Source organism: Pollachius pollachius (genome assembly GCF_949987615.1).
Source record: "Pollachius pollachius genome assembly, chromosome: 17".
In the NCBI taxonomy this organism is placed as follows: domain Eukaryota; kingdom Metazoa; phylum Chordata; class Actinopteri; order Gadiformes; family Gadidae; genus Pollachius; species Pollachius pollachius.
In genome coordinates, this window is record NC_136950.1 from 10,452,186 (window position 1) to 10,524,274 (window position 72,089).

The 72,089-nt window shown below is 44.6% G+C and overlaps 4 protein-coding genes across 8 annotated transcripts in view; 1 reads left to right on the top strand and 3 right to left on the bottom strand.

The window, feature by feature from the left end:
* slc12a7b (solute carrier family 12 member 7b) overlaps positions 1-12,414 on the bottom strand; it is a 40,637-nt gene extending 28,223 nt beyond the window's left edge. For all 3 annotated transcript variants that reach the window (XM_079754397.1, XM_079754396.1, XM_079754395.1), the window contains exon 1: positions 12,065-12,414. In XM_079754397.1, coding sequence (XP_079610523.1) covers positions 12,065-12,200 — 136 coding nt within the window. In that variant the 5' untranslated portion in view covers positions 12,201-12,414. The remainder of the gene's footprint in view (positions 1-12,064) is intronic.
* An 18,393-nt stretch (positions 12,415-30,807) lies between these two features.
* Positions 30,808-35,597, bottom strand: idi1 (isopentenyl-diphosphate delta isomerase 1). 2 transcript variants are annotated; one of them, XM_079754709.1, is made up of 7 exons: positions 35,537-35,597; positions 34,793-34,956; positions 34,306-34,484; positions 33,953-34,045; positions 33,545-33,675; positions 32,709-32,813; positions 30,808-31,447 (listed from the first exon to the last, which is right to left on the bottom strand). In XM_079754709.1, exons 2-7 carry the CDS (start codon positions 34,951-34,953, stop codon positions 31,235-31,237), a joined length of 882 nt encoding a protein of 293 aa, XP_079610835.1. In that variant the 5' UTR covers positions 34,954-34,956; positions 35,537-35,597; the 3' UTR covers positions 30,808-31,234. The 2 variants fall into 2 exon arrangements, with proteins under 2 accessions (XP_079610835.1, XP_079610834.1); XM_079754708.1 differs by lacking the exon at positions 35,537-35,597 and having other exon boundaries at positions 34,793-35,174.
* A 181-nt stretch (positions 35,598-35,778) lies between these two features.
* wdr37 (WD repeat domain 37) lies at positions 35,779-53,499 on the top strand. 2 transcript variants are annotated; one of them, XM_079754706.1, is made up of 14 exons: positions 35,779-35,955; positions 36,455-36,654; positions 38,842-38,938; positions 39,083-39,178; positions 39,730-39,794; positions 41,672-41,810; positions 41,970-42,041; positions 42,348-42,392; positions 42,801-42,877; positions 44,940-45,174; positions 45,561-45,702; positions 49,679-49,813; positions 51,421-51,535; positions 51,806-53,499. In XM_079754706.1, the coding sequence occupies exons 2-14, from the start codon at positions 36,508-36,510 to the stop codon at positions 51,935-51,937; spliced, it is 1,497 nt and encodes a 498-aa protein (XP_079610832.1). In that variant the 5' UTR covers positions 35,779-35,955; positions 36,455-36,507; the 3' UTR covers positions 51,938-53,499. The 2 variants fall into 2 exon arrangements, with proteins under 2 accessions (XP_079610832.1, XP_079610833.1); XM_079754707.1 differs by having other exon boundaries at positions 35,939-36,042.
* A 6,054-nt stretch (positions 53,500-59,553) lies between these two features.
* adarb2 (adenosine deaminase RNA specific B2 (inactive)) overlaps positions 59,554-72,089 on the bottom strand; it is a gene marked incomplete at both ends in the record, with an annotated part of 151,929 nt that continues 139,393 nt past the window's right edge. The window contains 3 exons of the mRNA XM_079754616.1: positions 59,554-59,724; positions 61,482-61,663; positions 67,707-67,888. Coding sequence (XP_079610742.1) covers positions 59,554-59,724; positions 61,482-61,663; positions 67,707-67,888 — 535 coding nt within the window. The remainder of the gene's footprint in view (positions 59,725-61,481; positions 61,664-67,706; positions 67,889-72,089) is intronic.

Genomic DNA, 72,089 nt, shown 5'->3' on the forward strand with positions numbered 1-72,089 from the left:
TTTTACATTAAATGAAGACATACTTCATATTATCGTTTAAGAAGTAGGCTAGCCCTCGACTGTTTGACCAGATGTCTTGTTCGGACTGGCAGACGTGACAGGAAGTAACGGCCATATAACCAAAGTGGAAACAAGTACAGACCCACTGATAATCAACCCCCAACACCGTCTGCTTTGGCGGACCCAGAAGACTAAGCACCACTGGCTCCATCCAGCAGCGATCTGTACATATTAACACGCAGCCCAGGGCCGTGCAGCATCAAGTACCACATGAGAGGCTGGTACATGAGTGACCCTGGGGCCCGAACACTGAGTCGCAGCTCTTCTGTTGATGCTGCGTACTCGATGAATAAATCTGCCAGGTACTCAACATGAATGCTGTGTGTCTGGCACTGACATCATCCAGTGTTACAATGTAAACCACAATGTTGCCTGTATTAGGTTATTAGGCAGAAGTGGTCATCAAGACACCGTGAAACTAAAACGGAACTTTACCCTTTACCAGACACTTTATTAACCTTGTCAACAAAGCCCACCAAACATTTTGGCAGACCGATGACACGACTATACACAGAGACAGAGAGAGAGAGTGTGAGAGTGTGTTTTGTGCGTATCGTGCAGTTGGAGGATCAGATTCTCCCTTGAGCTAGAGCACATCCGATGACCCCTGAAAGTGACATTGCTGGAGTACATAAGGTAAAGGTGTAAACCCCTGCACTGAAACACGAGCGCTTCCCCTGAATCATCACTCACCTACCCAGGAAGTACAGACGGTAGAACCCTTTTTTATCTAACGTTTTACTGAAAATAAACTGACTAGGTTTGCTATGCGTTGGATCTTTACCCTCCTTACTTTCTCCTCATTTTTTATTTTTACTGAAATGGCTTCACTTTACTGGCCACAACATCAGCAATTTTAATCATGGTAGTTCATCATTCAGACAGAGACACAGAGACTCACAGGCACACGCCAATGAAAGCCACACCTGGACCATCCTGCTTATTGGCAGCGATTCCTATATCAAATGACAAACATGCAGGCTTTAAAAAGCACATTGACTTGGTTATGTGCGTTCTTATTGGTGAATGGAAGCCCTTTGGACTTCTTTAAAGATTTGACAGCAATTGTGCACAAATGGCACAAAACTTGCATAAACCTTACATTAACTGTTTACTCTATACTTTATCAATGCTTAGAAGATAAGGAGGAAGAATCGACAAAAGTTGGTAAAATAAACAGCGATGACACACACACACACACACACACACACACACACACACACACACACACACACACACACACACACACACACACACACACACACACACACACACACACACACACACACACACACACACACACAGATGTCAGGCCGAGCGATGAGCAAATGAGGTGGGGGTAACACGTTGAGAGCAAGGGAGGCGGGCAGGGCGGGGGAGGAGGGGGAGGGCATCTGGCTCCCAGGACCTCCCCCACCGACTCCCCCCCTGCACAGGGGCTACAGTGTGGGGGGGGGGGGGGTGTATACACAGTAGTGCTTCACCACCTCATTAACAGCAGCCTTGTTTTGGTTCTTCTCAACAAATGACTCCCATTACTGGGAGCTGACAGAAGTTCACTGGTCCCCAGCCACAGGTGCTCTTATGCAAGCATTTCACACACACACCACCACCGTTTTCTCTTCTTATTCTGACGCCACCTTGACATGCCAATACCTCAGGACTTGAGCCTTTTCCTAACAGCGACAGTAACAACACCACTCAACAACACTCTTTGTGTTCCATGCGTTCGCAATTTCAGTTCATCATATCCCGTACTAATTCACCCCGTAGTGCCGCGTGTCATTAGTAACTTGTGTGTGTGTTTGTGCATGTGCATGCATGCTTGTGCATGTGTGTGTGTGTGTGTGTGTGTGTGTGTGTGTGTGTGTGTGTGTGTGTGTGTGTATGTGCGTTTGTGACCCTGCGCCTCTGTGGTAATAAATGGCCACGCGTCCTATTTATAAAGTCCAAAGCTCCGGGCCGTGACATCACGGCTAAGCTGACTTAGACGCCCACGCTCCGTCCTACCAGAGAGGATGTGCCTGCCGACGTCAGCCAAAAGTCAGACCCAGCGATCCTATGCATTTTCCCCCCCAATATCCTCTGCACTAAGTCATGTAAACAACAACTAATAGGACAATAAAAACATGCACAAAAGCCATTAAGAGAAATACAAAAAAATACATAGAATATGAGAGAGGGGAGTGTCCTGCAAGTGCAGCATGGCAGAAGAAGCAGAGTTCAGGAGCCATGGTCATAGGCCATTCATCATGTTGCTCCAGCAAACACATTTATTTAACTCACATAACAGCCAAAACCAACAGTCCCTTGTAAATGCACAATAAATGGGCACAGTAGATTTGTCTCGTCTTTGGAAGAGCATGCGGATGCATACGCCGTGAGCTTTAATCCCGGTGAGCCGTACAGTGGGTCAGCACAAAACACCACAACGGTACAGAACAGTAAAGTAAAAGATAAACTGGGAAAAGGGAGAGCCTAGAACCGCAGTAAATTTAAAGTACACCTCAATCCAAGAGCGTTATATTTAGCAAGTGAGGAGTAGTTGGCTAAAAGTGAACTTACCCCTCAGTCGAGAGCTCTCCCCCTGCTCCATGCTGTGGAGCGGGGTGAGGGGGGGCGTAGCAGAGAGCAGGTGGCGGGGGGGGGAGGAGGGGGGGTCCCAGTAGTAGTTCCCAACAAGCCCAGGTAGCCCAGCGTGGAATGGGTTGGCTGAGTGAGTGAGAGGGCAGAGGTATGGCTAGCTAGGTGCGGAGAGCAGGGACACAGCGAGGGATCTGGGTGGATGTGATGGATCAGCTACAGCTCTGCTGGCTTATGCGTGTGTGTGTGCGAGAGTGCATGTGTGCGTGCATGTGTTCGACAGTGGCCAGTGAGGGACAGTGTCATCAGCCACGCATCACATCTTCACACACCCCTCCCTTCTCAGCTTCTGATCCTTGATGAGCACGCGGTGTGTGAGCTAACACGCGCGCGCGCGCACACACACACACACACACACACACACACACACACACACACGCACACACACACACAAAAGGGGAGGAGTAAAGAATGAGAGGGAAGCAGAGAGCTAACCAAAGGGCAGTTGTAGACAGAGAGAGAGCGAGGGAGAGAGAGAGAGGGAGAGATAAATGTGATGCACGGGATGCACAGCCAACTGGACTGAATGAGAGGGATCAGAAAGTTGGAAAAACAAGAAGGAGATTATACCAGAATATTCTTTGTTATGCAATCGACAATCTTGTCCCGGCGGGAGCTCTGCACGCCTACACGGGATGCGTTAGGGTCCGTCCCATTGGGTCCGTTGGGTTGGCAAGCAATCGATAATAACGTATGATGTTCAGGAGACCCCGCGAGCTGCTGCCGCATGAGCGGTCCAGCCAGCCGTCCCCTGGTGACAGCGCCCCACTGTCTCCGTGCAGTCCAATGACAGAGAGGCCATAGCTGGGCGGCAGGTCCTTATAGGAACCGCACTGAGCGGTGACACCAAAGTACTGATATTTCTGCCCAAAGTCAAGCAGTCTATTATCAGAGGCCAGGGTAAAAGTAGCTTGTGGTTTCAAGGCTGGGCCAAGGCTAAATATCCCACATAAGCAGACTTGGGACAGAAATACAGTGACACCTCGACCACAGCCTCGACTTCCTAGTAGATAGCCCGTTGCCCTATCCTTTGGCCCTGCTTGCCGTTCTCTTAATGAACCGACAGCTTCCGGTGACCCGCCCCAATGGCGGCTGCCTATTATAATCTAGCTGGCCGAGAGCTTGGGAAGTGGGCGGTAATCAGGTAAGCAGATAAGGCTAATCCAGACCTTTTTATAAAGCGGGGAAGCAGCGTCTCTGCAGCACCACCCAGCAGCAGTGGATGGCGCAGTGGATCTCTGCACACACCGGCCCTGGCCTGGTCCCAGGGCTCCACCGGGCCCCAGAATGAAGAGACACAAGTACCCCTTGACCGGGGCCAGAGTGGTTCTTTACCATCTGAATTGGAGGAAACGTCTCTGTGTATGCCAAGAGTAGAAAAACATCCCTAATGAACACAACACGTGCCGAGTCGAGAATACGGGAAACGACAAAGAGACGTAGCGTGGAACAGCCTCTGCACTCCGCTGCGCAGAGTGCAGAGGCTGGCCTAAGATGAACCGCGGGGCCAACAGGGTCATGCTTAACGTGGCAGATGTGTCAAAGCGGGTCTTAAAGAGGGGGGGGGGGGGGGTGTATCACATCACTCAGTATGAAGGATTTAGTGGTTATCAAGCTTCACTTGGTTTGATGTCAGATGGCTGCTGCTGGAGTGGCGCCGCTGTGTGTGCTGGCTGTACTTAGCGCGGCTCTAAGCTGTAAGCCCCTCAGGTATACATCACTACCTGTTACGTAACCCAGCGCCCAGACTGAGTGGCGGTAGGCAGGGGCGGGGGGGAGGTGAGCTCAATGCAAATGAGCACTGTGGGTTTTCATCCTAATCTGTCATTTTTATTTGTGGTTGAAAAAACAACCACTTCTATCAACTACTACTACTATGTTAAATTTGATTTCCTGCCGTGTGTCCACAACTTGAAACAAGAAACATCATCTCTCTATCGTGTTCCTTATTTGGCATTTAATTGCCATCTGAATGTGAGACGGTAAAGGTATATATACGGTCAGGTCCATAAATATTGGGACATGGACACAATTCTAATCTTTTTGGCTCTATACACCAACACAATGGATTTGAAATGAAACAAACAAGATGTGCTTTAACTGCAGAACTTCAGCTTTAATTTGAGGGTATTTACATCCAAATCAGGTGAACGGTGTAGTAATTAGAACAGTTTGTATATGTGCCTTCGTTTCATTTCAAATCCATTGTGGTGGTGTATAGAGCCCAAAACATTAGAATTGTGTCGATGTCCCAATACTTATTGACCTGACTGTATATAAAAAAAAGACAATCAGTCATCTTACAAAACAAGATAAACAAAAGGTGTAACACACACACACACACACACACACACACACACACACACACACACACACACACACACACACACACGTTGGCAGATCACTTTTGTGGTTCAGTTACTAATGCGGACTTACAGTTAAGTCTGCACAGCTGTATACAAACAAACTCAGCGCCACTCCCTGGAGAGAAAACCGGCTTGCGGTCTCATGTGGGGGGGCGGGGGGGGGGGGGGGGGGTACTGGGGCCATTACATCAATCCTACTGCCCAACTATCAAGTCCTTCTCTGCTTCAAGGGGATGTGCATCACCTCTCCAGGCCATCCTCTTAAGGACGGATGGATTAGAAAACCACAACAGTGGGCACTCTGGCTTTTAGTCTTGTTTCGTCCATGTGGTTGTCTAGCCCCCATAATTTAAACCAATATTGTCATTTTCCATTGTAAAGTCATTCCGTAAAATCTGTTTAAACTATGAATTCGGAGGGGTCAATAGAAAAATGACCCAACAGCTTAAACTGTTGATTGGTATACTGTTGCCTTCCTCAACAATGTACTCTTCCTCCACAGCCAAACATAAGGACATGGGCGCAATACCACCCTTCACCAGGTAGTGTCACCGTTTCTGCATGTTCAAACACAATATTCAAAGTGAAGCACACATGGACAGATCCACTACAGGTTGGTCTTGCTCAGAAGCAGGTTAGGATCATTGTGGGCATGGGTGAGTTTAACCCTGACTATCTGAAATCAGTAGAACCGGTACCATGTGTAGACAGGATGCAACTATCTGCTGTTGTTATATCCTTGCTACCACAAAGATATTTCAAATTGATTTTCATATTTTGTGTGCTATGAGTTAAGTGCACTTTAATAGTCAAATTAAACAGCGTATGATAGCCCACAGTTAGTAATGATAGCCCACACGCTGTGTGTGTGAGGATATTTTGGAACACAAATATGTGTCGATCCTTCATCATTAGCAGGAGGAGAACACGCAGTAATGGAGAACAGCGGTCACTGCCTACTTAAGCTAACTAAAAAGCTATAAAAGCTTTGTTTTAGTGCTGCATTAGCCATTAGTTGTGATCGCAGTTCCATCATCATCAGTTGGAAAACATAGCGAAAGTTGCATTTCTATTAGTCACATTTTAAATAATTGATACCACAATGTCTAAATTCATACCAGGAGGAAAGAGTCGGGGGGGGGGGGGGGGTGGGTTGGTGTGGGGAGAGCGTGGCAACAGCCTTATCAGAAGCCCCATATTGACGTATGGCAAACAGGGACGTGAGGGGCACATAACAGGAAACAGGAACTTCTCAAAAAAGAGGAGGCCACTACTCAAAGGGATCGGTTCCCTGACTCGATCAACCTGTTCAGCCTCGTCAGAATAAATGTATGCAAGGTCACATGAAGAGGAATAGACGCTTATGCCCTGTGGATAAAGAACTGGTTTTGTTGTACAGATTGAGAATGAGGATGGAAGGTTCTGTGATCAATGTAGAAGTATTACATTTGCGTACTTTCCATCACATCGTTACTCCGCGTATGATTCTACTACATTTCAGAGGCAAACATAAATACAAGACTTGCAGAACTGCATCATCTATTGCATCACCATGATAACGTCTTTCCCGGATTCAAGGAAATAGTTGTACAAGCCCCCTCTGTCGCATTCGTCGTTAAAATCCATACTCAACGTTACTATTGGCCTGTTGGTGATCATGATGGCCGTCCCGCGGGACTTCCCCTTTCTATGGGAGAATGCAGTCAGCAGACGTCTGTTTTCGGGGGATGCCCTATGAGCTACTGCTGCTTAAGAATACACACACGTCGTAAACCAAACAACCACAGCCGGGCCTCCCGACCTCCACTGCGAGAGAGCCCCATGCACCTCACTCAAAAAACCTAACCCCCCACTTCCTGTGTGCACTTCAGAGAGACACGGCGGCGCCAACTACATGCACAACCTCTCCTCATGGAGTTAATCCCATCTAGGAGAATTCACATTGTAGTACATGATCACATGGGGTATTGCAATTTATCGATATGGTATCTTAAACAGTATTAACCTCTTATTGTGAATATTAAAGTAATTTCCTTCTGGGTTTCCATTCCCGGAGCAGCCTAAACTTTTCCGGAAACACGCTTCCATAGAATGAGAGATGGCCTCCTTTCAATTATCACAAAGCTGTGATGAAATTGTAACGGCAGGATTAACGCTATTCATCCAAAGAGAAATCACACAGGCATTAGTGTGGGAGGCACAGCCCTACCTGATCTATTCGTGTTTATAAAGTAACCAACACGTCATTATGAGTAGGTAGGGCTACTTGGTATAATTTAACATAATTGAAAGACTGAAATAGCTGCTAAATACATGAATAATTATAACTCTTCTAAAAACTAACCCATTAACCCCTCCCCCCTGTTTAACCCCTTATTTCTATGGCCGTAACTGTCTAGTGAAGCGTTGATTTGAAGCGTTCTCGGACTGAGGGGTTAACTCGGAGTAACCAGAAGAGATGCTTTCAGGGTGCTGCATCTGGCTCAACTACAATACAGGGTGTGTGAGGTCTCTGTACGTCTTAGACAACACTGTACTACAAAATGACTGGTTGCTCTTTGTGACAGAAGAAAATAAGACTGAAGGAGGGAATGTAGAGGGGATGGACACAGAGCTTTAATTTAACCAGAATCAGACGCACCAAGGTAGAAAACAGGAAACACATGGCACACGCAGAGACAAGATGGACCCACAGGAAGCAAAGTCCACCAGGTTTCAGAGTGGCTAATGCAGCCTTGACAGTTATTAATAAAGGCCTGATCCTTCAACCGCAAGACAATAAGTACCAGAGAACCCCTTCTAAATAAGCGCTGCAAATTCAGGAACACAGGCAAGTAGTTTATAAAACTCCCTCCGTCGAGGGTAAGCTACAGGCAGGGTCTTCATTAGCTCAGGAGAGGGGCACAGGCAGGGAGGGAACACAGTGGGTTAGAGTGAGGGGCAATCACTGCCATGGTCCTCCGGGGCTCCTCTGGGGATAACTACTGACGAAACCGGCTGCGTTATAGTCATCTCCAGAGAATAGCCATGAACGGGGTTAGCTCTCTCGTGTGAAACTAGGTCCTTGCCGTTTACATAGCAAACTGGATAAGAATGAGTTATATTCATAATAAAACACAATGTGGAGCAGCATTCAGATTGGATCTTGGATCCAGCAAGTTTCCAAATGTAAACATGGTGGGACAAAGAAAATATCAAAGCAGCTGTTTGGACCGTTATGCCTTGATGATGCAATCCCAAATGTCTGTTCTGGATGAAGTTGGTAGTTAGATATTGATGCAGTGGAAGAAAAAAAAAAAAAAATGGCGAAGGGAAGCGAATTGAAATCCGATCCATACAGTGCTTCATTTTGCATAGCGTTTTGTGTCCTACCAGTAACTAGCATAGGAGTATGCAGTGGTGAGAAGGAGGGGAGTGGTTGTGTGTTTACTTTGGATTGACACCAAAACGAAAACAAAAAAAAGCACTAACCTGGAACTTCCTTCCTTCATGTTCAACAGCACAGTGAAAGTGTGTATGGCTATTGAAACGCGACAAGGGGTTTGGGAGGGCAAAAAGTCTGAGGAGGGTTGAACAAAGGACCACGTCTCACGAGAGCGTATTGTATAATCTCAACATCTGTTCTGGTCCCGTTCTCAGGGAGCCGTACATAGACAGAGCGCTGTCTGGATCAGGGTCTTTGGACGGGTCTTCCTCCCAATGTGCGCATGGGGGATATTGATATGATGATCTGTGGGTCCATCAGCGGGGATAGTCAGTACTGTGACCCTAATTTGTGAATCTTTTTGGAGGAATAGCATTTTTTTTCATTTTCAATTGAACATGACCACTGTTCCTCATCTGATAATAAAGGGGTTTGGTTTGATTTAGACTGGACAACATAGGTTAAATGCAATATTTCACTTTGCTATTCATTTTTGAAAAAAAATAACACTTTTGCAAATCAAAAGACCTCAATAGCAGGAACTGATACCAAGCAGAGTTCCTTATTTAACAAGAAAACTGGACATCATGTTGTTGCCGACTACAATTGGTTGAGAAAATTCAATCTGAAGACCTTTGGTTTACCAGAGCATTGTCATCACAGCTCAAAGACTGCTCTCTCGTATTCTCTCCCCTTCTGCTTTGTCCCCAAACCTGCAAGATCGCACATTTTCAAATTCCAAGGGAAGAAAAAAACTTAACACAAGAACCAATATATCTAGGACAGTCAATTGTCATTCTTCTTCTTCTTTAAAGAAGATTGAAAGAAAGGAAATCGATCCTGCAGAAGCCAGAGTGCTGTATAGTGCTGTCTGCTGAGGCCCTCATCTTCAGTATTGCCTGGGAATTCCTCAGGCCCCACTGGTGAGAGAGCGACCCGCCAGAGAGAGCCAGAGCATCAAGAGAGGGGGTGGGGTCTCACTCCCCCCACCATACAGCCAACGGGAAGCAAGCCAGCCGGGAAAGATCAATAACACATTGACAGATTGCACGAATAAACAATGCAGTTCCACACGGGAGCCCTTTTGGTCTCTACAGTGCTGTAGGAAGTGGGCCTATGTGTACGCATGCACAATGACATAACACGCGCTGTGACGACAAAAACCCACTGCATTACAAATAAATCCTTGGTACAGCTTTGTGTCCAGCTTTTTTGGCATATGTTGATTGTACTACATTTGTAAAGCGCCATTGGATATTATACTCTTTAATGGGAGATTTATAAAAAAAAAAAAAGGGCAGCATTTAGAAATGCACGGCTAGAGTTAAACCCATACCAAAAATAATTTTGTTTACTTAGCCCTTAATCCCCGTTCCAGCCACAAAAGGGGAAAGTCTACAGCAGATTGCATGACAACAGCCCCTTGCCCCGGGCCACCAGACGAGGAGAAGCCAGCGGTTTTATAACATCCGTCTGCCTTTAATTCCGAGTCAAAAGGGTACCCCATCTTCTGCAACCCCCCTGTAGGCCTCCTGGAACCAACCGCTCTCAGAATTCACTGTATGCCGCTTTGGACAGAACCTTTCTCAAATAACCGAATGGCAAGTGGTTTGATTTAGTTCAAGTAGATGTTAGCACAAAAACTGAAAATATGTATCCTGAAGGGGATCGCCAAGAGGTCAGCGGTATCTCCGTACTTATTTCTGTCCTTTGCGTGGCGTACGTAAAAAGAGGGCAGTTTACGGTTTGACTGTGTATGGAAAAGCTGCTCAGTTGATCCAGCAGTCTGTAAAACCCAGCGTGCGGCCGTAATTGCAGCTTTCCAGTAGAAATTAAATTCTGGGATCCGATTCACTCGCGGGCTTTTGAAGAAACAGAGACTGCTCCAGAGGAGGCTCGCAAAAAAAAAAAAACGAGGATGCAGTGCTGCTCGCTACCCAGGAGTTGGGAGCTAGTAAAGACTGTAATGTGTTGAGGTTTAATGAGAACGGTGTATAACGATGAGTCGTTGTACACCTCGTAACGTGTTATGGGAATAAAGACTCCCTACTGAAGGCAGGAACGCTGAATGCAGAGATTGTCCGCTGTACAACTTTGTAGGAGGACGTATTTATTAAGTTGAACGCAAGATGCAATAAATAGGTGATCATCATTGGTAGTCGGAACTCAGTATTGCTGCAGCAGTATTAAATAGTTCAGAAATATAGACAAATATAATTTAAACAAGGCTAGGTTTAGTTCGTAGTTAGGCTAACCTAATCTCAGATCGAGCTGTCCTATTCTGCTCTGCTTAAACTAAAAGGGGTGGAGTTATGCCTCATTTCCTGTTTTGTTACCAAGATGTCCCAACAACGATGGTGTCCTACTGAAAGGATGTTTAAGCTTGTCAACTTTTCAGTACATGATGTCCCCACAGTTCACTAGTGTAGAAGTGGAGTGGTCCCTTGTAAGTATAATGAAAGGTTTGAATGACATTACAAAACAATCCTTTTCATCTTGCTTTTTACTGTTTCTTTTTCAGATTCCAAAAGGAATCAAGCTGTAACGGCATAAACTGTCAACAGCAGCCCACAGCCTGCTGCCCATGCGAATGCAAGTGGAAAGTGTTTCAGTCAAGCCCAGTTGCCTCATACGCATGACACTATGGCCAATTAATACTTACAGGATGCCCCCACACCCTTGCACTTTCACAACCCCAAAAGGCTGTTCCTTCACACAAAGGCTTGACTTTGCCATTGGCTGTGGCTCAGGAAGAGTTGATTAGCGTTGTGTCATCTGGGTTATCTTAAAAAAGAGCTACGTCTGCCAAGGACTTCCTGAAACAGATCCCTGAAGTGGAGGGAGGGAGGGAGGAGGTGGCATTCTGCTGGGAATCTGACCACTCCTTTGCTAATGGGTAGGAAACAAAGATGCTCTTCTACGTTGGGGCTGGTGATGTTGCTGTATGTTGTGGGACCTTGGACACTCTAGGAAGGTGGTCCTAAAGTGGTGATCATAAATGGAAAGCTATAAGCAGGGAAATAGCATATTGAAAAGGGGTCTGTGTGTGTGAGTGAGTGAGTGAGTGAGTGAGTGAGTGAGTGAGTGAGTGAGTGAGTGAGTGAGTGAGTGAGTGAGTTCAAAGCCCTTCTTTGAAAAACCTGTTATACTTTTATAACCTACTTATCTTCTACTTTATTTCAATATTAGACGGATGATTAGACGGATTAAACAATTTCCGAAACGCCGCAGCCGCACATCCACGATACAAACAGTGCCCTGCTGTCATGAATAAAGATAGCAATTAAATAGGGCCATAAAGCCACAGGCTGACAACAAAATCAGGCTGGACATCTGGAACCTTCTACACCTACTTCCCCATCGCCTCTCTGAGCAGGAAAGTAGTGGGAGGGTTTAAAAAGTTTGACCATTTGACGACAGCAGTGGAAAAGCATAAAATTGTCCAGTGCAATTACCCAGCTCGGAACAATAGCCCTTCTATGAAAAACACAGCTCCCCACTGAGGCAGCCCGGTCAATGCCAGCCCCAGATCAATGCAGAGGGAGCGGGTAACATTCAACAGCTAGCCTACCTGGGGCGTACTCATCAGCCTCCCTCAGTACGTTGTTGTCGTCCACATCCTCCTCTTCCTCCTCCTCCACGCTCCCCACCTTCCTCGTCTTCCTCCTGCCGTCCCGTACGGGCACCACCGTGAAGTTGGTGGGCATTTTGGGTCACACCATGTGCTCCGCTAGCTCAGCTTCTCTCCCTCTCCCTCTTCCCCTGATGGCCCCCTCTCCCTCTCTCTCTCTCACTTTCTCTCTCTCTCCAGAAAGTATCTTTAAGCGGAGCCCTGTGGACACGTCCTCTCCTCCGCCGGTGTCTTCTCCTTCCTCTGCAGCCTGCGGGGGTGAGTCCTTTTGTTCTCTGACCTGCTGCTCAGCCCAAGCGGTGTATGGCGTGCTGCTGCCCTGGCCGAGGTCTCAGCTTTCGCCCCGATCACCGGGATACCGCTGTACACAACATGTGACCCCCACCCTCCCCTCTCCAAATAAGGAAGAGCCAGTCGGCCCCGCCCCAAAAGGGGAAAGAGAGAGAGTACGCCAGGGTAGAGAAAAAAAACAACAACGACTAATGTGTGACTTTATGAGTTCCGCCCTCTCTGCCTGAGGCTAGTTTGTCCGTCTAGGATCGAACTTGCACGGTCCAGCACGCGCAAAGACACACAAGCACATTCCTCTGTGATGAGGCAATCGGGCAGCTGCTTCAAAGGAGAAGGAAAGGAAGACACACACACACACACACACACACACACATTTCCTGCCAGGCGTCATTTGACCCGTGAGCATGCTCGAGCAACAGTGGGCAGGGCCAGACCCTTGGGGTACCCTCCGCCCTCAACCCACAACAACCTCCAGTCTAAACCAAAAACCTACAAGGCAAAAGGAGCATGTGTCTGTAGCAGGTCTGTTGAGCAACTCTGACAGTGTGGTGGCTCAGACCTGTGGTGGGGGGTTCCTTATCTCGTCAAACCAAACAGGGGTTTCGAAAGAGAGACAAGGCTCTGGAGAGCGGAACAGGCCTTCAGGCTACATACATACTGTGTGGCATTGTTTTGCCCTGCTGCCACGACTTTTGCTCCAAATGTGTGCGTGTGTCCTAGCCTAGCAGGGAAAGGTCCCCGACCAGAGATATATTTGCATGTATGATAGGCTAATCCTCAGGAGAGATGTGGCCTGCTGCAACAGACATACGCCCTCTCTTCATGCGTTCAAAAGAGAGGAGCAGCAGCCATCACGGTTCGTGGTCAGTGAACCTCTAACGACAGAGCCCTATGGGACACATGTACCGTACACTCCTATGCCACGTACATTAAACATAGGCATGATAATGATAACCCCTGGGGCCTTGGCAGTGTGAAAATACATCTGCACCATAGAGCTTTCATCATTAAACTGCTCTTTAATTAAACTCGGTGACACGCTTGAACATAAACGGCCACATATCAAGAAGCCTGTGTAGCCTATAGTATGAACAGCATGACAACACATATGTGTTATATATGCACACATTTAAGTACCCTAGCACACATCTGTCCAAATAAGGGATCCAGGTTCCACTGCTTTGCCAAACTAGCAAACTCACATAGCCATTGACACGGCAATGACTTTAAAGAAACGCCCTGCTTAGTAGTTAACAAATAAGTGTTTAAAAATGTCAAGATCTACTATTTCAAAAGATCCAAACTATCAAAAAGAACAGCAATCGTGTCCATGAAGAGAATGCAGAAGTGTCAGTACCCAGGGAGGGGAGAAAGAGATCAGGAGGAAGAGAGTAAATTAGGCAGAGATATTATGAAATAAAAGAGTGAACAACATCAAGCCCAGCCATAAAGACGAGCCCATAGTGGCATTGGAAGAAACTAAAAGTGCACTTCCTTCTGAGAGGTGATATCCGATCTAACTTAGGGGTTTCCCACCCTAGAGCTGATTGTTGTAGAAAAAAGTTACCCAAAGAGTTCCCCATTACATCCACAGAGATGTTCTACAAATTACGAACACCAGACAGGTTTCTCATGAAATAGTATTACCCTGACGTGGATGAAAAGTCAAACCACTTAGAGTTGCAACTGGATCTCAGGTCTTTAGATTCAGAGTCTTGTGTTTTTCAATGAAAGCTATGAGATATTGATGCAATTGAAGTTAGTGCATGCTAGAGCTCACTAATAAATGTCGTCCCATGTGCACTGTTCAGGAAGCACTGGCACACAGCTAGGGTAAACTGATACACTTATTCCCTCTCCAGGTCCGGAAATCACCAAGCAATTGGCAACGGCAAATACATTAGGCAGACAGACAGTCCCAGACAGATACGCAGACAGGCAGTCCCAGACAGATAGGCAGGGAGGCAGACATGGTGCGTCTTCGGTCTGACATAGCTGGATAACGACCTTGTATCGGTTAAGGATTTCACACTAGTGCTGCTATGCAGGGTGATAAACAATCTCATGACACTGGCATGACCCCCTCCCCCAACAGCAGCACTCAGTCCAATTCTTTGTTTCGAAAAGAAACAAAGAATTATTATAATGAGCATTTCTTTGAGCATCAAATCATTAACAAATCAATTCCATTGTAAGTCTTTGGGTAAGCTCTGTATGTTTGCGTGTGGACGAAGCGTCCAGTGTGTAGCCCCCCATTAGACGGACACACACATTTGTGTAAGGATATTGCCACAGGGCCCAGAAAAAGATGCACTTAATTGTGGAATGCTGCCCAATAGGGACCAGGCCAGGCCTCCTGAGTGAAGATTAGAATAAGGAAATGTTTTTGGGGGAATCATATTGTCATTAAGGCAAAGATTACATTTTTTTGGGAGCTGGTCTTAAAGATTCAGTGAACCCAAAACCCCCCCTTTTTTTTTTTTGTATTTGAATTCAATCTGAAGCACTGGGTTAATTGGCACTTTAAGACGAGTAAAACCAAAACACAGTCTCAAATGTGAACAAAGCATTGATGATGATGACGGCGACGATGAGTCAGTGAGTCTACAGTAAAACCTAAGCTGAGGACTAATCCTGTACATACACAAAATTAAGTCATGTGCACTGCTGCATTTAACAAAGTGCAGCACAAATATAAAGTTCACTGGGACCAGAGTAAAGGATAGACGACCAAAAGATGAGAAAACAATCAAATTCCAGATAAAACATTGTGCGTGAAGGCCGCCTCTAAACGATAAGGTCACTCAACCATTGCTTCTCAGAAAAACAGAAGGTTTCTTCTCTGGTGGCAGCATAGTATTGATTGATCGGATATGAAAACACCTGGAACAGAGGCCTTGTTATATTAAGGTTGCGAATGGATGCAAACAGGCTGTGGTGTTTTCTCATCTCACAAATCACATACCTTTTGTTTTTTCACGTTTAACCGGAAATTTCATAGAATAAGGTATTTCTTGATCTGTTGATGCAGAAGAGGACATAGGTTGAAGATGTTTCCATGCAACATGCAAGCATGCATCATAGATCTACAGAACAGTGTTGCGATATTTTACAATAGTATACCAATTACTTTTGGCTTTTGCAATAACTGATTAGCATTTGAATGTTGACAAAAAAATATATATTTGGGTGTATGTCATATTTTTGGCTGTATTAGTAAGACCTAGTCTTGATTCTTACTTAAATGGGAAAAAGAGAATAATGCATTACCAGGTAAAGAAAAACTCTTAAAGAGTATTTGGAGATGCAGGAAATGCTGTTTTTCTGCAGAATATTTAGCGAAAAACAACAACAGCTCTATGCTGCCCCTTATTGGTCATATGCGGGTACACACAAGTCATGCCATGGTAACAGGAGCTGAAAGTGTTAATAAAAAACACTGAATATTGACTTGCATGTGTGAATTTTCTTGAGTAGAATAATAAAGACATTTTTAAAACAGAAAATCATACAAGGAAATAAAAAAATAGGAAAATCAGCGATTAGTGGAGGGAGACCAATTTTTTAATTGGCAAAAAACAAAATAATTCTTTCCCACAACATTGAATCATAGTTCCCAGGCAGTTTTTCCCGGCATCCAATATAAACTGGCAAATTAACATTGTGTTCTCACATTCAAAGCATTTCCATGACTTAATTCCACGATTTGTTTATAGGTCCATAAATGACACTTTTTAAAAGCAGCCAAATGTTACAAATGTATTCTGGGCAGTTCAATTAGTGGGAAGTATTTTCCATTACGCTGCACTTAACCATCCTGCAATTCACACTCTTTGTCGGTTTGTTTAGAAAAACCTCCAACAACCAATAAACCATTAAAAAAGGTACACAAATCTGTCACAAACGCATACCCCAAAGTGAAGGATGACCAAAATGGGTTAAGGCGTCTGGCCAAGTTGAGTTACGGTATGATGTCACTGCTCACAAGGACAGCCGCAAATGTACCTTCTCAAGTGACATGGAGTCTGCACGCCAGGGATCCGCTAAATGCTACACCACACACATCCGGCTCAGATTCAACTTGCTTTTGCTGTGATAATCCTGAAGGGGAGATTTTGGGTGTCACTCTCCAGACTGAGAGATTTCAACCTTGAAACGGCGACAGAAGAACGATAAAAAACTGAAACAAAAGACCTTATGAAAGAAAGCTGTAGTGGTTACTTTCCAACCATAAGGGCAACACCTTATCTTACAAATAGTTTTCTATATTTCCAATTACAACAAAAAAATCATGATTTCTTGAATGGTGCATTAAATACAGAGCATTCCAAGTTTCCATTAACAAGTCCCAAATTCTCCAAAGGAGAAGTGTGGCTTGGTTGCAAAATCATATAGTGGCTGACCAGTAAGATAATGAGAGCAGGGACATTTTCCACGGCCCCATACCGGCCCCCTGAAGAAATCTTCGTGGCCCAGATTCAAACACAACCGTAGAGTCTAGAATGGCTTCATTCATTGCACTGGGCACTGGGTGCCCAACCCAATAAGCGGTCTTGTTGGTTGGACCAGTAACTTGGGATGGACCATCACTGGAGGTGTCAAATATAACTAACAAGGTGAGAATTGCAGTATATTAAATGGAGGCGTCTCTGTTGACAAGGAGTCTGTGAGTCCAGCGCAAAAGTAGGGGTCGTTCCAAAGGGTGAGGTGGGGTTCTCCTCTGGCTCTTCATTCAAACCAACCAGCACAACATGATACTCACACGACACGACTCCATGCACATTTCTTGTCACCCGACACCCAAAGGAACAGCAGGGAAACCATAGGGGCCATGGTGTCCCCTAGGATCCAGAATGGAAGGCTTATGCCACACAGCCAACCAAACAGGTGGAAGACTAGGCTTCGGAAGAGGTGGTAAAGCCAGGTACGTGTTGATGAGCAAACGTCTGTGAGAGTTGAACTGGTTTTGAGGAGAGCACTCAAAAACAACAATGGAAATGTGGCCAAATGAGTCACAGTAAGAAATCTACTTATATCTTTGGACGTTTTGCCGAGCCAGCAATGGAAAATCCCCAAACCTCACACATTTATAGAACCTCTTGTGGGAAAGCAGACATATGACATTTGATAAAAAAAAAATCTTTATAGTCAAAGTCTAGGCTACGCCAGGTAGAAGCTGAACTGGTTAACAGGTTATCCCTCCTTGGTGCATCTGGGATAAAGAGGAGAGGAGCCTGCCTCCAGGACAATGGTGGAAAGAATACTCCCCCCCCACACCCATCTAATCACCCAGTAAATTAACATTAATATTAAATGAAGACACATGATTGTATATCACAAAAAAAAGTCCATGGAAATTTCCATGTGCTGCATCTGTGGAAGGCTCTCCCATCTTGGGAAGCTGCCATCCGCAAGGTGCACTCAGAACCCAACCGCTAGAACGGCTTTGTACTAACACAATTATCATCACCCAAAGGGCAAGCAGTGAAAAATATCAATAGTAGGCCTAATAGGGATGTGTCCCTGTCCTTGACTTTTTTTTCATTGGCTACAAGCAGAGCAGTCGTGCGGTATCACTTTTGAGCTATTCAATTTAAAAAGGTTGGCGTCCAGACCACCATTTTGACTCCTCCTTACTCCTGAAGAGTACAACACTCCTGTCATCCAAAATCCATATGAAAAAGATGTTGCTATTATGCGTTAAGTAAGGTTAGTTAATCATTCGGGATATGGCCCAGCAGGACCGACAGCAAACACAGCCGTGGTGGTTGTGGAGGCCAGGAAACAAAGAACCGGGGAGAAGAGCAGAGGGATGGGAGCTGCCTATCGGGTCATGCATGGTGACCTCGCAGGTCCAAAATAGAGCAGGGTGGACAGAAGGTGAAACCGAAGATGCAGGCCGCGCGGGCCAACCACGCATGCACACAAACCCAGGAATACGTCTGAATCATCACACTGTTCATCATCACACTGGCAGCACAGACCTTATCGTTCAGAGCGGCATGACTCTAGTTGTTATTTGTAGCTATTAAACCAAACTGACCCAGGTGGGTTTTTCCATGAGGAAACATCTGGGGTCCCATCATGGGTCACCGCCACCAAGTGTTTCCACACTGTGCATCGAAGCTTAAGACGGACCTAGGAGCTAGACAAGCCTCTACACTGCCAGATGGGTCAACGCCTATAGAGGCTGAAAGCAGACTTTAACATCTCCTGACTAAAGGATTTGGGTGTCAGAATACAATGGATTAAATTCTAGGTTCTGATGGCAGATGAGGTCAAATCTGGATGACCGGGGCATTTTACTTTGGTTCCACCAATCATGTTGCAGGGAAGGGATCTGTAGACACGCCATACATGGAATGAATCACAAATGGAAAAAAACTTCTGGATCAGAGATTAGAATATAATAGCCATAATCAGCACTCTATAGTCTATAAATCACAGTTATGTACAATTTACTTCATGTATTGTTGGTGAGGCACGCTAGCAACCAACGATGACCCGGTTTAGCCACTTGCCAGGGCAAAAATGACACAATTTAGGCCTACTTAATGTACAATAGCGGTGAGTCACTGACGGATAGACAGACAGGATTTCCAGTGTGTTTCTTAATCAGCCATGACTCAAATGGAGGAAAACTGTCCTTCCACACACACACACACACACACACACACACACACACAGTATAACAGTCTGATCATATTGTGGTATATCAGTGATGTTTACGTAGATGTGCATAGCCTATGTACAACATAGCTGTGTCCAATAAAGTTAACTTCCCAAAATAGACAGGCTACAAGTGACATGTCAGCTCTGCCCTTGTCATAATGATCGCCATAGCTATGAGGGGATTTTTTGTATGGTGTACCATGTACATTGTTTAGTCTCGATAGCGTCACACCAGCCAAAATGCATCCAACGAGCAGAGGTGCATATCATTTTTATTGGGGAAGATCTGTCAGCCCAATTTGATCACTCAGCTTGGATTTCTCCCTGTACTCTATGAAAATAAATCACTACATCAGAACGGAAATCCTCCAGTTGATCCATCTACTTAATTATAATTAATGAAACTCATTGCCTGATAACATGAGCATAACCTCCTTCTGTTAGGTTTTGATTTGATAGCTGTAGCATAAAAATAATAATGCAATAAGATACTCTTAACATTGTCTTAGTCCTCAACAACCTTATAATGCAGCTATGACGTCAATTGCATCTCAGTCCTTTACTGTAAATAAACATATTGTATGAAATTATAAATAAACTCAGCGGAATCCAGGAACCGATAGTTGGGATGCTGATAAATGCCTCACACAAATATATAGCATGAGCAAGGAGATTAAAACTGATTAGGCAGACAAACAGACAAACACCTGTCTTAACTCTGAAAACATCTCCTACCAAAATTAGTTCTAGAAATATTTTACCATTTTGACCTAATGTGCATGTTGCAAGCTATCACAATACTGTACCGCCAGGCCATTGTTCCAGCACGTTTCACCTTGTCGACCTGTTGCTATGGTAGCCTGACACTTTGAATGGATGTTGGTGAGAGGCTGTTGCGACAAGTCACATGGCCTCTTCTCAGACCGTTTTATACCCAACTGCCCAGGGACAACGGGCGGTAAATAGCAATTTTAAAAATGTAATTTTTCAAATAAAGAAATTCATATTCAAAATCCCATTCAGACGGGAAAATCGGTACGGGAGAGCAGACGCTCGGATATTTGAAACTGAATCAAAGCCGACGTTTACATGAAAAGTTAAAACCCAACTTATCTCCACTAAGAGCAAAAGCAAAAGATGCTTTCCAGGCCATACTCATAACCGATGACATAACCGAAAGAACAACACTGCTATCGCCCAGATGAAACGCTAATGCACAATTATTCCGAAGTAGATCGTTACGCTCATAGCAGTGGACCAAGGTTTTGCAGTCGGCAACGGTCTTACCGTATTTGTTTGGTTCTCTGCTGTACTCCAGTATGGGCACCGCGGTGTTGGGGTCCCGCTGCCCGGCCACGACACCGTCCGCTGCCCCTTCGTTCTCCGGTGCCGGGTCACTGAACACCGTGTCTGGGGGCTCCAGCTCCCCGTTGCATGGTCCAACCGGGACCACCACAAATCTTTCAACCATGTCTTTACTTCGTCTGCCCAATTATTATTATATTGTGATGTTAAAAATGAGTGTCTAACAGCGTTTTAGCCCCGCGGTTCCCATTAGGCAGGCTGGAAAGCGACAGGGTCCGTAAGCGCACATGACATTGTGTATTGAGCAAATACACTCACAAGCTGATTTGAGGATTGATTACAGTAACAAGCCCGCCCTTGGTCCACGCCCATTGGTTCATATGGTCATAGAGCGGTGTCAATCAGTGCCAAAAACAAATCGGGTGAGGTAAAATAGATACATGAAGTGAACATGTACTTAAATGAGCGGATCGTTTTTTAAGCGATTGTATTACTTTAATTAATGGTGTTTGGGATAAAAACTACAAAAGCCAAAGTTAACTGTGCTCTGTTAAAAAAAAGTTAATTGTACAGTCAATATTATTCAGTAAAAAATCTTAGCTTAGGTGAAAAAGGTGAAAAAAAGAAACAGGATATTAGACACATGTATCACACTGTGTGTGTGTGTGTGTGTGTGTGTGTGTGTGTGTGTGTGTGTGTGTGTGTGTGTGTGTATGTGTGTGTGTGTGTGTGTGTTGGTATGGGTGTGTGTGTGTGTGTAAGAGCACACGCACACACGTATGTTTGTGTTTGTCTGTGTGAAATAGGGAGAGAGAGAGAGAGAGAGAGAGAGAGAGAGAGAGAGAGAGAGAAAAGAGAGAGAGAGGATTGAAAATCCCAGTGTTTGATTGTAAGGCGAGGCAATTAACACCCACTTGTTATGTGGCGCAATATCAACGCCCAAAAGAAAAACTGGAATAGATCATTGTGACTAATAAACTATGTCTTGCTTAGTCATTTACCACAACGTCTAATAACTTTAGTGTGCTTCTGCTAAACCATGACCTTCCTCAGTAGCCCAGGACACGATGTGCTTCTGTTTTTACAAGCAGGGGTTAGCACATAGACAGGGCTCTCTTCTGGGCCATGGTTATAGAATGGAAAACTGAAACAGCCTCTCATGGTGAATTGGAAATTGGCTGATTCAATGTCACACACAATGCAGACAAGGATGTCATACACTTCTGTGGTAATTGTTATGGTTCTGATGGGTATTAAATTGAAAGGCAAATGTGGAAAGCACTTTTACTCATCCGCATGAGGAATACGTGAATCATTTTTAATTCCAAAGCAAATGTTACTGTTTACTTCAATGTACTTTAAATAGGCCGACTGAGAGTTATTTTACTGAAAGAGGGAACCATTAGGACAGAAAGGTTGATTTTGTACAATTCCTCGCTCAGGTTGGAAGATAATTATTACTGGTAGCAGGTGTGTATGTACCAAGCCCCCCCCCCACACACACACACAAACCCCAACTTAACCCCTTGACCTCTGTTTTTTTTAATAACCATAACCATAGACGAGGTAGTAAACTTTACATATAGCAGGCTTTCATACTCATCCAGGGTTACACTTTTTTTTTTATGTTTTTGTTTTTATATTTATATTCTTATCTTCTATCTCTTTCTCTTCCAATTTTGTATATCATGTCCCTATGATGCCTGCGTCCAAGGAAGAGGTCTGTTGTATGTCCTTTACATCCACATAGGCTTTAGATGTTTCTTTATAAAGTATGTGGTGGATGCTGCACAGAACTCAATCTGATAAATAAACTGAGCCTGTTCATTTTTTCCTGGTGTGGATTAAGAGGCCACTTAGATATGAATAGCCCAACGATTTTCCCTTTAGTCAGTTCAGAATCCCCTGCCCTGCCAAGTTGTTTATTTTTAATTCTTCCGGTAATATGATAATCACTCAACAGTACCTATATTATTCAATCATGAATTAACAGGGTGCAGGGAACCATGCTATCAACACATTGAGTGATAGCATTTTCCCTTTTTGGTCCCGGTTAGGGCTTGATCAAATAGGCCTACCTACACACCCATTGTTTCTCTGAAGCTGCTTATAGAGGCTGACAGTGTGGGCCAACTGCATTCCCAGGATCATACTCCAAATGTTTCGTTGTCAACTTTCTTAAAATAAATTATTTTCTTCCAGCATGTGCTTAACCTCATCCTTAGTTAAACACATCAGGTAAGTTAGAGAACACCCTAAATGGTGAATTATGTTTTTGTCTGCCTTCCTGTTAACAGCTGTTGTTATACAAGAGCTATATAGACAGTTTGGTGGTTCACGTTTTTTCTCTTCGTGTCATCGTTTCGATTCATCTGTACATTAAGCTGAAATAATTGTAACTGGTTAGTCGTCCTGACTAGCATTGTTGAACAAGCCTTGAGACCTAATTATGTATGAGTATAGTCATAGGCAAGGCAATATTGACAATTAAAAAAGGCATCTAATCGGAAGCAATACTTAATGCCATTGCATTCACAATATTTTTTTTCTAAGGAACTAATAATGACACCATAGCACAATAATAAACAAGGCAACACAGTCCTAACAGAGAGCAGGAAATGGAAAATACAATTGTACCATTCTTTCCTTTGAAGGATAAGGGAAATAATATCTAAGAATAATATCTAACTATATATTAACTGCTTCGTTCACTGTAGACAGTGGTGTTGAATGTATTCACTGCTGATACCTCTGCTCCTTGTTGTTGTCTTCCTGGAGGGACTTTAATAGCCATGGTTTCAGTGCTCAGCAGGCCAGCAGTTGTCAAGGTGCTTTTGTGCGATGAATTCAACCCTGAAATCTGCAAACATTCTTTGTTTGTAATTAGTATCGAGCAATCACCACGACAAACCTTTCATTTGTTTTTCTTAACCCCACCTCATTCATGAATGCATAAGAGGAGCTAAGGTCAGCCGCTCTGGAAACTAAAGGGTGCTTTATGTATGTTAGCATACGTGACTAAAACAAGTGAAGCGTGTGCACATCATAGATGTAGGTCAGGTATGATTGTGTACAGAGGAAAGAAAAACGGACCCATTTTTTAACAAAGCTTTCATTTGCTTTTGTTCTTTTAATAAAGCTTTTATTTTGAAGTGGGCTCTGCTGTGTCATTTTCCAGCTCCTGCTGTGAGGCCATATGTAAATCCACCCTCTGAACTGAACAGTGGATTTCAACAACTTTACTATGTTGTCGTTTTTATTAAATTATACTATATACAGTATATCAATAAATTCATGAATGATCAATATGCTTTGTTATGTTTTATTCCTATATTAGTTTCAGAAGAGATTAAATAGTGGCGTCCAGAGGCTGGCGATGGTAGGGGCACCTGGGGCCTTGGGAGGGACATGTTTTCATCTACAGCTTGGCGCGGGGACAGGGCTGCAGATGGGGAGTCTGATCGTAACAAGATCCCCGGAGCTTCCCTGTCGCCCAGGGACCGTCCACTGCTCACATGGGCCCATGATTTCCTAGGTGTTCAGGGCTATGATAGTGATGAGTGATTTTACATTTGTTTTTATTTCTATTTGAATATCAACTTTAATGTTAAACTGAAACCCCATTTCAGTTTTACTTTTTTAGAGTTATTTTTCGATTAATCTCTATTTTAAAAATGAATATCGGTCTAGTTTTTATAGTTTCCGTTTCAGTTTTAGTAAGTTTTAGGTTGTAGTTTTTGAGAACAGACCAATGTTTATTAACTAAAATATCAGTAATGATCAATAATGTATTGTTTATCTGGATTTATGGAAGCTATGGTCAGGGTCAGTACATTGAGACACTGAGTCTATTCTAGTTTTTATTTAGTAACTGTTGAACTACCGTTATAAAACTAAGTGGGGTGTGTGTGTTTGTGTGTATGCTTGACCTTGACACAGGGTCTAACATGGTTCATTCATTGATCACCAGCTCATTCTGGCCATCTCACCAACAAACAACAAACCTATCTGAATTTATTTCAGACAGGTGCAACGGATTACCCTCTTCTTTTGCTTGTTGCGTCCCTAGAGTCCACTTCCAACACAATATATTTCCATTGCAGCTCACCGTCTCTAAAGCTTTCTCTCAGCTGCTGCTGGGTGGGGTGTTGGGGTGAAAGGAGGTCTCGGGCGGGGGGGGCTGCTGATGGCTGATGGAGGACAGGGGTTATTTTAAGACGTGAACAAAGAGGGAGTGGATGGTTGGCATACCAGCAGAGGTGTGTACATGCAAGTATACACACACACACACACACACATGCACTTTCACATACAGACACGCACGTACACACGCACACACACACACACACACACACACACACACACACACACACACACACACACACACACACACTCACAAACATGTACACACTTACACACACACATATATAAGCACACACACACATATAAGCACGTACTGATTTATTTTTGTAAGCATAGTTCCATCACACACAAAAACAGACACTGCACAGACCAATGCTCCCACATGATAGGCTACATTCAGCCCATACTCATTAGTTTGTTTGCTTGGATTTATTTTTTTCTCTGAACTGAACCAGTGTTTTAAACTTTAAAAAAATCATCTATTGAATTATCTTTAGATAACACAATCCCATATATTTAAATGTATATTAGTTTTGTAGGCGAATGCACTATTAATTGCTTTAAAGAGACTTGAATATACTCCATTACACAATTATGTCTCAACAAGGCGGTTGGTGTCAACAAGGACCTACTTTTGACTTTGCTTTAAATAAGAGTATTGATCAAATGGAAAACTGCAGCAGTTTAGGAAATTAGCCCGAATATACGTCCTACGTCCTTGCTATCTGCTCAAATAATTAACGCTTAAGTTGTTCATGTTCTCAGTCTATTTCTACACTGGCAAGTGACAAGTTGCTGACGTCTGATTCATTATTACGCTGGTAATAGTTGGGTGTAAACATATCTCAAACAGGATATTGTCACTGATGTCAGATTGCTCACAAACACATGCGATTCTTCCCTTACTTGAATCACATCCATGTAGTAACCCAGAGGCCTGAATTAATTGGAGAATACAAAAAATTGGGATGGCAAGAACAAAGTTATTTAGTACACATCAATCTTGGGTGAAAGAAAAGGGTGCGTAGATGATGACGATGTGTTAGACAGCATTTATTTCCGTTTGACTTCTTAACCACTTCTCAAAAGCACCACAAAAAAACGTTGTTGTTTGGGGGCTGTGGTGGGAATTTTGCACCAAGGTCAATAGTTTCTGTATAAACTTTACATGAATAAAGAGTTGTCCGAACTTACAACAATTAGGCTAATGTATTTAAGTAATAAACATACAACAAACATACAACAAACATAAAACAAACATACAATAATCCGAGGCCTCAGATGGGAGTTCGCCCTGCGTCTCTCTAAGAGCTCCGCAAGGAGAAGTCCAATGCATTGGCAAAAGCAAGGACTGCTTATCCAGTGGCACAGAAATACTGCGAACAGCTCTGCTCCCCACATGATGTGTGATGGCAAAATCAAATTTTATTTCTCCTTCATCATCCTAGCTTTGTCTCCTATTCCTTGCACTGTCTAGCCACCCAACCTCTTCCTAGGGTTAACTAATGTTGACCTTTGTGCCTGGGGCAAACCGGTCACAAGGGAGCAGAGTCCACTGATGCATTCTTCTACTTGAATGAGAATACAGGAAACTATGTCCTTTAGGTAAACCTTATTTGATTTAATCATTGACAATTATAATGTGGGGAGACGTAGCGGTGACTTCGCAGTTGGATCCTTTGACCCTTGACCACCCCAAGGGTGTCAAGGTGAAAAGCCATCATCAACAGATGACAGTTAGATGTGAACTTATATAATATATTATAATAATATAATTGTCCCATTACAGGGCATCATTAGAAGACAGAAGGAATTAAATAGCTGTATTAAACAATATGCTAGTAGAATGAAACTCTTGAATTTTGCGGATTTGCCGCCAAGAGTCAACAGAAAGCACATCTTTTTCATCTCATCAGTGAAGGTGGAAGATGACTAATGAATCAAGCTACGTCATTTCTTGTGGATCCCAAACGATCACATGTATGCGTCAGATAGGCCTGTGTATGGACATGTGTGACTTTTATCAAAAACAACATTTGCAATTTAAATTTAATTCAGTGTTGATGAAAATCCATCTGTTCTCTTTCAAAAAACTATCAGCACAGTCTCCACTTCATAGTAAACAAATTGAACCCATGTTCATGCTCAGGAATTCCCACTCTCATTTTTAAATAGACCATTGATTGGCATACATTTGCTGTGAACTAGTTGTGCACTAAATGAGCCACATTACATTTTAAAAGCAAAACAGTGTTTCTAAATGATGGGAAAGTGGTCACATTCCCAGTTGCTTCCTTAGTCGAACTGAGCAAAACTATACTCATTTTAGGCACATGAATTGAACATGAGCATAATGGAATCAATTACAATCAATGATTTAATATGAGCATGTTTGTATTATAATAATTGGCAGACAATGTAAATCAGCTGTCTGACAAAATGATCCTCTTTTAACTTCTGCGTAAGTGCCATTGTAGGAGAAAGTCTGGTGTCCGGCTTTGAATGACCGGGTTTCCAGCAATGGGTGCAGGAAGAAGCACACTAAGCTTCCATGTGTGGCGTTGTTTGGAATTTCCTCCACATGAGGCACGTGCAGGAACCCCAACCTCACCTACACTACCAGCTCCTGCAAACAGCTTTCTGCCGTCTCTTCCATGGGCGTAGGATCAACTTGGGATGGGGGGAGGTAATTTGACATCATGAAAATCACATATGTTATAGGCTGTCCATTCCACTTTGATACTGTTATCTACGCCCTTGGTACCTTCTAAAACTAAAACTGTAAAACCGTGCCTGTGTGACTATAATCCATGCTAAGTCAAAGTACTGTGAAAAGTGTCCACCTGGATGAAGATTTTTTTTTCATTGTCAGAGATTAAATCGGATTGGATGATATTGTCGCTTCGGTTCAAGGGATTTGTGAGATTTACATGCTTTAGCTCAATTGACTCAAAGCTTTTCTAATGCCCTAAAAGCAGGATAACATCTTTTGAAATGTCAAATTGATAACCTTTTCAAAGATACATTTTCTCTTTAATCAAAAGTACAGTTTCAAAATGTATGAAAATCTTTTCAGATCAAATTAAAAAATAAATAGTAATCACATACAGTTACATAAAATGTAAACATTTGCTCTAATGTTCCTCATTCCATTTTATTTCACATCATGTGATATCATATAAAGTGCAGTGAAAATATGGGGATAAGAATCAGCGATAAATCATTGACTTACTTTATTACACAGCACGGTTCAGATTCTTTGGAATCTGCCCACAAATCTTGTGGCCGCCTTATCTTTGAGCCAATTGACATATTTCCGAAACATCTTTGGCAATGTCAAATAGAGTTAACTATAAAATGATTTTTTTCCTTTTTCCTTCCTTTGACGTCACTAAGCGACTAACTGCTCCCCATCAGATATATCAAGGTGAACTTTGTAATGGATCAGATGTGTCAGGATGCCAGGTACGTGGTTATGAACCTCGGTTCCATAGTTTGTTGAGGTGGATGTTTGGCCTGGCCTGGTTCCCGAATTTGAGCACAACACGTGCCTCTCGGGAAGACCTGCCTAGGGTCCAGGGCTCTCAGGGCTCCATGTTCCCTTGGTAGGTGGAGCTCAATCAGTAAGATGCTGTTCTTTTTCAGAGGCTTTCTGTGGGCATCAGTCAAGCCCAACTCCGGTAGTTCGCGAAGGTACGCATGGACAGCCTTTAGCTCACAGACAGAGAGGTCTGCAAACAGTGAGGCTCAATGATTAGCCCGATCTCATCTCCTTGTTACTCCACAGCCCATCAGCATAGAAAATAGATGATAGAAACTCCTCATATCTGGATTTTCTGCAACACAATCAGAAGGACAGAGCATTATTAGAGTATGTAACTATATGGCAGGTGGATTTAAAATGCAATATGCAAGTATTTTTTATTGATATGGGTTCTTAATATTTTGCGTCCCATGATCTCAATATGGAAATATCCCAATATCTTGGGAAGCGAAGATCAAGATATCTGTCTATTACGTTGAGATGGGTGTTTAACAACATACCATTGAAAGGGACTGCTGACTGATGTGGCGTGTGTGTGGATGATGGCTGGTTTAAGCAGCCTCCCTTGGCCTGCATCAGACTGATTGGACCCTGGGGCATGGTGGGGCTGCACACCTGTTGTGCAACTCCATCCACATTGATCCATCAGTGTGCACAGGTTAAACCAGCCATCACCACGCACACTCAGAGAGATCTGCTACATGGTAGCGCGTGAAGCACCATTGACATGTATCATTGTCTGCAAACCTGACAATAAACCGTCTTTCAACATCACCAGCCTGCGTCTGAGGTCATGGAAGGAGCCCAGAAAATCCCTCTAGCGTGGAAGCCACGAATGGCATGTAGAATGTGTTTTGCTGCAACTGATTTCACACATTGAGCTTTCCATCTGGGTTATAAGGATATAACGTTTTTATTATTACAGTGAAGCTGCAGCAGCACTGGTGATACATATCAGAAAGAGCCAGCCTGGCTCCACAAGAAGCCACACTGATATGAATTATGCAGTTCATTGGTTTTTCTTTCGTCATATTTCACTCACTTTCAATGAAAGACATGGACCCTCATGATTTACCCAAATAATGTTTACTGTTAATGGGAACGACGTGCACCGTGCACCAGCAAAAGGGAACGTGTAGTATGTCACGATGGCGCCATCTTGTGAAACAGAACCTACATAACTACGAGGGGAAGCAGCAGTTCAGTTTAATTGGAAATAAAAAGTTTAATTTACCACGTGACACACAACACACATCTTCCAAAACACACACCTGATTTACCCCACATGGCGCGGCAAGGCTTTTTTTTTTTTCAGGCCAACATGTTTTAAATTATGCTTATTGTATATAACTCACCAAAAATAATTTCGTTCAAATAGAAGCTTCAAAGTTAAAGGCCTTTACACAAATCACTTGATTGTGGACAATTCATAATTATTTTGAATAAAAGTTTAACCTTGAGGTTTACACTAGCTGCAGTAGCCTACTAGATGTAGACCTTACTGTTGCAGTCTCAAATGCTTTTTTATCCTCTTTTAAACTATTCCTGCATCAGTAAGAGGCTGTTTCCCCTAATTGTTTATTTTCCAAACTAATGTCGAGGTATGTAATACTCACTTGATGACTACTAAACAAATAAGTTTTAAATTTGTGCCACATCGACAAGACGCTCTCCATGGTGCTGAAATGTTTGAATTGATCACACGGTCGTCAGCCCATTCGTGTTTTCTTTTGGTGAATCTCTATTTTCCCGTCCTCTTGATTTAATATTTTTCCCTTCCTATATTCCCTGTAACCCCTTGTTCCTAACTGTGGTAGATGTATAGATTAAATTGAGTTCTTACCAACCTCACTGTTTTGAAAAATCTTATTTTTTCTTTTTTCTTCCTTTAGTTGTATACATTAGAAAGATTAGAACACAGTCCCATAAACGTGTAACGATAAACAACATGTTGATGTTATTGTTTTGCATTAAAGATGGGGGAGGGGGTTATACTTCCCTGTCTAGTAGATACTCGCTCATCACCCCCCTTTTCCCTTACTTTTGTAAGCCAATTTCGATGTTAATTGTCGCACTAATTCACTCATACAACACCTAGAATTCTTTAGCCAAAATCTCGAGGTTACTGCAGAGACATGAGTACCTGATCCAAAAGCCAAACTATTTCTCGAGATGTCCTGTACGGATGATGAATCAACGTCATAACATTGATGACATTGATATTGAAACTATAAGCTTAATTTGCAAAGTCCCTAGTTAAGAAATGAACATCTAAACAAGTGTCATAGCCCGGCGCCCTTTGTTGTAGGCTTCAGCAAAGTAGACAGGCAGTGCGTCTGACTTTTTACAGCCTTCAGGTCTGTGGTTCTTGTGATTGGCTGAGCTTCTACGTTCGTTAACATGGCTTAATTGTTTTGAGGGGCACATTGCCACTTAGCGTAGACAATATTACACTATATTTTAGTATTTACTTAACATTTAGGTCACAATACAATGTTTATACAAAAATAAGCTAACTGCATCCGGGAAGTTGCCTTTAATAATTTAATAAAACTACTCTGTCCTGTCATTTTTCAGGTTTTGGAGAATGTGCAGATGGAGCTTCACCATCGACACAAACACCATGGCGTTAAAAGTGGTGGTATTACTTATGGTATTGTCAACTTTACATAGATAATGCTGGGGTCAACTTTCAAATCATTTAACAACCAATTTGGTAATATTTTTATTCAAAACAGACTAACATTGTGTTATGTTATAAAGAATAATAACTCACTTAATATTAAGAGTCTATGAAATGACTCAAATTTAAGACTTAGGCCAATAATTCATGACAAAGCCTCTTTCTCTTTAAGAGATTAGAAAAAATATCCATTCGGCATATTCCAAGGAACGATTGATTATCTTTGCTCATCGTTTTCAAAAGAAGATCTTATTTCAGTTTGAAAAGCAATGGAAAAAGAAGCCTATAGACATCCTATCCTAGCCGCAATAGCGTAAATACAGATATGTGTCCTCATCATTCTTGTGACTTTACAACTTTTCTACATAAAAAATAAAAAAAACATGCCTGAATTCTACAGCTATTGATGTTGTTGCCGGGCAATTAGAAACAAGGATAATTAGAAAAACGATTGTGAGTGGTCTCATCCTTGTCACATGCGATGGATATGGTCGTGATCCATGAACTGCTTGAGGTTCTGCAGGTTGTCCCACCACTTAAAGAGGAAGGTCTCTGCGATGAGGAGGAACCAAGGGGTGATGGCCAGCTCGTTGCGCTTCGCCTTCTCCAACATGTCCTTCAGCTCTTCCTTGGTGACGTAGCAGTGGCTCTGGATCTCGTTGGGGTCCGGGCTCAGAACCACGTCCTGCTCCGTACACAAACATTCACAAGCACCACGACGGGTTATTTCCTTCAAGGGTGTAATCCTTTAAAGATCGATTTTGATCCATTATTAAAATGGAACACACATTTAATGAATAGCAACTTTGTTATTACACGATGTAGGTAGCGATGTGGTGTGCAATGACTTGGCAATTTAGGATTTTTCATACAAGTCATTCACAAGAATCGAAAACAATGAACGTGAACTCATAAAGATTAATACAAGCAAAGCTAGCCAGCTCAAGTGATAAAATGTCAGCGATGAAAAACTACTATTAATAATCCCTGGATAGGAATATTACAGTAGCTGTGTTTCCATCCCCCTGATTTTATGTGAATTTTGAAGTATCGAATCAGTAAACGGTGATGGAAACACCAAAATTTGCATAAAAATCCTCTAATTCGCAAAAAAGTTTTTCTGCTTGCTTGAGGTGTTTTTTGAGAAATGCGAAAGAGAGTAAATGCGCAAAATGGGAGATGGAAACACACTTTTCGAAACAGCTGTGAAGTAGCGAACAATGAACACACAGGAGTGACAACGTCCTTCCAATTTCCGCATAACGACCGGCAATACCAACCCTGCCGGCATCAATTATATCGTCAATATATATATATTTTTAAGCGTTTGTATACATAGACATCCTATATCATATATATATGATATAGGATGTCTATGTTTGCAAATCCTTTAATTATACCGTGTCCATTAATCCCTGATATATGGACACCTACTAAGTAATTCCAGTCAAATTGTCTGTTCAGCCTTCAAAACGAGAGCTGGTAAATTGTTAAATATGAATTAAACTGTAATCAGACAACATGGTTATATGCTATAGACCCTATATTATCTGTGGTATAAAGGCTGGGGCGAATTTCGAATTATAAATATGTACAATGTATCCTTTAAATACGTCCATGGAACTGATGGCCAATGTGAATTATAGATACGTGTGGACCGCTGAAGAGGTAAAATTTTTCCTTGCTCTCATCGAAGAAAAACACAACGCAATTCCACTATACATCAGGATCTAATAGAGGATGTTATCAAAAGGATACGACAAGCCCTGGAATGTGTGTAGTTTTCCGCTCCAACCACTTGATGGAAAGGCACCTAATTCAAATTTCTTTTCTGCGAACTTTCTAAAGATTCGCTTCACCTTTTAGATGGAAACGTGACCAGTAAAAGTCTTTATTTTGACCTTAATATTTTGGCTAATCTTTAATTTTTTTTATTATAACCATACCTTCTGCAGAAAGAGGATGTAGTCAATTTCGTGCTCCCCCCAGACGCCATCAGACTGGGCCTTGTAATGGATCCTAGTCAGGTAGGTCATCTCCTCTGGCGTCACCTGAACACACCCAAACCGGGCACATCGGTGTTTCAGAGGCATCACACTCATTGAGGTCCAAGATCCGCCGTTATTGAAAGAGAGGCCAATTTATAATCCAGAAACTGTACACGTTGTCATGCGATTATTGTTGTAGATTCTAGATTGAGGGGCTGGTTAATGTGTGCAACTTTTTTTATAAAAATAATCTGCTCAATGGAGATAATCTGCTCTGGTGGAACAACTGCTGCTGGGTGATGGAAAAGCGTCACTTACTGGGAGCTGCTTGTGATTTGAATGCATGGGGGGGAATGTGGCACTGACATCAAGTTGTTAATATTCACAATACTGCTAATGCAAGGCTTTTCATCAGCCTTATTCAATCACTATTGTTTGTGACACAATGTGTGCAACAGACCTTTACTGAAATTAAAATCTTCAGAGATCTTCAAGATGCCTGTTTAACAATTGAGTTAATACAGACCGCTACATGTCATTAATGAACAGGTATGGGTTGGGGTTAAGGATGCCTGCAGGCATACTGAGGACATTGGGGATTTAACCTGAAACCTCAGCACATCCAGAGAATCGAAACGAACAAATTACAATTTGTATAAAAAAAAGCTATGAAGTGTACTATTGAGGTGACTTTGCATCCATGTGTGGTCTTTAGAAAGGCTGTAGGACTAAACCAGCAAACTGTGAAGACCCCCCCCCCCCCCCACACACACACAAATGCAGTTCTGCTGTACCTGTTCGATGGGGATTCCTAGTTCCGCTTGCAGCCTCCTCTGAGCAGCATTCCTGACTCCGATGGCATCCTTCTCCTCCATCTCACTGGCCATGTGCAAAGGATGACTGCAGCATGTGTTTGTGTAACAGCCTACATGCACAGATGGAGAATAACTGTTTAGAATACCACTGTTCATGCCAACCATTAAGTTATCGTGCTTACGTCAGAGTTTGTTTTCCAAAGGTGCACATAATATGTTAAAAAATACGTCGACAAAAACTTGAAGCACATTCTGAACTGTTATTGTCGTACATATTCCATCATTAGTTTCAAGTAATGGAGACAAGTCAAAAATACATTGACATTAGACAATACTATAACAGTGGTTGCCAAGCTTAAAATAAAACCACCATGCCTAAGTGCTTACCTGGAAAGGTGATTTTAGCGTCAGACCTCTGTTGCAAAAGAAGCTTCTCCTCACTGTTGAAAATGAAGACGCTGAAAGCTCTGTGTAATAGACCTGGGGACATTGATCAATGAATAATGAAATGTCACATCAATGAAAGACATTTTCTTAATTGACAAGAAATTAGTCAATGATCCACCAAAGGAAAAACATCTTGAATTTGAGACCAATGTTAATTTTGAAGACCCACCCTTGATCATTGCTTACACTTTTAGAAAGCCGCATGAATAAGCCCTCCCAAGATAGGTCGAGCATATCCTGTTGCACCACATGACAGTGGGTGATTATCAGGCATGTGGAAGCATGTGGCTCACCATTATCAATGTTGGCGTTCAGGTGACAGTTCTTCTTTGTATCCGCTCCAATCTTACAGTCGTTTTCGTCGATGAGAATGCACATCTCTGCAAGAAGCTGCACCTGCTTCTCGTCCAAGTTATCGGTGTTTATTTCAGGCATTTTGACTGAAGAATGGAGCTTTCTCGCCTCACTGAAGCTGTTATGTGGGACAGAGTGATTGGAAGTTGATGGTATTGTAGTTGATGGCATTGTAGACCTACAATATAATCAACTAAAGATTTGCAACATGTCAAACTATCTGTAACGCTTGTCATTTCAAAAGGTAGTTAACGTAATTATATAATGCACATAAGACCTTGATTTATTTTTAAACAGAAGTAAAAGGACAGAGCCCAACGACAAGAATGTAAATAAGTTGGCTTTTTGAGCTTGCATAAGAATAGATCTGGGGAGTTAGCGACCTAGCCTCGCCCGAGATGAGACTTTGGTGTAATAGCGACCTACCTTGATAAAGGGCTGGTGTAGATCGAAGAGTGAGGGCAGAATGATGGGATCCTAAATGCCGGTACCCGACTCAAGACAGGTAAATTTGATTGCAACAAAGCTGGTGCCTTGTGGGTGCAGGACCTCAATACTTGTAGCGCCGCCCACAAACCCCTCGCCATCTCCTGACCAAAAAAGAAAGCCAATCAAATGACTTGAAGCTATGGGGGATAGTAAACATTGGAGTGGATTTCACTTCGCTGGGATCGGGAGCTCTATATCTCAGGAAATATTTCCTAACATAACAAGCGTAGTTAGTGCTGTCAATTCATAAATGTAAGTACATTCCATGAACAATTACAATTAATTTAATGAATACTCACCAACGTGTAATTGTTTAGGAAATAAACAATTAAATGCATGATGGTCATACTCAATAGTTGAAGACTTTAATACATTGATTATATCTAATTTATCCTAAATTATGCAATTTTAAATAACTAGTACATTAATTATTATTCATATGTTGCTATGGATAATAATGCATTTGTTGATAAACAAATGCGGTTTTATTTATCAAATGAACCTGTAAAAACACACAACCAGAATCCGTCAGAGGAAAACTCCATGTCGCCTTTTATGCGAACCGCCTGCCTTGTCAACACGCGCCATCGAACCACTACGCAGCCTGCACCACCCAGTTATTACACGCACTCTGTCAAGATAAGCCTAATAAGGAAAACCGACCATCTACAGATTACTTACAAATCAAAATAGTAAATTCAGGTAGATAAACAAACAATCTGAGCAGCATGTACAGTCGTTTGCGTCGATTGCGTGCAGAGTCTAGTGATACTGACCCCTGTGCCTCAAAGAGCGTGCTTGACGTACCCATCCTTCATTGGTCCATACAGACCACCCCGACACCCTATTGGCTGCCACCAATCCAAACACACGCCACGTGATACGGAAGTTCGTGGAAGACAAAAGTAAATGTAAAAACCAATACGTTTTTTAATGCGGATATTGCCATTTGGCGTCGTACACAATTTAAAAGTTATACACTTGTCAAACTAGCAGTTACTTTATTATGGGTTATTTCAGTCTACTCAGATAATTACATCTATACGTCTACAGATGTGCGTCGGGTTCAAAGTTGAATTGTGCCGCAGCCTTCAAGGAAGGTGATCTGTCAGCTACTTCCTCACTAGCGTTGCAGCTAATTTACAGTCTAACCGTTGTCATATTTTTAAAGTAGATCTTCATAACAGGTATCCGATTACACTTATAAATAGTGTATAGCGGCAGCTAATGTACAATATGTGTGTCCTCGCTTATAAATGACGGCAGCGGTTATCACGTTGCAGGTAGAAGTGCATCTAGCTGGCGTTATGTCATCCTCTCAAAAGCTAATCTTGGTCAAATGTCATACACTACCGTGACGTCTATCGAAATATCTGGCTACTGTAATCGTATGTAGCTAGCAATTATTGCCAATACAGCTAAGCTTTCCTGCTGTCGCATTTTTAACTAGCCTTGACTTCACAGAAACTGCATGTCAACATCCCCGTGATTCATATTTATTTCGATCGAATTATCTGCTGCTAGACAGATTGCTAAATGAACCTTAACCTGGCATCTGCGCTGTGACAAGCGAACCAACCCTGGCCTTTGTTTATTCAGCCAGTCTCAGGTAGGAGGTGATCAGGGGCAGGGCCGGTGACGAGGGAGGAGGGATGCCTGTTGAGAGCGGAAGCAGCAGCTCTGCTTCGGCTGCCCGTCACCCCAAGCAGAAGCGCAAGGCCCACAGCCTTTCCATACGTCGCACAAACAGCACGGAGGAGAGGCCGCCTGGTATGCACAGAGACATGCTGGAGGGACAGGTAAGCAATGCCTGCTCAAAGATCAACTCACACACATACACATTACACACAGTTAATGCACCACAAGAAAATTAGATCATGGCATATCTTCAAACATTAAACCCAAGCTATTTAATATTAACCCTATAACAAAAAATGTTAGTTATATTTATTCCTAAAATAACTAGTCGTAAATTAACACCCTTTGAGCTTTGTTGACTTGTTTACAGGAACCAGTAGGCTGGGAATTTTTTGGTTGATTAAAATTTTGATTGCCATGCTTAGTTTTTGTCATGTAAGCCCTGGTTTCAGTAAAGGCAATACATCACCAGCCGGTCCAACAACATTGCTTTTTTATTTGGTGCCTCGTGTTGCAAAATTGTACTCACCTCCATGGAAGTTATGGCTATGCGTGTGGAAGTGATTTTTAGATAACACTGTCCTATTATCTGACATTTTTCTTGTGTGTAATTGTTCCTGCTTTCTCACAAAGGACACTTCATTTGTGTTTTTTGTGTTATTTAAACTTGGTTGTTTCTGCAATATATTGTCAGCACAGTCAGGGATTACCCGTCTCCAAAGAGCTAAAGCTACATCAAGTCACTGGGGTTTGGGACTGAAATTGCAAGCAGATATCGATTCTGTCTTTTAATAGGGAGGAGTGAGAGGGATTGTTTCAGTAAGTGGAGGCTTCGGTGAGTGCTGCTGCTGTTGCCAGCTGTCAGGTGCATCGTCAACCGGCCATAAAAGCAGGCCTTACTGTTTGATTAAGATCACGATGGTTAGTTAAGTTTGAGAGCTGCCCTCTCAAAATATTTGCCTTTGAAATCTTTCACTGAAGGTATGTCATAGGGCCATTCCATTGTCTCGTTTGGAGAGTGAACAGAGTTCACAAAATTAGAGCTCTGTTTGGTACGGTGCTAATTGCTGTATATAAAGAAATATTGTTGTTTTTTATTCATGAGTAATTTGTGTTAAATATTTCAGTTTCCTTTATCTGCCACTAATCATTGTCTTGGATAGTATTGTCATGAAACGCATGGTGTAATCTGGCAAATAAATAATACAGGCTGGTGTTCTCTCTTGTTAAGTCAACTCGTGGAAGACGTATAAAGAACTATTCCTCGGCCATGTCACCCGCAAGTGACTCTCTCCTGGGCAATGTTCCGGACGTTACTGCATGACACTGACATTGGGCAGTGTTCTCATTAAGGTTTAATATAGGCAGCTTATCCAGCTAATTAGTCTTTTCACCAGGTCTCTTGATGCCCTAACCTGCAGATGCATTGTATGTACAAAAAGCAAACCTCCTTTCACAACAAGTTAAACAGACATTGCTTGTGGGTGTATGCACACGTACGTCGGCAAACACGTGTGCATACTGCATACTGCATACACATAAACACACACAGTAAACAGCTATCCTGTAGCATTTTACCTCATAAAGCCGTCATTATGACTTGCATTCACAAAGGGCTATAGATTTTAGGGTCCACTGATGCATTGCTTTTTGAAATAAGGGGTGCTCTGTGTATAGATGTTTCTTTTTCAACCTGTGTCCTTGCAGGCAGTGCTAGCAGAATGAACAGTGGGGTTAACTTACTACGACACACTTGTTTGCTGCATGTAGGCCAGAAGAAAGGGCAGCTGACAGCCATGTATTCGGTTCCCCCCCTCCCCATTCGTGTTTCAGATCAAGCAGAGAGTAGGCAACAGCTCTTAAGGAATTTTGTCAAACCAGGCTTGTGACTCTATTGTTCTCATGGCAGACTGTACTTCTCTTTGCATGCCTTGCGTTTTGTCCTTCTGGCAGAATAACTGCACTTTTAACAGTTCAGTATGGAGGTGAGTAAAAAAAGATTTAAGAGTTAGACTGCTAGTTATTTTCTGTAGTATTTTATATCTTGTAGTTTAATGAAAATCACTCGCATTGCTCAGTCCCTACCTCAGATCCCGGATTAGTGTTAAAACCAGTTTCTGTGAACATTGTCTTGCTAGAATAAGTCAAGCTAGCCAGTTATGCACAAGTTTGTATGTTTTCCATTCAAAAAAACTCCTTGGCATCGACGGCATCAATTGCTATGTATATTGCAATAAATCCATTCTCCAATTTGATCAGTGACAAAATCCATGATATTTCATTTGACCTGCTTTTGTTTAAGTTGTCTTTAAAGCCTAACCTTTTAATATGTTTTCTCTTTTTCTTAGGATTCCAAGCTCCCCCTATCCTTGCGAAACAATCTCCTTGACCTTTTCGGGCAGATCGAGAGAGAGTTTGAGAATCTGTACATCGAAAACCTTGAATGTAAGATGTCTAACAATCCAGTAATTCGTGTCAATGGCAGAAATCTGTTGTATCTCATTAACTGCTGCTAGCATACCTAAACGTTAAGAGTTCAATATCTTGCAACTCTAATGTCACACTGTTGCAACGGATGTCTCGTTGCAGTGCGTCGAGAGATCGATTCCCTGAACGAGCGTCTGACTGGTGATGGACAGATCCTGGAGGGGGGAGACCCCAACAAGGGGGCTCTCAAAGCAAAAGGTAAAGCCCCCCTGTGTTTCTCCATCATCCTACTCCTGTGAAGCTAGATTGGGTGTTTCATAATAATAAGACAGGTACACTAAGATAAGTATTGCCAAAAGTACAGAGACTCCAAGCAGGATCATATCCCCAGTGGTACCGGTAGATTTGCCAGAGCAATTTCACGAATATATTTTTTAGAAATCTTTTCAACCCCTTTTTTATATTTTTCACCTCATAACGGATATGAAAGACGACTACCAATTTTGTCTCTAGAGCCCTATTTGAAGATGTAACATGGTGGTGCACTTCACTATTACATTGTTTGTATAGAACTCTACATATATATATATATATATATATATATATATATATATATATATATATATATATGCACTTGTGTCATCCCCTGCTGTACCAAAAACGTACCGTACCGAATCTAAAACCGTTATATGAACCAAACCGGAAATCTTGTGAACCATTCCACCCCTGCAAGCCATGACATTAAGCCTGCTGTAAATACAACCAAATAAGGGTAAGAGCCGTGCAATCTTTGTCCCTCTAACCCACAGCGAGCCATAGCACCAGTCAACTGTCCCAGAAGCTTAAGACGACATACAAAGCCTCTACCAGCAAGGTAATGGGAGAAAAACAAAGATGAGACCACTATAGAGATAATGGGATTAGCCATCTATGTCAATATTTGAACTTCTTTGGATTGAATGCTGCCTGAATCAAAAGCCCCTTTGTGACTATATCTGAGAAGTGAAGACTAGCCTGTTTTATTTCTTCCTCCGAGGTCATGACTTGTAAAGAGAAGGCGATCAATTGAAATACCTTGAGTGATCCGTCAGAGATGTAACATTAGCCCTCTCAAAGCCAGCTACTTGCTCTGCTACATAAACTAAATCAAAGTCCATTTGCAACCGGAAAATGATTCTGGCCATACATGGGCTACTGTCTACTGACGAGAAGAGTTCTCAGATCAGATAATGTATATTTGTTCAGTGGTGATGGATTTCATGTTCAGAAAATTAAAGTGCTGCCATGTTTTTTCCCCGTCCGTGTACTTAACCAGGGGACTCTGTAACCCAGTAGTTTTAAACTCTCATTAGGGATCTAACTGGCAAGCCCGCCAAACAAGACTAAAGGTTTGACTTGCCTCATTATCTCTTCCTCTCAATCCCCCTGTGATATTTATAGTGTTTATGCACCTTCCACGGCAAGGTGGGGGCTCCACGTGGTTTCAGTGTGGCCACATGGGAATTGTTGTGTGGAGATTCATGGGTAATATTTCTTGACGTTGCGTTTGCCGCTTAGCATGGGACATGGCCGCAGGCTGAGCGTCATAACTCCAACCCTGACTCCTACTTTGGTTAATGATAGGTGTTGGTTCGTTAAAGAACAATGGAGTACAGAGTGCTCATCTCGAGGTGGTTGGAACATGATGGGTTATTGCTTCAGTAGATGGCTGTTTAATTACATGTGCTATTTATATTAGGTACCAAGTTAAGTTAAGAGTTAAGAGTTCTTGTAAGTTTTATAGCAAAGACGACCAAATCAAACCTCATCACGTGAACCTTTTTATGCAAATATTTTCTTGCATATCTTTTTGTCACTTCTCTATACAACACATGAATAACATAATGGTACTACTCATTGGCAAAAGGTTTCCTCAAAATTAACTGGTTACACCTTACAATAAGGGTTCATTGTTTAACATTAGTTAATGCAGTAATAGGCATTGTTGGATAGGGTTAACCCTAATCCTATTAAATAATGTATGAATTATTACCTTAGTTAACATGAACACCAATGCCTAAGTAACATTACTAAACATAAACATCATTAGTAAATGATAACTAGATCATTAGAAAACTGTATCTGTTAAATAAGGCTAATTACTGCATTAACGTTTACTTAATAGCTAACTAAATGTTAATTAATGTGGCCTTATTGTAAAGTGTCAATGATGAACATAAATATGGAGCTTACTATTTTAATCCATCCCTTTTTAGGATATACCTCTACTATTGCCATGACAACTGCATGCTAGAAGGGAGCAAGGACACAAGGGTTCAAGGGAGGACTTAATCAGATTTAAATCTGTAATACTAATTTGGAATGATGTTGTCAAAAGTCAAAGGGCACTGCTAATGCTTACTGATTAATGTCATGGGCAACTTGTTTGACTACTAAATTTGATGTTGACTGTTTTACATGTTTCTTAAGAAAAATCCCTCCCCAAAAAATAGGATATCTTTTAACAAAAATCTGAACTACTACAGCAAGTGGCAGCATGTGTGCTAAAAGGAGCTAGCCGTGTTTGCCTGTATTTATGGCTTACAAAGTCAACAAGTAGATGCCCAGCTCTCTGCATAGTTAACTCAGGATCCTACTAGAACTTGAGATCTCATCAATATATCCCACGATGCATAGCATCCACAAACGGCATGTCTCTTTCCATTCATTTTATTCTCTCTTTTCTCCCTGTAACTTCCACCCGATTCCCAGATTGTGTCCAGTTTCAAGGCCACCACAGGCTCGCGGGCAATCTGCCAGCTGCTGAAGGAGTATGTTGGCCACAGGGATGGCATCTGGGACCTGGGCATCACCCGGACCCAGCCCGTGGTGCTTGGAACCGCCTCTGCAGGTCCCGGACACACAATGCCTTTATTAGCTGATATATCTATATATACAGATCTATAGATCTATAGATAGATGGATAGATGGATATACTTTCTTATGTTGTACTATGGACGTCTGATGTTGTACTTTAAACGCTGAACGTTTCTCCCCGTCTTCCTTGCAGACCACTCTGCTCTGCTGTGGAGCATCGAGACAGGGAAGTGTGTTCTGAGGTATGCCGGCCACGCAGGATCAGGTAAGGGGCCTCGACCAGGTCTGGGGATGCTCTGACGATGCAGATGCCTTTTAGATATCTTTCAAATAAACAGTTCTCTTGACACTAAGTCTTAATAACTGCAAACTAACGAGCTGTATCTGCTGTTTTATCTGCTCCTTCAAAAACTTAGGAAAAATGTATTTGGAAATAATTTGTGAGGGGAGGTTAAGTGAAGCGTGTCTATATTTGAACAGTGAAAGTTTGACAGTTGGTGAAGGTCATTGATGCGTTGAGTTTGTTTTTGTCAGATAAGCTCACAAACACGCTGTGTTTTCTCACCCTCAGTCAACTCTATCAAGTTCCACCCCACCGAGCAGATGGCTTTAACAGGTACATATGTTTCAGAAGTTGTTATTTTGGGATTATAAACTCTCTCCCTCTCCACCTCTCCCGCCATCTTTCCCTCTCTCTCTCTCTCCCTCTCTCCCTCCCCCTCCCCTATCTCTCTCTCCCTCCTCTCCTCTCCCCTATCCCTCTCTCTCTCCCTCCCCCTATCCCTCTCTCCCTGTCTCCCTCTCTCTCCCTCTCCCTCCCTCCCTCCCCACTCCCCCTCAACCCATGTGTCATGTTTTGTCAAAGCAACACGGCCAGGTCTTCGTTAGCACCTTTGTTTTTGTTTGTGTGTGGAGGCATGGTGTTGTTTGTGGAGGGTGGGAACACAGATCTGCATACGTGCTGCTGGCACCATGGTAACCTTGCAGTGTTTGTGTGACCCCCCCCAACTCCTTTCCTCCCCAGCCTCTGGAGACCAGACGGCACACATCTGGCGGTACATGGTGCAGCTGCCCGCCCCCCCGCCTCAACCCGATGCCACGGTACGTTTAGAGGCACACACACACACACACACACACACACACACACACACACACACACACACACACACACACACACACACACACACACACACACACACACACACACACACACACACACACACACACACACACACACACACACACACACAGGGGTACTTCCACTGTCACAGAACAAAAAGTAGGTAGTTGACTACCACCAATGCCACTATTCAAGAGCATGCGAAGAAAAAACACATTGGCGGTTAGTTTTCTCTTCAAGTCTTCTAGATTCCCACACTGAAGATCTGCAATTTCCGAACACAAAATAACATAGTTTTGTTGTTATTTCATCAAACAAATATTTTGGGCTAGCCCTACAGGCTATTTTAAACTTTTCCAATGATTACCTAAAAAGTTGAACTACTGTAGTTATGTACGCAATATATTGTTTAGAGTAAGAGCAATTCAAAATAAAAAATCTTCTTAGCTTTGCTAGTATTAACTGGCTGAATATTCAATATCAACAAGACCATTTAATGCGGTCTATAAATGCTTCCAACACTTCAGTTATGTCACTGAGTAGTCACTATTTGTTTACATGTTTCTATAATTAGTGCAGGCTTCAGTATCTCCTATTAAGGGAGGGGGGTGGAGGAAAGGTACCAGTTCCACTTGATGCTTTATAGTAGAATTAATTTACGTACATAGATTAATTATGTCCTTATTTGATGTCATTTGAAATCTTTCTTTTGATGTTAGCTGCTTGTTTTGTCAATGGTCTTCTCTTTGAAATGTATTTAAAAAATATGTTTTAATTAGATTCCCCAAAACTAATTCTCTAAGGGGAGACGTTGGTGTGCATGTTACTTGTCACATTAGACACAAGTGGTGGCTTCCATAGATTGCCGCTGTACTTCTTTAAAAGCCTGTCCTCCCCATACAACTGCAAGCTTAAACACGCTTTCACTACCAGGGCTTCACAAATACAGATCCTTGAATAATCAACAGAACCGGTGGAATAAACACATTCACGTTGTTAATTAATCGGGATATCCAATACAGTGCTGTCTGATGTCTGAAATCCTTGAAGTTGTTTTTAATTCTCATTAGCACAACACAAGTGGCTGCACCTTTTGAACATACCCATATTTGCTTTCTTTCCTCATTTTACAGTGCATTGATCCAATTCCCATCAGAGGGGTGTCTGCAATTGATTATCAAAGTGTTTCTGTGTGTTGATCATTGTGTATGTTAATTTTTCTTTATTTGCATACATATGTATGTGTAGATAAAAATACCTTTTAATGTGTGATCATTTTTTATAAGCTGGATACACATTTATATATTTTTTGAGTGTACAGTCGACATTTTGGACAATGTGTTGAGATGAATTTGCACCTTGGTGTAACGATCCAGTATAGTCTGGTGAGTCACATATCACTGGCCTCAGCCCGGAGAGTTGAGAGAATGCTCACTCCTTCTCAAAATGTGAACTGCATTAACCCCACCACATTGTAAGCACACTGTAAAAAGTAATCCGTTATAGTTTCCGGGTTAAAGCAAGGACCTTTTTGTTACTGTGGCCCGGAACGTCCCAATTTACTTTATTCTGTTTTTCCTCATCTAATAGAGTTAACAAGGCAATAGTAGGATCATCCTTAATAATAAAGTGTTCTAAACATTTCTGATAATAAACAATAACCGTCTCACAGTTATAACAGCATCACACATAATTATAGCGCCAAGTCAAACTCCTAACATATCAATCTAATTGATCAAACTCTTTCAAAGTTGTTTTCTTTGCCATTGTTATTTTTGTTTTGTTTATAACACAGCTTTGTTGAATACTCAATGCTCATTGGTCAATAAAGGCATTCAACTCCACAGCACGTTGCTATGGATGCAGTTCTCCAATCGTAGAACCAAACATTTTACTTGTTGACTATTTCATTTATAGTGCGGAAGCAATAAAATCGTTTTGAAATAAAAAGTATATTTACTTGTGGTTATGTTTTGCGTCCTGTGAGAAACGCCTATGATTAGCACCAGCTCATTTCCGACACGGTCTTCCCCTCCCCCCCAGGCCTCTTGCGACGATGACCCAGACCTGTCGGACCGAGAGGAGGGGGACCTGGACGGGGAGGGCCCCGGCGAGGTGCCCACCATCCGCGTCGCCACGGCAACCCTTAAGAGCCACCAGGGCGTGGTGATCGCCGCCGATTGGCTGGTCGGGGGGCGACAGGTGGTGACAGCCTCCTGGGACCGTGCGGCTAACCTGTACGAAGTGGAGACCTCGGAGTTGGTCCACACACTAACTGGTAACCTCTCAGACCAGCGGGCACAAACACAAGTTGGTCCACACACTAACTGGTAACCTCTCAGACCAGCGGGCACAAACACAAGTTGGTCCACACACTAACTGGTAACCTCTCAGACCAGCGGGCACAAACACGTTGGCTTGTCTGCACCAAAGTCCATCCATACTGATTGGATGTCCAAAGTTCTAATCACACGCACGCACGCGCACAGACACACACAGACACACACGCACACCCTGATGAGCTGCATGATTGGCACCACTCTGTCTGTGCGTGTCCGAGTGCGTTGCAAGTTTGTATTGCTTGGCAATTATGTAACACGCATGTAATGATTCCAGTATCTCCACACTGTGTGTGTGTGTGTGTGTGTGTGTGTGTGTGTGCAGGCCATGACCAGGAGCTGACCCACTGCTGCACCCACCCGTCCCAGCGGCTGGTGGTGACGTCCTCCAGAGACACCACCTTCAGACTGTGGGACTTCAGGGACCCCTCCATTCACTCTGTCAACGTCTTCCAGGGACACACAGAGTAGGTCACAGTCTCTCTCACACACACACACACACACACACACACACACACACACACACACACACACACACACACACACACACACACACACACACACACACACACACACACCCTAACTCAACCCCAGCGCTAAGTTCTACTTTACTGTAGGTCTGTATCTTGATGGTGACTGAGGAATACAGACATTCAGAAACAAGCTACATTGCAGTTCACGGTTCCTCCACTGGGTGGTGTTATAACATTATCGATAGGCTTTTGTCTGGCGCCACCATGTCATTCTCTATTTTCTTTTCCCCTCTTCTTAGTTGTCCCTTTTTCTCTCTTTTGTACAGTGTCACATTAATCTCCCGGCCCTGTTGCTCTAAGCCAAATCCTCCTTCTTCTCTCTCATTCATTATGGAGTGCTTCAGTCGTCGCGTTGATGATTCACTGCTCTTCCTCCTCCAGCTCTCCCTCTCATTTTCTTTTATTCTAACCTCCCCACTCCTCATCTCTCTCTCTCTCGCTCGCTCGCTCAGTCTCTAGCTCTCTAGGCCTCGCTCTCTCATTTATCTGCCTGTGTGCACACTAATCCCTACACTCTGTGTAATTTGGCACTGAGGCACCATGCGACAAGTTGATCATTTCAAACGACCACTGTGAGGCCTGCGTGCGCCTTTCAATGGTGGCAACCCTTTTCTTCTAAAGGCGTGTGTGTCAAGCGGTAGCCACTAAGGATGCACACACACACACACACACACACACACACACACACACACACACACACACACACACACACACACACACACACACGCTTCTCCTTTCTCGCTGCATGCCATTGAGTCACATATTACAAATTATGCTTGCCTCCCCTCCTGCTCGACAGAAGTTAATAATTCTTCCGCATTTCAGCACCGTTTGTCCCTAAGAGACAATGGCTGACATGAGATTACACCCCGGTCGCTCTCCCTGTCTGAGTGAACGGCTTCTTTGGAGTCAGCGGGGGGCGGGGGGGGTGGTAACGTCGCCGTGGGTCTGGAGTTTGTGTCGCTCGCTAACGCGCTCTGTCCTCCAGAGGATTGGTAATGGAGGGAAAACGTGCGTCGCTGTCTCTACATGTGGAGTCTATTCATAGTGTTCAGCAGGTTCAAGGGGTGCTGCTGCTGCCGAGAGAGATGTCAACAGCCCCCCCCCCCCACACACACACACACACACACACACACACACACACACACACACACACACACACACACACACACACACACACACACACACACACACACACACCACTTTTGCCCCCTGATGGGCACAGCAGACACTAGGTTTGGAGTGTTTTCGTTCCTGCTTGAGCCCCAGCTCCAGAACAAGTAGTCGTGACAACCAGAGATAATGTATGTTGTGCAGCCTCAAGAAATTGGAATGTACACTTGCAAAGCTCCAGACACATTCTAGTAGGCTGTGGAACATGAAGGTGTTAGCTGTGTATTGCTGTTGCTTCGTCAAGGCCCTACCGTTAGTCGAGGCCCTGAGTGGTCTCCATGTGACCCCCTTTTTACCTGTGGATACATGGCAGCCAATAAGAATATTGCTTATGTCATCTGCCGGGATTTGACTCCCACCATATCTGTGATCATCATACATCTTGAGAAACCAACCTCTCATTGTGCTGCCACATAACAAAAGATGTGTGCGTGTGTGGGAAACTGATGAGAAGTCAGTTGAACGTTGACCCTCACGGGATACACGCTTTGTCGAGTGTGTGACCTCCACCGTGTCACGGAGGATATCTGCGGGGACCCGAAGGGTTTTTAGTATTAGCAGGTCACCATTCTGCTAGTCTCCACCCGCCCTAACTCACATTATGACATAATGACAGGACATAAATGATGTGATCAGTGCACCGCCCCAGGGAGCCAAGGGGAGGGGGGGAGAGGGAGGGAGAGAGAGAGGGAGAGAGAGAGAGAGAGAGAGAGAGAGGGGGAGAGAGGGAGGGAGGGAGGGAGGGGGAGAGAGGGAGGGAGAGAGAGAGAGAGAGAGAGAGAGAGAGAGAGAGAGAGAGAGAGAGACTCTTGTAGCGTCTTCACCGGCAATTACTGCTAACGCGCCCTGACAGCGAGCCACAGCAGTCAAAAGTGCAGCACATTTCCCACCACCCTGTCCGACCCACCCCGGTAATTGCGGGGCGTAATGACAACCGCACACGAGCGCACAAACGGCGCGCAGCAAACGAGAAGTGGCAGCAAACTTGCTCTACATATGGCATTCTAATGCTCTCTCTCTCTCGCTCGCACGCTACGGTGGACCCAAATATACGTACTCTGAATGAAACCATTTTTGTCCTGCCGTCATGGCAGCAGTTTCATTCAGGTTTGAGCCTTCCTTTGGCTGATGCTCTGATACAGAGTTGACTGAAGGTGGGTCAGACGGCTGAAAAGAAAAATAACATTTCCTTCAATCACCCAAATAATCCAGCCCGGAATGTCTGGAAACCCATGATTATATACTTGATTTGACACAGGGACCAACTCCACCCAGACACCATTTTCAGATGACGCCAGATAGCATCGCCTTCAAAACCCAGACACAAAAACTCAAAAGAAACAACCGAGAAATTCCTCTGGCTCTTTTTCTTCTTCTTTAGTTCAAAAGCTTTCAGGTTCGGTTGGTTCAGTCCTGTACTTAAAAATCCCTTTTATCCGCCCCTGGATACATATTATATTTTATTGATGGCCTCCCCTAGCCCTGGGGTCCCCTAGTGTCTGTTAACTGGGGACAATGCAGCCACACTTTCTCATCACCCTCAGCCTGTGTTAATCAGCCAGTGTTTAGCCCTTCTAATTAGATTGTAATGCCGTGTCAATTTAAATTGAGGGGCGGGCCAGCCCTGAGCTAAGCCCTGGCAGAACGAGGGGTCCGTGTATTCAACACACAGCTAATCTCAATCGACGCCTCCCCCCACCGCCGAGTGCCCCCAATCTCATTTGCGTCTCTTCCGGGACCCGCTGTTCAGCCGAGAGGACGGGAGCCGTGGCGTGGATGTTAAGTAAGAACCCGCGGGGACGGCCCGACATAATGGATATTAAATAACTCTCCAGCCCCGACCTCGCCCCCCCCGCCGAGCCCCCCGCCGCTCCTCCTTGGATGTGTTTCCCCCCCCCCGACGCTCCTCCTTGGATGTGTTTCCCCCCCCCCCCTGCCGCTCCTCCTTGGATGTGTTTCCCCCCCCCCCCCCCCGACGCGCGCCGCAGCCCCAGAATGCCAATCCTGGTTAGCCAGGGGGCATGTCTGGTGAGGTCCACAGAACACCATGTAATCCATGGCTATTTCATGGTGGGGAGGCATGGAAAAAAAGAAAAGAAGAAGAAAGCCTGCAGGTGAAATTCCAGCGACTCGAACCACAATAACCAGAGAACGGTTGGTGCTCCATAGGGGACCCTTCTCCTCTCTTTACCCCAACACCAGCTCCAGTAGGCATGGCTCACCACCCGCCTTTGCTTCGTCTACCGACCACTTATGAGTGATATGAGATATATTTAGACACAAGCAACACTGCCCTGATAGGTCAGCGCTGGGAGTCCCTAATTCTAGGGAATTCTAGGGAATTCTAAGCCCTCCCTCCTTCCGACACCGCCACCACCACCAACCCCATCTGTCTAGGACGGACTCCCCCACGAGCCAAAATAGGAGGCAGTGTCCCTAATTCTCACGTGCAGTCAAAGACCAAATAGATGTTAAGAGTGGAGAGAGATCTGTCTGTCAGCTGTTTGGGTATCCTGGATGGAAATCATTTGCACGTTTTGTGTTTCTCTTCATAGGAAACAAAAGTGAATGAAAGAGATTCCGAAAATTAAACCAAATGGCGTACTGCCATCCGATACGATCTGACTCTATTCTAGAATCATTGACTCTTCTGAGCTCCCACTTAATTAACCGTGTGTGTGTGTGTGTGTGTGTGTGTGTGTGTGTGTGTGTGTGTGTGTGTGTGTGTGTTCCACAGCACGGTGACGTCAGCGGTCTTCACCGCGGGGGACAACGTGGTCTCCGGGAGCGACGACCGCACCGTCAAGGTGTGGGACCTGAAGAACATGCGGTCGCCCATAGCAACAATCCGCACCGACTCAGCCGTCAACAGGTGGGTGAGCAGAGAGGCGATTGGTCGAAACGCGCCAGCCGCTGCTCCAACATGTTGCTTTCAGGACAGTATCTTTCAATGCTAATACCAGTCACTTTACCGTGACGTAAGTATTGTCTGCTAAGGAGTACCTGTACCTACACTATCACAACACTAGTATATTTCTCTATAACTTTTCAGTTAATGTTAAGAATGACATAATACATTGTTGTATTAGATTTGTGTTTTCTATTGGATCACTTCCATCAATATGATCCTGAGATGAGGTGTATCCAGAAGCAGTGCATCGAAACAAAGAAAATGTTCTTAACATTGGATAGGAAAAGACTAGAAGGGAAAATAAATCTCAGACTAGGAATTCTTGGAGGGAGTGTAGCACGCCACAGTTCAAACAGAGTCCTGGTTCAACATTATTATTCTGACATCGGTGAACTACAAAGCCATTTTAATGCTGAGAGCATATAAATTCTTGTGCCAATTTCCTAAAGCTGTGCATAGTTCAGTAATGAAGACTTGTTTTATAACGAGATGCCAAACACATTAACAAAATGAATGGCCAGTTGGACCCTAGTGGGTGGCTGATTGATTGTAACTATGCATAATAATTTGGAGAGATTAATGTACTTCTATAGATTAATATTAGTAGTGTTGGGAGGGAGGGGGTATTTGAAGGAGAAATAATTAATGTAACAGTCAGGTGATGCATGAGCTAACATAATTGCGTACGGTGGCGTCATTTAAACGAGCCGTTTGGCCATTAACATGACACCAAAACGTCACAGCTCAGAGTTATAACGAACAGAGGGAGTGAGATCTGTCAGTCTCTTGACTGTGGAGACGTTGGATACTCTCGGGACCTAATGAACGGTAACGTGCACAAACCATGTTCGTTTGGGACACGCAACGTGCTGCAATAAGGATGTCGTGAACACAACAACACTGGGTCCATGTCTCAAACGTTCTGCCCAAGTCCATACTGAACCTTCCGAGCGGACTGAGAGGAGCGTAGGGGTCTTAAAACGATTGCAGGACAAAGACTTGGTAGGGTGGGTGGGATTGGATACAGTGCTCATGCTGCTGCCGTCTTAAGAGCATTAGATTCTAATGTGATTTGTCTTTTGTTTAGGGAAAGTACTTAATATGACTTGAGTAACGTGACTATGATGTGGTATTGTAGTTCATTTGAAGTCCTGCAGTGTTTCTCTCTGACCACCTCCACCACCTCAGAATGGTTTAGTTAATTCCATGTAATACTAACGATAATAACCATACAATAATAGTGTATCGTTCCTAGCTTACACGAAAACAGACCATCGCAGAAAAAACAGAGGCCATAATCTGTAGCGTACAGGTAGTCATTTGTTTGGCATGCTGGAACTAACTCTCTTCAGCCTCCCATGTAGGGCTAGTAATCCACCGTAGCTGGTTGTTGAGTCCCTTTGGTGACGTGGCGCAGCCCAACTTGCCTCGACCTTTGTCGATATCAAAGACTCTTACGAGGTTTCGAAAGTCTCGATGAGTCATGAGTCACAGTATGGTTCAGCACATGCTCCTCACATCCCTACACCCGCCTTCCGGCCGACGGCACGTGTCATGTGTTCCTCCAGGTTGAGCGTGTCCACCAACCAGCGGATCATCGCCCTGCCGCACGACAACCGCCAGGTCCGCCTCTTCGACATGAACGGCGTGAGGCTGGCCAGGCTGCCGCGCAGCAACAGAATGGTACGCTCTGGGTTTGTTTGTGTGCTTGAGGAGCCGAAGGGAGGGGCAAAATATCCTGGGTGGCGGAGGGTTGGAACGGTTGTAGACATATCTAAATGCTGACGCAAATAGTTAAGCAGGTCTGTGTGTAAATATGTCCAGAATGCATGTCCTAGTTTGAATGAAAACCTTTTTCTTTAGCCCTAGGGTTAAGTGTAGTGTAATCATGATATTTAAATTAGGTAGAGATGGTTAAGCGTGTACATTTTTGTCGTGTGTGCGTGTTCGCAGGGCCACCGGCGCATGGTGTGCTGCTCGGCGTGGAACGAGGAGAACCAGTCGTGCAACCTGTTCACGTGCGGCTTCGACCGCCAGGCCATCGGCTGGAACATCAACATCCCCGCCCTGCTGCAGGAGAAGTGACCGGCCTCCCCACCCCCCGACACCACCACACCCACCACCACCACCACCACCACCCACCACCACCACCCACCCCGTCTATCTGGGACTGACACCCCCAAGAGCCAAAATCCACATAGAAGAATATAGGATCCTACCATCGGCCAGTCGTCGCGCAACGAAGTGGGAGGCACCACGGAAGTTGAGCGTATGTCGTGTACACTGGCGGATTGTTGCTGTTCTTGTTGTCACCACTCTGTTTGATTATTTCCTGCTGCCTTCCAAGCTGTACATAGTCTGTTGTTTGGTAAGCAGCTGGACATAAGATCACTCTTATTTTGTTGTTGTGCTTTACAACTGTTTCAACGTGAAGATCATGTTTTTGTGTACAACAATTGTGTGTGTGTGTGTGTGTGTGTGTGTGTGTGTGTGTGTGTGTGTGTGTGTGTGATCCAGTTGGCTAGCATTTAGAACACAATTATCAATATTGCTGCCTGTTATTTATTCATATAAACAAATATAGCTTTTAGAGTTGGCACAATATATAACTCTGTGTGTCCAAATGTACCAGTGGTGTAGTTGATAGTGTCACCCTTTGCCATTTATTCTTTTCTTCCATATTGCTGTCCAGTCTTCGTATTCCCAGTGTGGGAATGCAGTCTGAGCTAGAGACGGAAGACAGTACCTGTCTGTGTGGAGTTTCACTTGGGCTGCTATTCTGAACATGTAACTGTAGGAACGGCTAGATGTGACGTGCTTATTTTCCTTCCTGACCCCACCGTCTCCTACAGATGGAGACTTGCGTCATTTCCCTTGCTGCTGCTTTCACTTTCCAGTGCTTTTCGTTCTTCGTTACTTAAAACTTGTGATGTTGTTGCCTTTCTTAGTATAGTTTTAGGACGTTTTGGGATGTTTATGCTTTTTGTCCTACTCTGTCTGCTGTTAACCACACAGCAATATTGCGAGGAAAATAAAGCACCAACCTTTTTTTGGTTTTGTAAATATAGTCATTGCTTTGCGAAGTCCTCTTGCGAGCTGTAAATAGGTCATGTTTGAGATCTTCCTGTACTCTGTATATGCTCAGCTGAAATGTGTACTGACTACAGCCATATCCATGCCTTCCCTTGTTCACTGGAGACATTCAATAGAAACACAAGCCCACCTTCTCCAGTCTGTGTCCAACTTTGGACCTTGTGTCTGATGTAACTGTTGAGCTTAAAGTAAATATATCAATCACGTGTGATCTTGGCTATTTATTAATTGCTGTCCTTCAGTTAGCACGAGTCCATAGAAGGCTTGGATCATGGGGTTTACACTTTGCCTCAAAGAGTTTGGTTACAGTCAAACTCAATGCATCCGCTCCAAAAGAGGGTTGATAAGAAGGGCCCTTTATTCAGCAACAGAAAACCTTGTAACCTTTTAACACACCTTGCAAGGTGTAAACTGAAATTCACACTGGGTCACTTGAATATTTTTTACATGACAGTAAAGGATAGGATTGTGGGGTCACACCGTGAACTCAAAGCAATGCTGTCATTGGTCACTTTCACTTGTTTGGTCATGTATTTAAATGCTGTAAATCACAAGGTTCATGTGTCTGTGTTTTGTCCCTGGCAACCTGTTGTGTAAGACTGAGCCTAGTAGTGTATAGCATACTTCACATTCCACTGGGAATTCTTCCTGATCCTAGGGGTGTGTGTGTGTGTGAGCGAGCGAGAGAGAGGCAGGCAAGCGGGGATGCCACAAAAACACGTTGAGTTGCACGCATTGTTCCACATTGCATTGAGGACGGAGAGGAAAAAGCTCTGAAAAAATAAACTACATACAAATCAAGGGCTAGACCAACAGCTTAGACTGAGATAATTTGATTCCATGATTAAAAAAGTTCCCTAATATAACCACATTAGTTCCTCCTAACCTTTAACCAAGATCAACACGTTCTTTCCTTCCACTCTAATGTTTGTTAAATAAACGATGTTTGTTAAATAAACAGTCTTGTTGAACGCTGAGAATCACTATTCCGTCATGCCTACGATTTTTATTTTCCTTTTTGCGTTTGTAATTTTTTTTAGGTTTCCACTTCAGATATTTTCTCTTCTCGATTGGTTTAATTTTTCTTCGACCAATGAAATTGCTCAAAATAAATTGAATATTTCCGACCAATGAGACCCCTGAAATATATTTATATATATTTTTCTCATATTATCAACAGTTGAGTTAGGTTCCTGATAGGCTATTGGGTGAGCAACACAAGATGCTGAGAGCAAAGACGAACTGGCACAAAGGAAGGGAAACAGTAGGAGGGGAATGTTGATGAGGGACAGGTGAAACCAATTAAGGTCAGTGAGGAAATTCAGGGAAACTCAAGGACGGGGAGTGAGGAAGATCCACACCATGAAAAATGTAACGTTACACAATCCTTTACAGCCATATGGTAATCTACTTCCGTTTTCCTGTCATTGACATCCGGTAAAAAAAAAATACATGGTGTTAATTAATAGATTACTTTATATCTAATAACTTTATATCTAAAAAAGGTTGTACTTTTTTATCCAAGAAAATATCAAATGTATTTGATGAATACCCAATTACATGATAAAGTACTTTATTAGAGTAATTAAAAACATATTTTATGCAAGAGCACACGTATGGTTTGCTTTACTAACCCAGATACGATAAAATGCACATACTATATTCAGGGAGTATGCAAACAGTTTTTAGTCTCATGCACGGGAACAGTCGCCACACATGACTGAAAAAAAACCCTGATTTAGTTATGTTTAATAACAGTTTGTAATACGAGATAATCTGCATGAATGGGCTAAATCCTTGTTAGAGGAAAAGTGCATTCAACTCAACCTTATTTTAAACATTTGCATATGTTCTTTTTTATTGGATTTTCTTGACTGATACATGTTCAAATGCATTTAGATCAAATCTTTTCAGACCATTTATTTAATAAAAAAGGGTATTATCAGGAATATACCCCTGCCTTAATTTAAAATTGCATATTGATTTGAAATATTGACTTCATTAGCACATGTTAAGATCGATTTTAACCTTTCCAATCTGTGGGCGATAAGCTTTTTTTTTTTTACATAGCTGACATTCTCGATGTATGGACGTCTGCTTAAACATTATTATTACTACAGCCCACATGCCTCATGCCCTAAGGAACAACAGCCTCCGTCCGCTAGCAGCTAGCGCTGGTAGCCTGCGTCGCTCTCCAGGGTGCTGAACCCCTAGCAGGAGGCTAAATGCTGCCTGCTGTTCGCACAGCGCGGCTCTGTATGAAATGTCAATCACATGTGATGTCACACACCGAGGCCCTGCTCACACCACGTGGTCCAAATCCCGATTTTATTTATAATTTTTTCGGTAACATGTCACACTGGTTTCATTTTCTCGGTGAGCAGCGAGAGAACTGAGAACAGCACACATCACATGGAATATGATCTTTTTATATCTGCTCTGGGACCACTTTCATATGTGGTCCAATATCTGATGCAGTGGCCACTCTGATCTGTTTGAACAGTTGGGGCAATATATCAGATCTGAGCGCTAAAGACTGTCATGTGCACCTAAATATAGGTTTACTTGTAGGCCTGCTCGTAGGCACCAGAGATCTGTACGATCACGTATTACGTTGTGAACGATGTGATGTTTGAACCGTCGCTATATTTTCTTTCAAATGTAGGCTTATATTCTGCTAATAATTGTGAGCCAACTCACATTTTCTGAGCAAGGGCACACAACATATAGCTATAATATAGCCTATTCTTTAAACAGTGAAACATTGTGAAATATTTCATCGTACTGGCCCATAAAAACAACACTTAACCCAAGATTAGCCGGTCAACAGATCCAGGAGCAGTAATGTCACTTTAGCGTTGACGATGCTCTGTTACTGAAGTGATCCAGCGCTCACTGAGAACATTACCATCTGTTTCCATTCCTTTTATTATATATCTGTGAAGTAGAAGCACCACGACCCTGGGAGCCACAGAGTCACACCGAATGAAGGACAGAGAGCGAGTGAGCGAGGAGTAGGAGGAGGAGATAAGACTCCACGGAGTCTTATCTCCTTGGCCCCATCCATTAGATTATTGCTGGCCGGCCGGGACCGAGCACTGGAGCAAATTGTCAATTATGATGTTTATTGTAGAGCACGGAGCACTGGCTCTGGCCTGGGGGGAGAGCTGGGTGGGGGGTGAGGGGTTCTGCCAGTGGTCGAGACATACCTTGAAATACTCCCTCCTCACCACCACCACCCTCTTCTTCTTCCTTGCCTCACGCCCCCCCACCCGTGTAATTTGTGGGCTCGCCCGTGTGACACCTGCCACCGCGCCTGACGAAGATAACCATTTCCCTATTTCCCTCGGGAGGGAGGGGGGAATGTGTACCTCTTTAATATTTCTTGAGTTGCTGCTGAAAAAGGAAAACACCCAAAACAAAAGACTGGTTAGAGTGTGTCCCAAATCGAGGCTTCATTCATTATTGGTGAAGATTATTTTCATTTTGAACCCCTTAATGGGATTAATTCGTTAAATGGATACCTCTTTTATTTTGCAAACCTTTGCAAAAACTCAAAATGAACTTCAGGACAGATAAAAATTTACAAGTTTTTCCCTTTTATTCACATATACAAACATTCACTTTTAAGGTATTACTGAAGTGCAATTTACAGACCTTAGCAGCATTTATTCACATACCTAAATGTACAACTATCCTTTTTAGTCTCTCTCAAAATTCTATTTTGTAAGATCTTTTATACATTTGAATCTTTTTATCTTTTTCTCTTTTTACATATATACATAAATAGATACAATAGTCATTCACACCTTAGCTTTCCTTCATGTAACCGAAAGCGCAACAATGTTATCAGACACTTTTTTTGGGGAGGGGGATTCAAAAGTCCTCATCATAACCACAAACAATGAACACGATTGATTATGAAACATGATTTTAACACTATAGACTCATTAATGTGGGAGCAGAATAAACTCTGAACTATCTGAATCACCAGGGGCGGTTGGGGGAGGGGTCGTTATTCATTAATTACGTGACACGCGGGATAACTAATACCGAAGAAAACCAAATTAAACCCTTAAGTAGCCTAGCTTAGAGGACAGCATGATGAACTGAAACATATTTACACTGAGCAAAAGAGCATCAGGTGTGTTGGCCTACAGTAGATCCGGAAGGCTTGGTTGAACTTCTCCCTCTTATGTTCAAATTAAAACCTACATGACAAATCACCAAGTTGTTGACACTCACACACACGTACTATACTGTCCGTCCAGTTGTAGTCTTTTCATGCTTATACAGGGATAGATTCTTGATACACTTAACTAATTTAAAGGTGTAGTATTCATTTGCCTCAATGGATCATTTTAAAGGAACAAAGTACATTTACAGTTGCCAATACAAATAAAACAAAACAAATGACCACCAGATGGCACCCTCATGTTTACTTTACCCTAAAGTAAAATCGACACCGTCTGAACGCTGAATATTTGGAGACATAACAAGGGGTTGCTTTTTATCAGAAAGGTAGATTATTTTCAATTAGCATAAATTCCTTTGGTTAATCAATGTGACTCTTTTGGGTCACATTATTCCCACATAATGTTTTTACAGAGGGAATATTTTTAATGAAACAAAACACCTTATTTGGTAAGAATTTGAAATGTACATGGTTTGACCATGGTCACTTTAATGCTAAATCCTGCTAACCACAATCTAAGTCTGGGCTGAGTGAACATTGTACTTTGAGGAGTATGTGTGTGTGTGTGTGTGTGTGTGTGTGTGTGTGTGTGTGTGTGTGTGCATGTGCGTGCTCACTCACATGCGCCAGTGCAGGCAGTCACAATACAGGTGACACTGATGCAGGTGGACAGTGTAAAAAAAAGTAAGAGCTCCAGTCCGCCCTGGAAAACCACACATTTTCAATATTCTTTTGGAGCGGGTGTTACAGGGCAAAACACGAAAAAAATTAAAGCTAAACAACGCAAAAAAATAGAAAGGAAACAGACAACATGACTGGTCATGTGGTCTCGGTAGCAACCTGACCTGCATCATTAGCTCCCACAGCCCCCTGCGCTAATGAGTCACGACCGCCTCAGCCTGCTCCTGTTGTCGCAGCCTGACGCCGCGGCATAGCACCACTAGCCTGACTTACGAGGAAACTAAAGCTAAAGCTAGAGCCACCAAACCTAAAGCAAACAACATAAAGGAACTGCTCACTGCACAGAAAGAGTCGGTTAACCATGGACTAAAACAACAACTTTATTCAACTTATGTGGTCTTTTCTAATGAAAGGGGAAAGTGCAAAAGAAGAAAAGGGGCGAATTAACACGCTAACGCTGCAGGGGGGATGCTAGACTCAGGCTTAATAGTTGCTGTTATCCTGCCTTATTCCCCCCCAACACCGCCTGCTCTCTAACATATAGGAGTTGGGAGGGAGGGGGAGAGATAGATAGAGGGAAAGGAGAGAGAGAGAGAGAGAGAGAGAGAGAGAGAGAGAGAGAGAGAGAGAGAGAGAGAGAGAGAGAGAGAGAGAGAGAGAGAGAGAGAGAGAGAGAGAGAGAGAGAGAGAGAGAGAGAGAGAGAAGACAACAAGAGGAGGAAATGAACGAGAAGGTGGGGGGTAGGCAGTTGGTCGATGTGAAAAGCGAGAGGATTGAAGGACAATAGATGACCGCCAGCGGGGACAAAAGGGAAAGAAACAAGGAAACACACACACACACGCAAGCAGACATACACACACACACACACACACACAAACACACGCACTGGACAATGGAAGGAAGAGCAAGAGAGAGAGAGAGTGCCAAAGGGAAAAGGAGGAAATTATCGTGAGAGCGATAGGCAACAAGAAAGAGGTGGAGACGTGCACGCTCCGAGGTGAAGATGGAAAGGAGGTAAAGGTGTGTGTGTTGGAATGCGCCCTGCTCTCCCTCACTCTGTTGTCTGTCCGTCTCTCACTCTCTCTCTTCTTCGATCACGCGTCACCCTGACAGGGCCAGTAATTGGACGCAGCCCCTCACTCCTCCTCTTGCTCCCCCCCGCCCCCGCCCCGTGGCTCTGCTCCTCCTCCACTGGGGCCCCGGGGCCCGGAAATAGCTGATGACAAGATAGCGCACGCCGCCTTTCACTTCGCTCAAGGTTACCCCTTCCTCCTCCTCCTCCTCCTCCTCCTTTCCCTCCTCCTTCTTGACAGCCAAAACCACACCTGGGTCGGGGGGAGTGGTGTGTGTGTGTGTGTGTGTGTGTGTGTGTGTGTGTGTGTGGTCTGAGTTGCCCCAGGGCGTCTCCTCGTCCAATCAAAGATCAGTCAGGCCTCAGACCTCTGACCTCTAACCTCCTTCCTGTTCTGATTAATACCAGGTCAATCACGGGGATGGTGCGGTCAGCTGCAGTCAGGGGGCTAATTGTGGAGTGTAATGCGCGCCCACACACAAACGCACCCCCCCCCCCCCACACACACACACACACACACACACACACACACACACACAGACTCAACATGTAAACAATTGAACATGTCCTGTCCCTGGGCACCTATGCCCAGAGACACACACACACACGCACGCACGCACACACGCACGCAAACACAAAGGGATGTGAGCCCTCCGTCCTCAGGACAGGAAGTGTTCCTGCTCGGGGGGCTTCTTCACCCAGGTCCCCAGGCCGGCGTCCTGCAGCGAGCGCACCCACTGCTGCTTGACCGCCTGGTACGGCCGCGCCGCCATCTTGGCCTCGCTGTACATCAGCCGCCGGTCCTCGCTGCCGTCGCACGCCTGGCCCAGCAGCAGCTAGAGAGAGAGAGAGAGAGAGAGAGAGAGAGCGAGAGAGAATAAAAGAAGGTATAGCGACAGATGTAAGGTACACACAGATAATGATAAGATTGTTGAAACAAAGCAGGACCAAAAGAGAGCTTGAGAAAGAAAGAGAGACAGATTAAGAGACAGAGACATAGAGAGAGATAGAGCGAGAGATAGAGAGAGAGTTATAGAGAAAGAGAGAGAGAAAAAGAGACAGTGAGCGACGGAGAGAGGCAGAGAGTTATATATAGAGATAGAGAGAAGGGTAAAGGTAATATTTTTGTTGGGGAGCACAGGCAAAAAAAGTGAGCCAAGAAAATTGAAAAAAAAGAGCAAGCAAAACAAAAACAAATGAGCCGATGGAAACGGAAGGGGAGGGGAGGGGGCGAGGGTGCAAGGGTGAGGGTGAGGGGGGGGGGGGGGGGGCTCAACAGCTGTGTAATCTCCCCATTTAAATTTCACAAGCAATTGAACATTCTCAGCGCTTTTCTGTGCATTCCTATTGTCGCGAGGGGGCTGGAGAAACCCAAAACAAGACCAAAGAGAGAGGGAAGGAGGGAGGGAGGGAGGACAAAAGTTTTCTTTTCCCAGATTAGTGTGAGTGCTCATGCGTGGCCCTCGCGATGCGCCGGGGGGGGGGGGGGGGAGTGTATCGGGTGGGGTCCTTCCTCGAGAGCGACTCCAAATAATTACGCTGTCAGAGTCATTACACTTTTAACGGCCGCCATTTGGCGACGCGGGCAGATTGTGTTACATAAAGTTTCATACTGAAAGCCAAACGCTCCCGGGGTCTGAGGCCACCACTAGAATAAAAATAAAATAAAAACCCAGATGCCGCCAGCTTTGATACGCCAGGCAGCTGCCGTCGACAGGACCCAGCAACGATCACGCCTGCGTGTGTGTGCACGTGTGCGTGTCTGCGTGCATTTGTGTGTACGCGTGTGGGTTCTGCATGCATGTGTGTGTATGTCTGCATCCATGTGTGTGTACGTGTGTGTCTGCATGCATGTGTGTGTACTTTTGTCAGTATGCGTGTGTAAAGGTTTGTGCGTGCCTGCGTGCATGCGTGTATATTTGTCTGCATGAATTGTGTACGTTTGTGTCTGCATGCATTTGTGTGTGTACAATTGTGTCTGCATGTGTGTGTGTGTGTGTGTGTGTGTGTGTGTGTGTCTGTCTGCGTGCATGTCAGTATACGTATGCCACGATGTGTGTTTTGACTTTCAGACAGATGGTCTTCAGATGGTGGAAATCCGCCTCTGTCATGTACTCAAATTAGAAATATGTCATCTTTTCCGTCGTGTAAACACACTGTGTGTCACATCATCCCCAGGGACAGCCCCAAACAGAGGTCATGCGCTAGCTGATTTCTGGGTAGCATTTGTGGCATTGAGCCAATCCAAAACAGTTCTTTTATGACGGTGGTGGATGGTTTGATGTTTAGTTAATTTCTAATCAAACCTTTTTGTTAATTACAATACTATTTATTCATTTAGCAGACTATTATATCTTATTTAATCCAAAGCCACTTACAGTGATTTTGTATGTGATTGTTTACATGTCATATAGGATCAGGACCAGTCCGGGCGTGCTGCTCAGCGATGGCTTCAGGTAGACTGGAGGACATCGGGCTTCACACCCAAAACATTTCAGCTGGGACTCAAACGCCCTCACTGCTGACCCATCCTCATTCGCTCCACTTCCTGCGGTGTATCCACCCACCACTCCGCACCGCGCCTTACCTTGCAGTGCAGCCGACTCCAGCGGCCGAACAGGACACGCTTGCAGAGCCGGGACGGCGTGCCCAGGTCCCGCCTCCGTCCCGTGGCCGTGTTGACCACCTCCAGCTGGCTGTCTCCCAGGGTCCAGTTGACGCTGACGCACGGCGCCTTGCCCAGCTGCAGGCCCTCGGCGCTGCTCAACCCTGCGGCGGCGACAACAGGAAGGGCGGTCAAACGATGCTACAGCAAACGACGCTACAGCAAACGATGCTACAGCAAACGATGCTACGGCAAACGATGCTACGGCAAACAACGCTACAGCAAACGACGCTACAGCAAACGATGCTACGGCAAACGACGCTACAGCAAACGATGCTACAGCAAACGACGCTACAGCAAACGACGCTACAGCAAACGATGCTACGGCAAACGACGCTACAGCAAACGACGCTACAGCAAACGCCACTTGACCAAATTGACAACCAAAGTGACGAGGAAAGTAAGTAAGTGTGTCGTAATGTTTAACGTCGGCCCATAAAGAAAAGCTGCCGTGGTGCTTTACGGCAGACACATAAAAACGTACACTGAGTTGATGCTTTGAATGTAGGATAGGCTAAGGTGCTGCTATATACAGGAGTATTTGTGGGCAGGCGTAAACTCTGGTCGTCTGCAGTAAATAGTCTGCTGTAACTCTCACTGTGTTGGTTTCAGGCAGCGAAGAAATAAGCCACAACGAGGACATGGGGATCTGCCTGGAGGTTAGTCTTGTGTGGTAAAACCCCCCAACCACCACCACCACCTCCACCACCACAGCACCACCTCCAGCCCTCCAGTATCTACAGCACCTGCCTACCTTTTGCCGCCTAAATCTGTCCACATGGAAAGCTTAGTGCTCGCGATGGCTCCTCCAAGGCTAGCATCAGCTCTGACATTTATGGACGGATTGCTGCGGTTTGTCAAGGATTAAGACTAGATCAATTGTCTGTGCTGTAAGGGTGTGTGAGGCCCCATCCCTCCAAACACACACACACACACACACGCACACGCACAAACACAAACAGAAGTATTTACAGAGCCTAGATTTAATTCAGGAGGATTCTGGGAGCGTTATAGAGAGAGGAGCATTGGAGGGCTGTGGAGTCGGGGGCACCATAAGGGTCAAGGCACAGCAACGTCAATTCCAAGGGACATTTGGAGAAAAATATTTGAATAAAGAGACCTTGGGTTTCAATCAATATCAAAGGACCAATGCTGAACTCACAGCAGTGGTCAGATCATCGCAGCTGCCTGAACAACAGAGATCCCCCTGATCTCACATCCTCCTGACAGACAGCCTGTTATTGGACAATAAGCGACGTACTGTATTATTTCACCCACACCCAAACCTCATGCACACACACACACACACACACCCACACACGCAGACACCTCACCAACACACACACATAAAACTCACCCACACACACACCTCACTGACACACACACACACACCCACCTCTTCTACACAATTCACCACCGTCACTTTTTCCCTGCACTGACCCAGCGTTCCCTCTCTGTGAGACGCACGCCTCCGAAATGAATTGCCTGCCGCAATAACAAATAGTTTCAGTCTGCTATGACCCATCTCCTGTCTCTCTGAACAAAGGAACCTGCTCTATTTCTGCCTTCCCTCTCTCTCCCTCTCTCGCCGTCTCTCGCTCCCTCTCTCTGTCTTCCTCTCTCTCTGTCTCTCTGCGTCTCCCTCTCTCTCTCGCTCCTTCTCTGTCCGTCTCCCTCTCTCTCTCTCTCGCTCCCTCTCACTCCCTCTCTCTCCGTCTCCCTCTCTCTCTCGCTCTGTTCATGGCTCATTTGATCCCTTCAATGGAACCTGATTCATGGGTCAAAAAAAAAGACTATTTGAGTTTTACCCCATTATTTAAGTTTCGACTGGTGTCTACCCTGGCCCACTGCGTTGCCTGGAGCGAAAAAGAGAATGGAACCCAAAACACAGCGATAGCCTCACACACACGACTCACAATGCTAGGCGAGTTAAGCCATGTGACAGTGCCACACAGACGAAACAGATATGCTCTGCAGTGCTCAGTCTCTGTGTAAACTGCATCCCCTGTTGCAGTTATTTTGCCTTTTCTTTGGATAAAGAAGACATCAACACAGGATGAGCGGAGTATTTCCTGTTTTTTTTTTTTACAAAGAACTAAAATAGTTGTATAATCGCAACTGGCAATTGCGCTGCGTCAGCACGAGCTGGGAGTCTGGTAAACTGGCTGCACAAATGAAGTGCAGGCCATTATGCTGTAAAAGACAGTGGGGAGCCACACGGGCCCTGTGTTGTATGCTAATCTAGCGCTCTCCTTATTCCCTCCCCATTGCTCTTCACCTTCACGCCACAAAGACTTCATGTCCCAAATTCCTGACTTCCACCGCAGCCTCTGCCCGCGCTTGAAGGACAAGACCATCCATGTGTTTACCCCCCCCCCCCCCCCCCCAGGGCGCGGATGGGGCTACCTTGGCAGCAGCAGATAAGAGAGGGTCCCTGCACCCCCCCATCCACACCTCCCCTGGAAACCCTGCCTGTCTCCCAAAGTGTCTCTTTTAAATAACCCCCCCGTCGAACTAGAGGCCCCGCACAATGGACTGGAATCTCATTTGAGCCAATGAAAAGGAATACAGACGACAGAGAGACAGAGAGAGAGAGAGAGAGAGAGAGAGAGAATTGAGGGAAGGGGATAACGAGAGGGAGACACAGTGACAGATGGAGAGAGAGAGAGAAAGAGGGGGATATTTTGATCAATGGAAAATGAATAAATTAGAATTTCTGTATCAATGGAAATCAATAAATGATTGGAATGCTACATGTCAGAGATTTTGAATCGGCTCCATTCTTAGTGATAATGAAACACTCCTTACAGAGGAATGTATTAACAAAATACAGGCTGAGTGACCACAAATTGGCTTCTGAAACCATAGAAACCAATGAAATAAAATAATTGTTGTACTCACTGAAACAAATACAGACAGAGTATCATTTCCACACAATCTGGACCAAATATAATGACATCAGAAAAAAGATCTTCCCAGCTGTAAGAACAACATTCCGCTGGCTGGGAGTGTGTACCAGCAGTCATCAGCAATCATATGGTCATATTGGTTGTTTGATTGTGTGATTATTTCTTTGTATTGTACCAAGTCTATGCATTCAATCAATCTGTATATATATGTACTTGTTAAGTTATCTACTAATGTACGTACATATTTATAACCATACTTTGGCATCCCATTTTTTTCATTTAAATGTAATGCCAATAAAGTTTTATTGATTTGAAAAGAATTGAGAGAGAGAAAGAGAGAGATGGCGAGCGAGCAAAGTGGCAGAAGGAAATTGCACGTGGCCGTTCCAAATTGCAAAGTCTCTCTCTCTCTCTCTCTCTCTCTCTCTCTCTCTCTCTCTCTCTCTCTCTCTCTCTCTCTCTCTCTCTCTCTCTCATTAGTCGCTCTCGCTCTCTCTATCCTTCTCTTATGTTTCCTCCCAACACGTTGTCTGTTTAAAGGCTGGCATTTCATCGATTTGGTGAGGGGCCATCTCTGCCGTCTGCACGTTCCCTTGCCTTCTCTTCCTCTATCCTGTACAACCCCAGCCCCCCGCCACCCCCCATGCCCACCACCAGCCCCCTCCCCTCCCTCCAGGCCTTAGATAGACTGTGCTGGGACCCAGCAGGCACTAATATCTGACAGCAGGGTCTGACACATGATGCATACATACGTACGTACACACACACACACAGGGAGACAAATACAGAAACACACAAGTATTCACCCACGTGGACAAAACTGTATGCCCACACACACACACACACACACACACACACACACAACTAGCCGAACCGCTGCAAGGCATGTCGGACGGGGGGCCCCGATTGTTGGTGGCAGACATGGGGGCCTCCTGTGTTTGGCGGGGGTAAAGACGTCTGAAGGTAAAGGTCATCCCCGCGGCGTTTGTCAACACGGGTAAACCTAAACACGTGGAAACAGTTCCAGAGGACGCCCCTCTCTGTCTCTTCAAAGCCAAGCTGCTTCTAACCTTAACCCTAAGCCTAACCCTAACTCTAACCCTAAGCATAACCCTAACCCTTACCCTAACTCTAAGCATAACCCTAACCCTAATCCTTACCCTAACCCTAACCCTTACCCTAAGCATAACCCTTACCCTAACTCTAACCCTAACCCCTTACTCTAACCCTAAGCATAACCCTAACCCTTACCCTAACCCTTACCCTAACTCTAACCCTAACCATAACCCTTACCCTTACCCTAACCCTTACCCTAACTCTAACCCTAACCCTAACCCTTACCCTAACCCTAAGTCTAACCCTTTTTCGATCTTCTCTCTTCAAAGCCAAGCTGCCCACTCCTCCTGGGATCGGTGACCCCCTGGATCCCTCTGTACCCCTCCACGTCCCCGGGGTCACCTAGGGCCCGCCACACTTCCCCCCAGCGTCACACCGACCTCAATGCGGCTTAAGTTTCAACAGACCCCCGTAACAAAGAGAGTGAGCTCCGGAGCCACGGGGCCGGTCGCTGCCGCCGCCTGCCCCTCTGATTGGGTTTGGGGCCCCGGCGCGCCAGTCATGGGAAACGAGTCCTCACTCTACAGGGCCGTTCATCAAACCATCAAATCGCTCTCCGCCGCATCGGCGCTGGCAAGTTGCGTCGGCTTGTTCCTGTGATGATGAATTCATCCTGGCAATCATCGACAGAGGACGGCACGGTGCAATTATCAATCTTGATGAGGAAGGGCCTCTTCCTCTTCCCCCTGGGTGCCCAATTACCTGCAGCCGTCACAATCCCCCCCCCCCACTGCATCCACGGCCTCACATGCCCTTCAAGAAGAGTCAGATAATACAGGAGCATATTAACACTCTGCTCTCTGGAAACCTGCAATAATTCATCAGCTGTCAATACTCTCTAAGTGGACTGCAGTGGTAGTGGGATGCAAACTCTTGTGCCCCCGTGTGTGTGTGTGTGTGTGTGCTGTTGCTCATCAAGTTGGGTGGAGAACAACCAACTTGATGAGTCACAGAGCCACATAATTCCTCAGTGGATCCTGGCTGCCGGTCCTTCAACTCAGACTTGTTGGCGTGTGTTTTTATGACACGGTTTGTTTGACCAGATTGTTCAAGCATTCATGCTCCACTCCAACCTGCTCTTGTTCTGGCACCTCCCATTACCACAGGTCCAAGGGGGGGGGGGGGGGGGGCGGGGCGATTGGACCGTTCTTTGGTACCCCATCCAATTAGACGCAGTGATGGGGAGCGATTGAGTTGAGTTCTGATTTGTATGCAATCCACACGTCGTCCTATTTGGGAAGTGAGCGTAGCATTTTGCACAACGCAGACGGAACTCGTTCTCTTTTTCTGCTCTGATGCAGATATTGATATTTAGATTACAATATTGATATAAAGGCCAATATGTTAGTGCGGTATTTCAAGACCCTAACATGTTTGTGACAGAATGTTTTCTGCATGTACTGGAAGCATGTTATTCTACAGTGGAAGCAAACCAAGACTAAAAATGATGTTTTGAATTCATTGGCGTCAAGGGAAACCTGATGGTAAAACCTGACATGTGACGAGATGAATATCTATCGATACATGTGGTTGAAATGTGGTCCGGTTCGACCGTCAGTCTTTGGGCTGGTCCATCTGTCTGTCCCGCTGGGGAACTCTGCCTTCAAACCTCCTCTGTCTGTCCATATCATGTGGGTGTGTCTGTGTGTGTTTGGCGTGGGTATGTAGGTTTGTATGTTTGTGTATGTATGCGTGCGTGTATGTGTGTTTGTATGCGCGCGTGTGTGTGGTTATGTGGGTGTGTGAGTGTGTATGTGTGCATGTCTGTGTGTATGTGCGTGTGATGATGTGTGTGTCTGTGTGTGTTTGGATGGGTATGTATGTTATTATGTTTGTGTGTGTGGATGTGCGAGTGTGTATGTATGTGTGTGTGTATGTGTATGTGTGTGCGTGCGTGTGTTTGGTTATGTGGGTGTGCGCATGCGTATGTGTGTGCGTGTGTGCCTGGTTTTGTGTGTGTGTGTGTGTGTGTGTGTGTGTGTGTGTGTGTGTGTGTGTGTGTGTGTGTGTGTGTGTACTTTCACCTGTGCATGTATATTCATGCGTGCACGCTTGTCTGTTGTTACATGTGTGTGTGGTTCCCGTGAAGGTGCGGGTGTGTGTGTGGGGGGGTGCAGCCTACCGCTCAGCAGGGGCGGGTGGCTCCGGTAGGCCGGGGGCAGGGGCCCCACGCGCTCCTGCCGCAGGGCCAACGCCCGGCCCAGGTGGCCCGTGTGCCGCAGGCTGCCCACCGTCACGCTGTGCAGGTAGACGGGCTCCAGGAAGTGGCTGAGCAGCGCCCCCTGCAGCCCCAGGATGTTCCACCTGGGGGGGACCAGAGAGGAGGACGGTGGGGGGGGCAGAGAGGAGGACGGTGGGGGGGGCAGAGAGGAAGGGAGGAACGGTCATTGGGGTTAAAGGTAGAGTGGAACAGAGGCGATCGATTGGATGAATGGGGGGGGGGGGGGGCATGGATGGGGAGTTTGTATTGAGGTGGGGAAGGGGGGGGGGGGGTAAAGGAAGTGAAGCAAGAGCTTGATTTTTTTGGACGGTGGAGTCATTGAAAGTGGAGGGTGTGTGTGTGTTTGTGTCAGAGTGTGTGTGTGCGTGTGTATGTGTGTGTGTGTGTGTGTGTGCGTAGGTGTGTGTGTGTGTGCGTGCAAAGCAGCGGTCAGGTCCATTGGATGGAGAAAGAAAAGGAAAACAAGGGAGAGGGCGGTGGGGGGAGGGGGAGGGGGGCATGATAAGAGACAACAATTGGCAGGAGGGGGGAGGGAGGGGCTGGAGGGGTGGGGCTGGAGGGGGGTGCAGAGGAGAAGGTGGAGATAGCGGTCGGAAGGGCAAAGAAGGGCATAGATTAGGACGGAGACGACGGAGGGGCGGGCGGGGGTGACGGAGAGAGAGGATTGTCAAGGCAAAGAGAGGGGGGGGGGAGATGAATGAAAAGATGCGAGGAACAGTTTAACAGAGGTAAGGGAAAAATGGGGAGTTGGTGGTGGGGGGGGTGTAGGGCGTCGGTGACGGGCGGAGACAATTTGATCGCTATCTCGGCACGGGACGTGATGCGGTGGGCCAACGACATTGGACTGACAGCTTTCACGGCCACGCAGACACACACACGCACGCGCACACACGCACACCCAAACACACACACATGCACGCAGACTCACACACGGGCAGACACACACACGCACATCTACACACGCACACACATGCACGCAGACTCACACGCGCAAACACACACACTCACACAGACACACACACATACGCACGCACAGATACAAACAACAAACCTTTGCCCTTCCCGCCCTTAAAAAATAAAGAAATAACCACACGACACAACAAACGACACATGACGATCACCCGCGGGGCGAACCAATCGCAGGCGGCGTGAGCCAGCGGATCACCGTGCACGGATCCACCGGCGCCATCGAGGGGTTAACGCGAGGCGCAGAGCCCCCGCTCCGGGGAGCACGTCTACAGGTTCAACAAAAGATAAATGATTCCAAAGAAACCAAAAAGAGAGCAACACCTTGTGGTTCCTTTATCTTTTGGTTTGGTTGGTGAGGAACCACAAGTGCAGGGAGCCTGATGCAGGGGCTAATCCCGCCTGGTGCCTCCTGCTAACAGAGCCACAGAGTGGGGCTCGCTGACGCCCGTTAGCCAGCTGGAGCTGTGCCACCCCGCGCTGAAATCCACTCCGCTGAACCAGCGGCAGGCTAATTTATGGATGGGAAACGATGATTACCATGTTTATTATCGCTGCTGCCCTTCAGAGACAGGGAGCGAGGGATGGGGGGAGAGAGAGCGTGTTTGAGCGTGGGTATGCGTGTGTGTGTTTGAGTGTATGTGTGCGGGTGTGTGTGTGTGTGAAGGGGTTGTGTTTCCGTGTCTGTGTGTGTGAGAGTGTGTGGGTAATTTTGTTTGTGTTTGTGTGTATGTGTTTGTGTCTCTGAGAGTGTGTGTGTGTGTGTGATTATGTTGGTATCTGTGTGTGTGTGTGTGTGTGTGTGTGTGTGTGTGTGTGTGTGTGTGTGTGTGTGTGGTGAGCGTGTGTGAGTATGTTGGTATGTGTGTGTGTGGTGAGTGTGTGTACGCATGCGTGTCTACAGGACATGATGTGAACACCTCCCCTGTTCCTGAGCCGCCGTCTCAGCAGCGCGTCACAATAATGAACTTCAGAGCAGAACAATCAGTAAGGAAAAAAAGGGGAGAGGAAAATGATGCCTCTAATTTTTCCATCATTGTTCTTTTCGTTAATCAATGATTCTTCATCACGGATTTAAATTACGACAGGCGCGTGATTTCCCACCAGCCCCCACACCTTGCCTAATAATCACTCATTATGGCTTTAGTTTCCTGAACAGTCAATTAAACATTGATGGTGCATTGATGAACATTTTATCTTTTCAGAATTTGCTCAAAGTAGAAATGCAGCCTAAAACTAGTCGAGATTGTTATAAATGTCTATTGGTGATGTACAACGCACCCCCTGGTCCTGTTTTCCAGATATGAGCGATGTTGTACTGTATTGTTATTTGCAGTTTGTCCCTGGCTGTCGGGTCAGGCTTCCCGTGATGTGCCACATTGAGCTATTTTCCTACGTTACCCAGAATGACTTTCACCACTGCCTGGCAACATCAGGGGGCAACATTTAGAAAATGGTATTTCATAAATGAAATACAACAATCAAATGTATTATTACAAAATGCATCGCCGGCAATCATTCTTGATTGTGAAAGCTACACATACACAATATGCCACATGGGCTATAAAATCTCAGCGTCCCTTCATGATAACAAATGCGGGCAAAACAAAATGCAGTTGTTCTTTTCGCTGCTCGGTTTTTCGATCCTTTACCCCCTCGCTTTCAGGGAAAATCCAAAAAAAATAAACCTTTCACAGAGTCGTAGACAATACTCTGGTGAACACTTCGGTGTGCGGCTACCGCTAAGGCCTCCTCCTTGAGGACATCAAATGAATGGTCGCTGACTGGTTTCGGGGCCGCATGTCACAACAAAGAGGCGTTGGCCATACCCGGGCTCCCCGCTGCCAGGGCAGACCAAACGGGCCGGGTTTACCATTGACCACCAGGCCGCCTCCTCCTCCAACGAGGCCACACATTGCCACCGGACGGAGATCATGGCCCCGCCTCACCCAGCACGCCAAAGTGTACTGTGAATCTGAGACAGAACCCCTACGTTGTGGTCATATGGGGCTGGTGTCTGACACGTATGGTTGATATTCTAGAGATGTCAAGACATTCTCTCCTATTAAACACCATTGTAAATGCGATGTAAATGACCAGGAGACGTTATAACGTTGTCAAAGATGTCATGTTTAAGGCTGTATTACTCCTTAAATGAACACACACACCCCCCCCCACACACACACACACACACCTCCTCTACAGCCCAATATGTTCCTCACCCATATCCCTTCATACTACAAGCTCCAACAACAGACAGATATGTTAAAAAACAACAAAAAAACAAAACATAAAAATAATTTTGCCTGAAATATTAATTTCACCCCGAGAGCGACGTGGCGAATCAGAAGCATCTTCTAATCTCATGCACGATGAGAGCGCCAGCTGGCTGTTTGGGGTGTGTGTGAAGGTTTAAAGGGAGAGGGGCAGACACACTTCCCTTCCTCCTAACTCAGTCTCCTCCAACAGCCGTCATTAAAGTAATGTGTTCATCTACATAAAACTGCCATGAGGAGACAAAATAAAGATGGAGAGAGAGAGAGAGGCAGAAGGAGAAGAGAACCGTTTAAGGGCCGTTTAAAAAACACTAATGCAATCAGATCAAAATCGTACTATTGATTTGAATAAAGAGTTATTTGGAGCGTCCTAATTAATAATTGGGTCTGATACCATGGTCCGCCAGATCCGTGTGTTTGCATGTGTGTCCTTCTGTGTGTGTGTGCCTGTGTCCTTGTGAGTGGCCGTGCACTTTTATCTCAATACATCATGTTTGTGTGTGTATATGCGGGCATTTCTGTGTGTGTATTTGTTTGCTTTAAGGTGTGTCCTTGTGTCAAGAGTATGTGCTACCTGTGTCTCAAAAATGTGTGTATGTATCTGTCATAGTGTGTATGCATTTGTGTGTGTGTGTGTGTTTGTTTGTGTGTGCCCAGTCCGACCTTGATGAAGTGCTCTCCGTTGACCTGCTCACTGTTACCATGGCCACTGATCATTTACAGCGATAAAGGAAGAGAAAAATAACCTGCGATCATGTGTGTGTTTATAAGTGTGTGTGAGAGTAAGCATGTTGGTTTGCGTGTGAGAATGTGTCAGACTATGAGTGTGTGTATGCATGTGTGTAGGGAAGGAAGGACAGTGACACAAAGAGAGCGAGAGATAGAGATAGAGAGAGTCAGAGAGAGAGAGAGAGAGAAAGGGCAGAAGAAATGGTAGGGTATCCCTTCTGCCTCTCCCTCTCTATTTTCTCCCCTTCTTCTTTTTTGCTAAAGTAATTGCTTTCACCCCCGTTGGTGACCTGGCTAGATATAATCACAGTGT

Excerpts from the sequence above, each read along its gene's own strand:
- idi1 (XM_079754709.1), bottom strand. The coding sequence starts at position 34,953 with ATGGCGAGGGGTTTGTGGGCGGCGCTACAAGTATTGAGGTCCTGCACC. Across the intron at positions 34,046-34,305 it reads GAACGCCAACATTGATAATG|GTCTATTACACAGAGCTTTC; the intron begins GTGAGCCACATG and ends CAATGTCCCCAG. Across the intron at positions 32,814-33,544 it reads TAGGAATCCCCATCGAACAG|GTGACGCCAGAGGAGATGAC; the intron begins GTACAGCAGAAC and ends GGGTGTGTTCAG.
- wdr37 (XM_079754706.1), top strand. The coding sequence starts at position 36,508 with ATGCCTGTTGAGAGCGGAAGCAGCAGCTCTGCTTCGGCTGCCCGTCAC. Across the intron at positions 49,814-51,420 it reads ACCGACTCAGCCGTCAACAG|GTTGAGCGTGTCCACCAACC; the intron begins GTGGGTGAGCAG and ends GTGTTCCTCCAG. Across the intron at positions 51,536-51,805 it reads TGCCGCGCAGCAACAGAATG|GGCCACCGGCGCATGGTGTG; the intron begins GTACGCTCTGGG and ends GCGTGTTCGCAG.